The 72,089-nt window shown below is 38.0% G+C and overlaps 1 pseudogene; it reads right to left on the reverse strand.

Moving 5' to 3' along the window:
• Positions 1 to 6,229: 6,229 nt before the first annotated feature.
• LOC149192911 (polygalacturonate 4-alpha-galacturonosyltransferase-like) lies at positions 6,230 to 47,256 on the reverse strand (annotated as a pseudogene).
• Between the last annotated feature and the right edge of the window lie 24,833 nt (positions 47,257 to 72,089).

The following is a 72,089-nucleotide window of genomic DNA, read 5'->3' on the forward strand; positions in this document are numbered from 1 at the left end:
ATATAATAGAAATGGCGCAAATATGAAGGATTTATGCGTAAGTCCAACATTACATTAATACACCACTGGAAAGGGCCGATTGCAATTTGTGATGGGAAGTCAACGGAGCGCTAAACAGGCAGATCTGAAAGATTTATTAAATTGGATTAATTCCTTTCAGTTCCGCTTTGCGTGTTTTGCGTCGATTTTGCTGTGTAAACGTAAAAATCAGTGTTAAAGCCAAATTTGAAGAAAAAGGCAGTTGGTCAAATTTCTTGGCGTTTTGGCCAATCAAAACACCTAATACATACATAAGTCTATATTTAAGCATGGCTAACATAGTTTATCATGACTAAAATGAATTAATCATTATTTAAGCATATACAAAAGAACCCAGCAGCCGATTCACAGAGTAAGCCTGCAGTTAATGTCATCTTCTAAGTTCAGTTATTTTCCTGTTATTTTAGGTTCTTTGAGGTGTCTTTTAACCTCTATAAATTCTATAATAGTTTTTAATTCAGATAGTTAGGGAAACAATTTAGTGGTTTGATAGTTTTAGAGATCAACAACTATTTCACAAATGTATAAAAGGAGGAAAATTTACAGAGAAAGGGCTGATGGTTGGAATTTTGGCGAACCCGGAGACTAGGCCACTGTATTCCTGATATCATCGTTTATTAATGAAAGAATCAAAAGTTTCCATGAGTTGTTGGGTATAATTTTGTAACCTTCTCTGTTATGTGTCATGTTGTGTTTTCTTCTTTCAAGTATAGTAATGAAGTTGCAGGTCTTTATTTGCTTATGTAGATAAAGTTAACATCCCTTAAAAGAGAAATCCTATACTTGAAGTTCCCACCTTCTTTTCTAAGTTATAGATAATAGTTTCTGTGAAAGAACATCATATTATCTTTAACTTCTCCCAGAGTCATAGATAGTAGTTTCTGTGTTAAGAAGCATATTGTCTATGATTCAGTTCTCATTTCCATAATTATTCTAAGTGATGGATAGTAGTTTCTGTGAAAGATTAGCATACTATCTTTAACTTTTCCTTCAAGCTTTCTTCATTCATCATTTATATCTAGCAACAAATGGCATTCTGATATGTTCTGGTCATACATATATTAAGAGTAAAAAACCAAGTCTCCAGGTCCTTCATTTGAGAACACAACATATATTTAAGTGACAAACAAGCGACAGTAAATAATATTTATTAATGTCTTAAGCACAATTTCTCTACAGCCAAGAAATTGGTTTCTTAAGGAACAACAGTTTCTATATGAAATTTTCCATGGAGAACAGAAACAAAATAATAATTATTTTAGATGGCCAACAAGTGAAATGGAAAAAAAAAAAACTAACCTTAATTTTCCATTCATTGTCTCACATCTCTTGCAGAGCCAAGCTTTTCTCAGCCCATCCTACATGACAAATAAATGTCGAGGAATGAATGTTACAAAATATCATAATAGTGGCCTCACAACATTAGTCTCACATGCGCTACAAACAAAAGAACATAAATTCTTGTTTGAAGTAATATTAACACACAGAGTTAGGCATGGTCCTTTAAATGTTGTTATTGTCGAGGTTTTATATGAATACACTCATGAAGTGTACATGCAGAATGTAAATTCAATCATTTCAATATGAATGAAATTATAGGTCTCTCTATGGAAAAAAATAAAATAAAATAGCAGACATGGAGTAAAGATGGAATACATATTGATGCTGGTGCTGTAGCTTGAAATCTTTAACTAACTTAAGTAACACTCCAAGTATTTGCTCCAAAGACATCGGAGATGTAAACAGAAAATAGTGCACAAACCAACAAACATATGGATGTCAAACAGAAATACAAATAAGATTTCAAATTTTAAATCTGCAACAACAACAAAAAATTACATTGCACGGTAAGGCACGTAAATTACATTGCACGGTAAGGCACGTAAATTACATTGCACGGTAAGACATGTTTGAAATAACAACATAAAATCACAGAGATGTGAAATACAATTATCAAAATGTTTGAATGACTGAAAACTTGAAAAACAATAAGAAAAATTACATTGTGCACTGTGAGAAAAAATGTTTAAAACAAATTCTATAAAGTAATAAAGTCAGCTTTAGAAAATTCTACATACTGAATGCGAAAACTACATATTTGCATACAATTACATTGTAATATTCTGCAAACTTTTGATCTGCAGAATAAAGATCCTCAAGTAATGTTGCTTCCTCCCTTTCAATCTCTTCAACAGTTGACTTAACTCTGTCACAATGAGCATGCTATGAGTAAAGTTCAGTAAGTCTCCATTGATGAAATAAATTAACAAAAGGTAGTCTAACCAAAGGAAAACATATATAAGCATGGATTTCCAACCACCATTTTTCACTAAAATACTTCACTTTACAAAAACTATTCAATTTATACATTTAAGTATTATGTGTGTAACAGGTTTTGTAGTTACAAGGTGCACATCATAGAGAATATAGCCTAGCAAAGTAAGTTACCTTAACCATATCATTCTGAAAAAGAAAACATATATAATCATGGATTTCCAACCAACATTTTTCACTAAAACACTTCACTTTACAAAAACTATTCAATTTATACATTTAAGTATTATATGTGTGTAACAGGTTTTGTAGTTACAAGGTGCACATCATAGAGAATATAGCCTAGCAGAGTAAGTTACCTTAACCATATCATTCTGAAAAAGATAACCAAAAGTTCTTGCAGCATGATAGCAATATCAAATTCACACCAATAACTCAAAAAGAAATAATATTTAACTATTTGCATAACAACCCAAAAGAGTTAGATCCAATGGTGAAAATCGAGGAGTTTTTCAGCACTAGGCAATGTTAGATTCTCGTGATGGCCATTTACCCTGGAAGCCAGGGGGAAACCTTGAGGATGTGACCATACGTGTGGTTACACCCAAAGAGATTATATCAATGGTCTCGTGACCCATGCACACATAAGTGGATCAAAGCCCACCCCCATGTCCTCCTTTTATAAAAAGTCAAATCTTATTAGCATGATTAGATTTCAAGGGTTTCCTAGTAATAACCTAGATACCTTGAGACATAAGGAAACATATCAATAGGTATAAGGGTTTCAATTTCTTCACCAGAAATCTTCACATACAGGAAGACAAGGAAGTAGAAAAAGCAAAAGTCTCTAAAGTAGTCATCTACCATAGATTCTTGGCGTGTTGCAGTGGACCTACCTAGAAGAGACTTGTCTGCCTTCCATTCCTAAAAAAACAAAATAGTAAAAGACATTGATGCTTTCATATATCATACATTCATTCAAAATGTACAGACACTACACTGTAGTGGTGACCCCATTTTGTCTCAAAATTTTCAACCAATCCCATCCTTCTTATATTTAAAAAAAAAAAATTCCATATAATCCACATTTGGATTCATTGAGTTGGGGTTAACAATTTGATATAGGAGTTGATTTTAGTGTGATATTTTGGACTTTCTAGTGTCAGAATCCAATAGAAAAATTTGAGGTGAAATCTTGATTTGTGTTATTTAAACTGATTTTTTGACTGTATATGTAGATTTAGCGCCTTAAAAAACCTTTAGGACACTTCTATTGTGTAGGGGTTACCCATCAAGCTTGTGATTTCAATAAATTCCTACCAAATTTTAGAGAAATTAAACCTAAAAACCCCACTAAAACACTTCCAAAAAATCTCACTAAAAACAACTTGTTTGATATATAAGCATATTCATCAAATTGAAATTTTGCATATTGAATCACATCCATGTGTACCTAAAATTTTGGGACATGTGATACTCTCCATTTTCCCTTAAATTTATCCAAACTGATTCCAGCCACTAACTGGTTGCCGCCCCTGTTGTCCTCTGTTGTACAACAATGAATCAAACCCCAATATGGTTTCCATGATAACAAAATTTTAAAATATTTTCTTTTGTCTGTTGGCAGATTTTTCAAATTCCACATGAAGAGATTCAAGCAATCCCTGGACCCTGTTCCAACTGCAGTTCTAGATTTTTAAGTTTGCATTTTTATATTCATACCAATCACAGTGATTTGGGTCCCACTGACCATTGTTGTAACATCTAGGAAATTGATAAAATCAAATATCAATTTCAACTTGACTGGACATCAATTTTTCTGAACATATCCCACTCTTTTCTTTTTCAATAAATAAGCAGATTAATCCTATGAAGAAATTTTATAATGGGTATATACCCCAAATAAAATAATAATAATAAGATTGCAAACAGTTTAATGGCTAAACTACACCGGCTCCTTGTGCACCACCTTCTACCTACTTTTCCTTTTCATAGTTTTAAGGTCCACTTTATGATTATTATTAACAGTCTCTGCTGCTTCCGAGCTATTAGTTGGACAATTCCACACATTTTTTCTACTTGAGATTAGACCAGGAAACTCCCTCCCCTGTATGATACCGTGGAAATTTGCATAAACTTTTTCTATTTAAGCCTTCTTGGGTTCCTTGCCAAGACTTCCCCTTGGCCTTCCTAGATGCCTTCCTGGTGTTGTTGTTGTGATTTCTCTGCCATTCTGTGTTGGGTTTATGGTTTTAGTTTCACTACAAGCCTTTAGGTATATTTTGTCATTTGGGTCTATGCTTTTAGCTCTCCAATACTGGTCTTTAGGCATGCTTTCTGCATAAGTGTTTTCTGTTATCTGTATTGGGTTTATGTTATTAGCTCTAATACTGGTCTTTTTCATGTTGAGGCATGTTTTTGTTATACATTTCTCCATTCTCTGTATTGGGTTTATGATTTTTTCCTCCCATACTTGCTTCCAAATTATGGGCTTTAGCCAGAAGCGGACTCGCTTGCATCCCTGTATTGGGTGTATAGTTTTAACTCTTTAATTTTTATTTTCTTTTTCCAAAAACTAATATTGGATGCACTTGTGATCCTGCAGAGCCATTGCAAAATCAAGGAGCCTTCTCTGAATCAAATAGCCTTCTCTCTTGCAAAAAATACCAAATAAGCAAGTAGAGCAAGTGCATCAGATCTAGATCCTACATCTAGTTCCCCACAATCTTTTCTAAAGGAAAATGCAATTTTGATGCTGCAAATCTATTGCTAAATCGAAATAGCTATCTCCCTTCACATAAGCAGCTAGGGAAATTGCATCAGATCTAGATCCTACATCTAGCTTTGCACAATCCTTTCTCAGGGAAAATGCAATTGTGATGTTGCAGAGCTTTTGCTAAATCGAATTAGCCTCCTCCCCGCCACAAGCGCAAGTAAGACTGGTGCATGAGATCTAAATCCTACATCTATATTTGCACAATCTTTCGTTAAGACACTTAGATGCAATCAACTGAACTAGAAACTAAATTGTTATAAAGTCCATAATCAGGAATTTATATTACTGTTATCTAAGATTGCACTCTTCTTGACTTTGGATTTTATGTTTCCATCCTCGCCACTGGTTTCTGGGGTTCTACTTATAGTTTTTCACCTATTTTTGTATTGGATTTATAGATTCATATCCCATAACTGAAAATTCTCCTCTGCTGCATTAGTGTGTTGGATTTCTGGTTTTTACCTCTATTACTCATAGCAATCACTGCCTACCCTAGACCACATAGAATGGAAGACTCAAACTTGCACGGTGCGCCAAAGACAAGCAGGGGGGATAGGACAAAATGATAAAATTTTAAGAAAAAAGGGCTTTGAAAAGCACCAAAGACAAATAAAGGGAGTGCAAAAGAAATAGAGTTTGACAAAATTACCTCATCATCAGTTTTAGCAGAAGCATCTTGATTTTTGTTGGCAGAAGCATCTTGATCATCGTCTACATTGGACACATTCGCCAACTGATTGTCTTCATCATCTTCGTCATCGTCTGCCATCAGCCAAGTTACAAGTTCGAGCTCTTCCTGGTCATCCTTTTCTTCCTTTGGGCTCGATTCTTCATTCTGTGGCCATTCTTCCTCAGAGGAAGCCAGGCAAATGCAAGGAATACTTATATAGGGGTTTACTTCCAACTATGAAGGAATATAACGAGGACATATAATTTGTAAATATTAAACCTAGCTAGGCCACTGGACCTCCAAAAACCTGACTCATTAAGCCATAAACAAGAAACATGTTGTGGAACTCCAAAAACAAATGAGTTAGAATGAATTATCAAAATGAATAGAGGCAGACAAGACTTCTAGAATCAAGGGCCTTTACACTTTACATCTAACAATCTCTGGCAGTATGAATATTGAGGTCACAACTATTCATTTATATTGCATTGTTGTAAGAAAGGATGATCATATTTTATATATTTTGTCCGGTAAGGCTTGTACTTCATCATTGCCAGCTCTAACCAATGTTTCATGTTCCCATTGTAATGAACAACAGTTGCATTGTCAATCTCTGAATGGTCCAAACTAGGATTATATCCTAAACCCAATAGATGCCAAGACTTGGCCAAAGCATGGTTCAAGCCATAAACCATGATCAATCCAGGGGGTAGTGTTCCAAGATTCCACAACACTCTATCCTCATTATGACATGCAATAAAAGAAAAACTTATAAATCAAACAAGGAAAAACCCATTAAGTTTTCTAGCTAATTACTTCAGATTTACTTCAAATACTTTAAAGTAAGCATCACAAGAATTAACATAAATAAACCACACTACACACTTACCATGTTCTGACAATTGTGATATATTCCAGTTATATCTTCTTTCTTCCATTCTTTGAGATCAAATACATTCATCCCATATGCCCAACCACAACCATTAGGATCAAAGTGCCTAGTTATGTGCAAATTGGAAAAATTAAGGTATTTGTCAAACCGGTGAAAAATTTCTCCACAAGTTTCCACTATATGATTAAACTTTCCATGAAGATCTATTGACCACAAGGGCGTCAAATATTTTTTCACCACAATATCATCATCCAAGAAAATTAACTTGTCTAGTTTGGGATAAACTTGTGGAAGATATAAAAAAAGATGATTAGCATGGATAACTATTTTGGATTTCTATATTTCAAATTGGAGGAACCCACTGAGAGTGCAGTCAGGTGATTTGCCTTGAAATAATACTCTTTCATAGCTACGGATTCAAGTTGGCAAAGCACATGGAAATAGGAGGAATTGAGCCATTTAAAATCATCAACATTTTCTACATGTATCACAACTTTCCTTGGGGGATTAAGTAAAAACCACATTTTCATGGCCCCAAAATTTAACTTGTCTGTGACAAGATGAAATACATGTTTCTCAGATTCCTGCAAACACAAGTAAATCACCTACAATGAGATCTAAATATTAAATGTAAAATGCAACAAAATTGTTGGACTTCCAAAATTTAGAGTATTTTAAATTAATAACACTTCACCTTAGAATTCATTACAGTTGAATTCACAACCAGAGATGCAACCAATACATTGTCAAAAAATAATGCATAGTGATAAAGAGTCGAATCATCCAACTTGTCCTTTTTAGGAAATTCTCGCTTTTCAAGAGGAAGCAAGTAATAATCAATGTTCAATCGCATGGACAGATAGTGCAGGCCCTTGGGAACATTCTTTGCTTCTAGCTGATTTTAAAATGTACTTTTCTTTTTCAAGGTCCTTACTTGCTCATATGCACACTGAAGCATGGCTCGAAACTTCTTTGTTACTGTCGCACAACCATAAAATTGTTCTCTAGCCTTGGATAGGACATGAACCATAGCCTTGATCTTCTTAGGTGCACTAAAACATTCATATCAATTATCGGCCATGAAAAAGAGAATGAAAGGCAGAAAGATTGACACGCACATTGCAACTTTAAAAGAAACAAAGGATATGAACACCAAATGTAAATGGAAGCACTTACTAATCTTGATTTAGAAGCAGCCAATGTGAAAAACTATTACCTTTGAGGTAGATCAGAATCTGCATTAGCCTCACCCAATGTATGCTAACATTCTTTAATACGAAGCATCAATTCTTGGCATAAATCAAGATTAGTCCAAGCCTGGGAAATGCTTGAATACACCCTAGCCATGATCAGTTGGTCTCACATCAATCTAACAATGGAGTCAGAATTATCGTTCTCATTCTCCCACCTCCAAATGCTATATTTTCCCAAGACAGCAGAATCTACCTCCTTGGAACATTTAATTGTTGTGTTTTCAAGCTCAATGGGTTCTTCTTCATCTTGTTGGATCAGCTCTATTGACCTTTTCTCCCTCCTCTTTTGTCTCAATTGCTGTAAGCATTAAACTACTATAAATTAAAGCATACTATGCTAAAATCTAAGAAATATAAAATTTTTCTATTGGAGAAGTAACATTCAAAAAGGATTTTGGAAAATAATATAACAATTCCCTTTTCCATGAGAACAAAAAGTAGCGATCTAGTGCAGCAAAGAATTTTACCCTCTGCAAAACTTTTGTTGGACTTTCTTCAAGCTGCAAATGGTTTGCATTACAACAACCATTGTCCTGAGAGTTTGACTAGACATTACCTTATAGTAGGCTACCAACAACACAGATTAGTTAACCAGGGAAAATCAAAACTTACCATCAAGAGCATTCTCTTTGATGTCTCGATGTTCCCTTCATGTGTCATCCTCTTGAAAGCTCGTAAGTAGTTCTTCGTCATTGGATTTTTCTTTTCTACACCTCGCCATTCATTTTACCCCCCTCAGGATTTTCCTCACCTTATTCATTGAAGATCAAACCATCTTGTTGCGAATGAAACTTTTATGAGTTGTCTCTAGAAGTCGTTTGCCTCTGCTTGATGTACACCATTAGAAATAGAGAAGCACCCCTGCCAATGTCATTTTTCACTTCCTACTTAATACAACCCTACTCAACTACATAGATCATCATCACACAGGTTTCCTTACATGTTCAATAGAGAAAATAACCAAAATCTTCACCAATCGTACCTTAGAGTTAGTAATATCCATTTAGTTTACTTTAGAGGGATTTTATAATACCCATGAGGAAGATAAATCATTCCGTCTAACAATATTTAAGTTTAGAGTTCTCGAGTCCTCTGTGTTAGCTGTTATGACATCAATCACCTGCCTAGTAAATAAAATTTATTTTCAATTCTCTGCTCAATAGGGGAGAAATCAAATTTAAGATATCCAAATGCAGTAGGTTTCTTATACTTGCCTCCTTTGGGAAGAGAGAGTCAATGCTCTCTGTTAAACTCTGCTTTCTCCAGTCATCTGCCTATTCCTGTGAACCCCACAGATAAATAGATAAGAGTGATTTTAAACATATGACAAAGCTCCAATATCCTCAATAATTCCTCTCTATTTCAATCCACTCAGGTCGATTAAATTTTAGTTTAGGGACACTATTTATTTTCTAGGATTAGACTAACGTAAGTGCAAGTGCATTGCCCAGATCCTGAAAAAGAACAAAATGGCCATAGAAAAATAGAATTGGTTTTCAAGATGTGGAAAGAGAATACCATTCTAACAGATCCATCTCCTGAGAAGTTGTGCCCTACTGTTTTAAATGACAAAAAATGCATAAAAGGTCAGGTAGAAAGACTTGATGGAGAAGAATATCTATAAAAATACTGAAACACTAAAAAGGGGGTTGCTTTGCTATCATGCATATGCTAAGATCGATATTTCATTACACATCAATAATAAAATGGTGTGTATAATATCTATTGTTTGTTTTGGCCAATGTGCTCTGAACACTGTGGGAACAGTGTGAAAATGATATGTATAGCAAAAAGTAGCTGGTGAACAAGATTTTTGTTGTGAATTGGGTCTAGGTTGGGTGGATCAGAACTGGTTTTAGCTTGACTAATGAGAAGTGGATTTAGCTTTATGGATGGAAAGTGGGTCTGGCTTGGATAATGAGTGGATGGGAAGAATGATTGTTACCCTTCCCACCCAGATTCAATTCCCATGAGTAAGATGTTGAACTAAACTCTTAACAAATATATTTTTATAATACCCATCTAGCTTATGTAGAATCCAACGCACACTTAGTACCATCCTCCTTAGAATGAGGAGTGCCCAGCGAATTCACCGAGCAGTTTCCCAGCGAATTTACCAGTCATATGCATTTCCCTTTGTTAAAAAATGGAAAGAGCATTGTTATTTCTTGCTATCGGGATGAATGGTTTCATTATCTTTGGCAAGGGAAATTACCCTAGGGGCAGTTGGTAAAACCTTTTCTCTTGCATGAGAGAGGTACAAACTTTGAATCTTTCTCCTGGTAGGTATTGTACCGTGTTAATGCAGAGATGGAGTTCACAGCTTCACACAGATCAAATGAAAGGAAACCTATAAAGAAAACTCACAAAATGTCTGGAAAAATGCTAGAGGTGCTAAACTTTTGACAATAAGCGAGGAAAGTAAGTTTGATAACATCTGCGCCTTCAGATCCTGCAAAAAAGCTAAAAGGAAAATCAAATTCCAAAGTAGGTCCATGGGGTTTTGGTTCAATGGTTAACTAGGGGTGGTGAAGGCAAATCAAATTTCGAAGCAGGTCCATGGGGTCTTAGTTCAATGGTTAACCGAGGGTGATGATAATTCCCTGCCAAGGCTCAAATCACATAAATACATTGTTCAATGGGTTCTCAATGAAAGGGATCTTTCTAAAATAGTATAAGATAACTACACTTCATTGTAATGGAGATCTTACTTGAATGTTGTAAGAAGTCTACACTTCATTGTAATGGAGATCTTACTTGAATGTTGTAAGAAGTCTACACTTCATTGTAATACTACCAGATTAAGAAAGGGCATGCTTGCCAATAAAGATAAATTAAATGCTGACCCACCCCAAAAAAAGAGACAGAAGCAACCTGACGAGGGAGGAGGGCAGGAAGAAGCTTACCAGTGAGGGAGGAGGGAAGGAAGAAGCTTACCAGTTGTAGATGTAGATGTGGAGTGATGAAACCTAGCTTCCAGAAAAACCAATGGCATAACCACAAAGATAACAAGGAAGCCCACCACAGGTATTTGATGATGAAAACCCTGACCTCCCCATCCTCCATTTCTACCACATTGGTAGCCCTACCACCCTCCATTCCACACACCTCCTCTTTTCATAGGCATCTTTAGCTCTCAACCATAATACCACTTTTCTCCTTCTCCTCCTCCTAAACAGATATCGACCAATGCAACCCTTACTTAATCATAATCCTCTACATCAAACCCATATCATGGTTAGCAGAAATATATGAATTCAACAACAACCAAAAAAACCCTTAGATCTCATATATACTTCAGAGCATTTGATAGAAAAATTTACCAAAGGCATTACGAAATGGATAGTTGATTTCATGCAGTTTTGAGAAAGAAAGGGACACTGACATGGTAAAAACCTAGATGAAAATGGGCATAGGGGCTGGAAGTAGACAGATTTGAGGGTCTCTATCTCTGTTAGCCTTTTTGGTTAAAAAACCAAAACATATAATTAAGGGAAACATGTCATTCTGATTCAGATGCCAACATAGATGTTATTATTAATGGGGATCCTCACCAGTCTGGCTGACTGTTCATACACTACGACATAGGAAGAGGAAGAACAGGCAGGCAACGTTGGGTATATATGACACCCCTCAACTTACTAATTTAACTGAGCAGGTACCGACTTGGCATGCCTTGCATTGAGGCATGTAAAGGTAAAGGGAATGCTAGGGGGGTAATTTGATGCAAAGCAAGGGTGAATTATGCCTCCCTGAATGCACATCATGAGACTGTGTTTAAGATTCGTGATTCTGAAGCTGCGAGAATACTAGAGTGTAAGCACAAGAGAGAAGCTAAACATATTGTGGGTTGAGAAGAGGGCCAAGAACCTGCCCTTTCTAGTTCTTCCTCTTTCAGATTAGAGACACAAGATTTAAGAGTGTTTATAAGGTAGCAGTAAAGATGAGATGGATTTCCAAGCATATATTAGCAGGGGTGTTGTTGGATTATCACAGTGGAAAAAAATGATCTAACGGATAAAATGAATGCGTGCTTCCAAAGAAAATTTCAATGTTTAGGAGCAACTTGGGAGGGGTAGTTGATGGTTCCCTAAGCTAGGTCAAGTGATTGCAATGGATTAAATATCAACTTCTACTGCAAAGTCTCACGAGGAATATGATTATGCAATAAATGCACATGAAAAAATCGAAGTCAAAGTCTAGGACTCATTAGAAATAAGTGGTTCAAACAATCACCACTAAGTTTTGAATGGGATCTAAAATTTGACTTTCTCAAAATTGAATGAAGTTGGAACCACTCTGAAACAACCTGAAACATTTAATGTTAATATTAAAAATTTAAGTCAAATTTGAAATTATCCTTATCTTTTATTTTCAAAAAGGAAAAATAAAGAGAATATCAACTTTTACTCTAACTTTAAAAATTAAATATTACCATTAATTACTAGGGTTAGGTTTTTTAGGGCCCTAGGGTTAAGATATTTTTTTCCTTTTAAGTATTTTTTATTAAAAATTTAATATTTGGTGGTCATTAGCTATGTTGCACTACATTCTTCAGAATTGGTGTCTTGGGCTTGTAGTGTTGACTGCGGGCATTAAACTCTTTGTAGAATGTCATAAGGTTTGGGCGGTACTGACCTAGCGCAGGCCCAATAGGGGGCACCATTCTGGCTTGCCCTGCCAGAATGGTATCAGAGCTAAGGTGAGGGCAAGGTATCAGAGCTAAGGTGAGGTCAAGCCCAAGCAAGGAAGAAAGAAATCACAAGAAGTTTTTTGACAATTCTAACCTCCTTCCTCTTCAAAGATCAGTCATCGTGAAGCACTAAAACTCCTACTACAAAATTCTAGGTTGAAGATCCCAGAAAGGGAATGAGATCAAGGCCTCATCAATCAAGCATCTCTAGGACAGAGCTCTCTATCAAATTGTTGGTCAAATGATCTATATCTAAGGCCTTTTGTCATGACTACAACCAGGAAGCTTTGGTTGCTTTAGGGTCAAATCTTCTATTATGAAATCACCCTTGAATTGAATTTGGTTTGGAGATAGTGTCTCACTCGGAATTCCTTCTCTGTTGTAGGTTTATATAAAATCATATCTGAAGCTATAAAGTTCCTAGCATCTAAGCTCATATATATAATATTATTCTTGAGCTCATTGACATGCCTTCGGCCTTGTATTAGGGCTTTTTCTGTCTCACAGAGAAGTATAAAAGGCTACAAAAGGTGAAGTATCCTTAGCCCTTGGACATCAATCAAGAGGGTTTGAAAAATAGTGTTCGTGGTTTTCCATTGGGTAGATGCTTATTGAAGGTAAAGGATCAACCTTTGTGCATCTCTGAGATTCTGGTATCAAAGGAAAGGGGGTTCATGACAAATAAAGATCATTTCAAGGATCTTGAAATCTGAAACACAATGTTCTAAAATCTCATTTAAATAGGTATGACTGTTATTGGTGTCTAAGCCAAATGCATCTCAACATTTCTTCTCATATCAACTCATTGAGGCAATCAGGACACACACGTGGGTTTAGCCTAGAGCCATCACTTTTTATATGATTTTTACATCTTGGGTTTAAAAAACCTTTATATACTCTAATTAGTAATTTCTAGTACCCATGCTCAGTGCATGCTGCACATTATTTTTCATAGCTGCCAAATTTTCATTCCATCAGTTAAAGCTAGGATAGAATTAGTCTTAGTCAAAGAAGTCTATTTTATTTGATGGATTCAAACTGAATTTAATTTACTCTGGTTTTTCCTTTCCCTTAATAGAATGGCTTTGATTGGTAATGTGTTGAGTGAATAGCAAAAGGAAAGGCCTCTGAATCCTATCCATATTCTTCTTATCTGCCTCCAAACAACATTGCTTGAGTAGCAGCCCATGGTTGCATTCCTGCTGGTATAGAGGGATCCTCTGGCAGTTGTGACTCCTCACATTGAAATATATGCTTTTTATTTTCTCTACCAGTCTAGATCCATGTTATCCCTAGATCTATCAAGCACCAAGAAGGATCAAATCCATCAGATGCAAACTTTTCTTGAAGTTTTTTCACTACCAAAAAAATTTGATTTGATGATCTTTTTTAATAATAATACATCAACCTTATAATTATTATTATGTTAAGTAACATCTTTGGCTGACATATGCCACATCAATGTTACAAACACACATGGAAAACATGTTGCCAATATTCATTATGAAGCACATTAATGTTTGTCTTCCCTGAGAAATACCAAATTGACTACAGGTACAACCTCGACAATACATTTTATATAGAGAAGATCCACTCGAATCCATTATGGCTACACTGCATTCTGAATCAAATGGAAAGGCACAAGTGTAATCTGTAGAAGCTCTTTTGATTTTGGGACGACACCATATCTTGATATAAACCTATTAGAAGCTTGGTTACTTACAAAAGTTGGCTTTGAACATGATTTTATAGATTATTTAATGGAAAAATAGGAGTCTTTAGAAAATAATGTGAAGAGATAGATATGCTCATGACATATTAGTGTTATTTGATAACAAAACATTAATTCGTAAGTTATTTCTTCAGTAGTTAATTGGATCTAGCTCAGGTGGTTGGGAGGAATGTTGTTAACCTCCCCACCTCGATTCAATTCCCACAAGTGACATGATGACTTCTTAACAGACATATTGTTCTAATGGCTTCAAGCCTTGTGCCCCAAAGATTCTAGGGTTTACCTGGAGTAACACCCATAAAATGAGGAGGTACTCAAGTGTTTTCCCAAGCAATGTAACCTACCAGTACATTCACACAAAAATGTCCCTTAGTTCAACATCAATTTCATTTTGAATAAATTGATGGCTTTTGATATTGATAAAAATGTTTGTTTTTGCAATAACTTTGTGCTATCGATCAACATAGAGTTATAAATCATTCTAGGTTGCACAATTGGGACATAATAAATACAAATTTCAAGTTTCAACATGTTTCCTCAATAGCCCAATTTAAATTAATCATCGATCAACTGCACTTTTCTATTAAATAGCTTAACTTTGTTGACTAATTTTTCTTTCTAACATTTAAAATGGTGACTTGTTGATTGATTTCTCATTCAGAATGAAGAGAAAACATTTGAGGATGACTGGGGAGAGAAATGATGAGTTTTCTATTTAGTAAATAAAATACATCATTTTTAGGCCATGGATAGATCTTAATGGTCTGGGATGCCAATGTTAGTAAAACCTTACCTAAATGCCTTATGACTGCCACATGGATGAGTGTTACACTTACATTATTGATGCACTAACCATAGGGAGTTGGTATAATATTCATGGTTATGGGTGCTTACAAAACTGGGTTTTCATATACCTATGAAGTGAAAGGGAAGCAAGTACCCTTTCTTCAAGATAGGAGTAAGGTTGTAAGCTTTAAACCAGCTGATAGAGAAAAATTTTGTTAAAGAATACATTTTACACATCCTGTGTCCATTAGTATGAACCAGTTTATAAACATAGTGTTGGATTAATGTCATAGCACTTCTAGAAGTTGTTTTGATTCTCAGAAAACATGTTGTATGTTGTCGTCTACTTCGAATTTTGCACAAGAAACAGTTGGTCCTTTAACAAGACTCGAGTGTGCCAACATGGACTGAAGAAGAGGTTATTAGCATTGCAAACCCTCTTCTTAGATCAGTATGTCAATTTTAAATTTAGCAGAAATTGGCAATAAAACATATGATGTTCTAGAAGCTAAAAGACAGACAACACAGGAATCTACAACTTCTTACCTCTATTGTTGTCATGTTTAGCTTGCCCCGCCAGAATGGTATCAGAGCTAAGGTGAGGGCAAGCCCAAGCAAGGAAGAAAGAAATCACAAGAAGTTTTCTGACAACACTGACCTCCTTCCTCTTCAAAGATCAGTCATCGTGAAGCACTGAAACTCCTACTGCAAAATTCTAGGTTGCAGATCCTAGAAAGGAAATGAGATCAAGGCCTCATCAATCAAGCATCTCTAGGATAGAGCTCTCTGTCAAATTGTTGGTCAAATGATCTATATCTAAGGCCTTTTGTCATGACTACAACCAGGAAGCTTTGGTTGCTTTAGGGTCAAATCTTCTATTATGAAATCACCCTTGAATTGAATTTGGTTTGGAGATAGTGTCTCACTCGGAATTCCTTCTCTGTTGCAGGTTTATATAAAATCATATATGAAGCTATAAAGTTCCTAGCATCTAGTAATTTCTAGTACCCATGCTCGGTGCATGCTGCACATTATTTTTCATAGCTGCCAAATTTGCATTCCATCAGTTAAAGCTAGGATAGAATTAGTCTTAGTCAAAGAAGTCTATTTTATTTGATGGATTCAAACTGAATTTAATTTACTATGGTTTTTCCTTTCCTTTAATTTACTCTGGTTTCAATAACCATCAAATCTTCCAAAGACAGAAATTCGATAATAGAACTAGAGTCAGATAGAGACTTACCACTGCGAGAAATGGATACAGTCGAAAGTTCTTTCCCAAGGCTTGGCGGGTCGATGGGCTCCAGGAATTTTTTTCCCTCTTCCCCAGATTTATCAACGGCCTTTGCTGCAGCAGCCTCAGAGGGGTTTTTGTTGCCTGTGCTAGGGAAAATGTATGATTCCGAAGGGGATGTCCAACAACCGAAGCTTTTTCATCAGTTACTCGAGTCCAGAATTTCTGGAATAGGTCTATCAACCTCTTTCACTACCTTGGAGGAGAAGGCGACAACCTATAGAGAGAGAGGGGCATTTTTTGGGTGACGGTGGAAAGGAAAAGCCCTGTTTGAACCTTATGTGGGTCTGGGGTTCCATAGCGAAATCAAGGAGCCACACAAGTTCTAGTTAGGTGTCTCGTTCCCTGCACAAAACCCCAACAATCCCCTACCTCTATCAAACTGGAAGGGAAAAATAGGATACTCATAGAAAAACGTTGGTCTCCATTGCTGAAACCTCCTCCAGAATTCAAAAATTCATGGTTTGAACAAAATTGCTGAAACCTTCTCCAGAATTCAAAAATCTAGGGTATGAACAAAATTGCGTCGCCCATTGTTCTTCTTCCATTCTTGAAAGCTCCTCGAGGGTGCTCCTTGAGGGTTTGAACAAAAATGGCATCACCCACCTCGAAATTTTATTTGGTGACTGGTACGCGGGAGACAAAATGTCTTAAATAAAGTTATTAAATTGCCATGGTATGTTTTAACAAGCTCTTATGAAAAAAATATATATATATCTTCTAATGCCTCTCAATGTCTTCCATGGGGATGCATAGGTCTTAAATTGCCATTGTATGTATTAACAAGCTAATATGAAAAAATGAAAAAAGAATTTCTTCTAATTCCTCTCTATGTCTTCCATGGGGATGCATATGCCCTTGATTCATGTAGGTTTCATTGATATTAAGGTCAATATATTTGAATGAATGGTTTATAATAGATATGGCCAATAGCTTCATCAATGTTATTGGTCCCATCACATATATTTTTATACATTATGGATATTTTTTTAGATATTTTTCATCAAATTTGTATAATTTTTTTTATTCTTAAATAAATAATGTTTTTGGTGTAATACTGCAAATTAAATTTTATATGATTTGATTATGATAAATTTAATAAATAAAAATGGTTGAGACAAAATGAAATTAAATAAATGTCTTAAAAATCTATTCATGTAGTAGTGATTCAATGGAATGGAATCATTTTTAAATGCTTTGGAAACTTTTTTTCACGATGTTTTCAGATATTTTTTTTTTCTAGATAGTTTCACCTTTTTCAAAGGGGGAAGAGGCGATAGTCTCTTGTAGTAGTGATTCAATAAAATGGAATCATTCTTAAATTTTTGGAAACCTTTTTCCATGATGTTTTTAGACATTTACCCTTTTTCTAAAAAGTTTCACCACTTTCAAAGGGGCAAGAGGTGACAATCTCTTGTTGCTCTTTCACAAAAGGTGTCATGTCACTCCTTGTCAAAGGGACTAGAGTGACATGCTTCAAAATGTCACATTCTGCCATGGTTTGAGTCCAGATTTTAAGCCAGTGAGGTGGAAGGGTCTCTAAGCTTGTTTAGGTGTACAGTTAAAAATGAACATTTCACTGTCATTCTCATCTTCAAATAAAAGCTCATGGAAGAGCTCAGTCTTCTCTTTTTATCAATCTGATAAATAGTTTACATATGGAAGAGGGTATATCTTGGCTACAAACATGGGCTATAAAGTTTGGGGTGGCATGGGACAAAAATAAAAAGGTCTGTTGACAAATGTAGATCCTCCCAATCTCCCCCTAGGAATAGGCCTCGGTGCAAAATGGCTACATGAATCTTCAAAGGAAATTTAGGATGAATATTGTGCTCGCAAGCTGAAGTTTCATGAACAAGAGATGGGAAAGGATATTGTTGGGACTTTTAAGAAGAATTTAAAGCAAGATACATAAGCTCAAAAACCCCAAGGAGAAACCCAAGATAAACATATGAGCTCTAACCCTCGTCCTGAGTCATCCAATGCTACTTCTTAACAAAAAGTCTATTATTGGTGTTGGTGGATAAAGAAAAAAAGGAGAGGGATGCTAATGATAGGGAAGGGAGAGTGAAGATGAGATAGATGAGATCGACGTTTCCCCTAGACAACGCCATTTCCCCTATCCCCCAAAGTTTGTTTCCTCTTCTTAATGAAAGGCATATTACATTAAATATATAAATAATTATAAGCCATGCATTTTGACGCCCTTGTACATTCTTTTTGATTAATGAAAAATCTTCGACTTACAAAAAAAAATAACACACTATACTCACACACAATGCAATAAGCAAGCCCCCATCGATGTTATGCACTACTTTAAATGGGTTTAATAGCCTTGGATGGCTCTAACAATCATAGTTGAATGTATATGATGTTAACTAATTTAACCAACAAAACATGCCTTCGACAATGGTAACTAGACTTACACTCCATTTACTGCATTAAACAATCAAGTGAGGCTTTAATAATTGTAACCAAACATACAAGTCATTGAACAAGTTAACCAACCTAACACAACTTTAATAGTGATAACCAAAATGTACATGTTACTAATCAATTGACCATTGTGTCATGCCTGTCATGCGGAAAGAGTCGATAGTGCGGACACAACCAACCTCCCTAGAAGCTTAAGGCTTTCTAGTGACAAACAAGACAATTAAGAGCAATCCTTCTCTAAATATGCATTTATCATACAAGAAATCAAGTGTTTAGATCCTACCTGTAACCCAACGTTGTTGTAGTAGTCCAGCCTCGTCGATCCGGATGAGCTCCTCCTTCTCTTCGAAACCTGCATTCACTAACAATCAAACGATTAAATAGCACCTGAATATCTCATAAAACAAAACATATTTAACATACAGACCAAGGAGTATATGAAACAACTCATAAATAACAAATTGTTGAGAAGAATGGACTTATTTGTATTAATAGGAAACAAAAGAAACCATTACAACCTGAGCCTTGGTGTTGTGCAGGTCCCTCCCAGGGTCCAGTAAGAGTTTTCCTTTACTTTGATAAGCTCACCCACTTCCAAATGAAACAAGAAAGGATGGGAATCTCTCCTCACAAGCTTCTACAAGGAAGTCCTAATTCTAGCAGCATCTACCCTTAGGAATGTTCAGCTTTCAACCTCTCCTCCTTCTGGCCCAATGCCTGTATTTATAGTGCTCTAGAGGAAGTTATTCAGGTCCACCATCAATGGGATAAGCCCCTCTTTGGATGGGTTAGCTCCCCTCTTGATGGGATAAGTTCCTCTTTGGTAGGGATACATGAACCATCTGGAGGCGCTTCATACACGTCAAACAAGCTTCTAGAATGCTCTAGAAATGACCACAAGTAACTTTTTTAAGATGAAACTCGCGCCTTTTGACCTTTACAGGGGTACGCACCCATCCCTTTACATACAGAGCGTACAAGTACGCAGGTATTGTGAACTTGGGGTGCGTACACGCAGGTAAGGCTAAGAGAAACTGCGTACCCAGAGATATATAGATTTTTAATGACTTTCTCTCTTTTTTGGAGTTTGACATGGAGAGCAGAGGTATGAGGCTTGCCAAGGAGGATAGTATGACAGTTGATGGAGCCATACTAACTGCAAATAGCCATGGTGACATTTTTTAGTGTAACAGATTGCCCCTAAAGTGCGAAGCCTGTAGTAGATTAGGGTTTTATATCATCTAGGAAGGGTGAAGTACTTTATCATTTCAAGGATTATCTTGTGGAGAGCCCAGTCGGAACCTGCAAGTATTCAACACAAAATACATATATGAGATCATATCATCGCTGAGGTAGGCATTCCCATACTCAGATTGAAAACTTTAACTAACAAACTAACTACTGCTCTGATACAGGAATGATTTTGCAGTACATCACAATCATAGACTCATGTAGACACAGTATGGACGCAGCCATCTGTTTATGATTAGTCTACTATATAATGAATACAAAACTCCTCGCAGCCTGGATGGTGGAAACTAGATCCAGGGTCTTCATTTCTACTTCCCGAATTGGTACGATTCTATCCATGCGAATAAATGAGTTGATGTCGAACATGGTAGAAACCACTTGATTACCAGTCAATGATGTAAAATGTTAACAAGCGTGAGAGAGACCACCAGTGATGTCAATGGTTCTCAAAGTACCCAGTACAATCCATGAGATGCGAATGAATGGGTTGATGTCGAACATGTCACGGAATCCTTCGATCGAAAGTCAATGATGTAAACTGTCGTCAAAGGCGAGAAACCTGCCATTGATGCATGCAGACTTCAAGGTACTGACGATTTCTAAGTCATCTTTCTAGATAATGTGCTGATGTCGATAGAAAGCGACCCGTTGCAGGCAAGCCCACAACACGAAATCATAGTTCAAGTTGAAGAAATGTTGCTGTAAGAACTGACTCAGGGATGGTCAAAATGGATGACAAGTATTTTGCATATGAATGGTTTATTTGCAGAGACCTCTTGAACACATAACGACACGACAGATGGCTTGGCGACGATTGACCCAAAGTTAATACCCAGAAACGGTTGAATACTTTCAAAGTGGTTTAATCAACTTTAAGGCAAAGGATTTCCCAACCCAGGTGAATGAAAAGTGTCGTGTTCAAGAGTGGTAATAAGGTTTTTCTGTGACAAAGGATAACAAATAGGCTCATTCTTCTCTCTTTTCCCCCACCATTTCTGGCAAGTACCTCTTTATTTTTTACAAGCTTGAGGAGGATAACATATGCTTGATTATAAGCTCATCCTTCGGATGAGTCCAACTTAGTTTTGATTCGAACCCTAAGAAGGAGTGGTCCGTTCCTGTTTGTAATCGAACAGGTCCTTTACTGTGAAATTTTAACGAGTCCAGTATAGGAGAAACTCGGCGTTTTTCAATTTTAGAGAGTCTGAAAAATCTAAAGAAGACTCCAAGCTGAACTTTTTCGTAAATTTGTGTCTCCCAAGCCCGAAAAAGTATAAAATAATACCTGAGAGAACCGCTTGATCTTGCGACCAAGGAGTACTTTCATGATTAGTGCCTCTGACCTGAAAAGTAAAAAGCGATCAAGGACACGTCGTTTTATTTCCAGTATCGAGTTTGAAACGACAAAAACCCGGCAATCTTTTCCTGTTTTTACGGTCAGAAAAGGGCTATAAGGGGACTGTCTTTTAATTCCGTTTTAACGAGTGTAAAAGAAACGCTCGGCAATCTTTTCATGTTTTAGGAGTCACAAAAGGGCTTAAAAGATGACTCTGATGTTTTGGTTCGTGAAAAATGATAATTTTACCTAGAAGTCCTTTTGTCCTGCACAAAAACAACACATTACTCATACCTGTTTAAGATAGGCAAAAATACATTGAAAAATATCCTTCCATGGTGAAAAATAAACAAACTTAGCATTCATTTATCCAAAAAACCTATAAAAAGACCTTTTACCATGTCATTTTTACCATTTTACTGTTGAAGGAGAGAAAAGGGCTTTTGGCAAGAAACTTCCCGTGGACTTTGCGGAGAATCCGACCGTCGGAATCGAGCGCCGTCTCTTTAAGGTATTTCACAACATCCTCCTCTTTGTTTTCATCCGCTTAGAATTTCATTTTAAGCCCTCGTTTGATTTTTTGGGGGCTTTGGGGTTTCAAGATGCGCTTTTCAGGGTACGCAGGTGCCCCATAGGTGACCTGCGTACCCCCGACATTTTCTCCATTGGGAAAATGGTCGGGGTACGCAGCCCACCTTCAGAACAGCTGCGTACCCACGCTCTGTTTTTTGAACGCGGGGTGCGTACTCCGCGCAAAGAAATTTTCAAAACTCCAAACCCAAAACCTAACCATCAATTCTTGATTTAATGAATTCTAATGAATGTTTTCTGGTGTGTAGATTGCCCACCATGCTTGATTGGCACGAAAGAGAACACGAAGATGTCGATTTGGCCGCAATAGATCATCCACCTTCCATTGATGCTTTGAAGGCATGCGGTCTCTACAAATACTGGGCCATACCTGGCATGAGGGCCCAGGTGCGATTCTTAGAATGGCTGGTTGAAAGGTGGAACGTTCAGGATCAATGTTTTTACATCGGAGGGCACCAGCTCGAGATAGAGCCCTCAGACATATATTTTCTCACTGGTTTGCCTAATAGGGGCGAGCAACTGACTCTGTCCGGGACTAGGCTGGGTGGCCAATCCCTTGCTAGTCTCCGACTAGAGTGGTGCAATAATCAGCACCAGGAGAAAGGGATAGAAATCAAATACATATCCCTTCTTGAACTTATGGTAATTGCCTTTACAGTTACCAGACTCTGCGGCGCAGCCGCTTTGCATATTGCCACCGGGTCCCAAATGCGGATGGCGATTGATTGCTACCGAGGCACCATTTTCAACTGGTGCGACGCTGTGTTGGCCAATATGAAGGGCCAACTAACTAGGGCAAAGAATGGGCAATTAAAGACCTTTGGGTATGGGCCTCTAGTTGTAAGCTTTGCCCTAGAGAGGGTTCCGATGCTGATCCCACAGCATCTCACTGTTGCAGTTGGGCCTCCTCGGGAGCCAAAGTTGATGCGATGGGTTGCGGTGATGGCCCGGCATCCTGATGAGGGAGCGGGAGTTGTCCGATTTCCTGCGGGTTATTTTCACTGGTTGGAGGACCAGGTCTTTGCGATCCAGGATTTTCCTTATGCCGGAGTGGATTTTCGCGGTGATCCGGACATGGTTCTTCCACAGGGAGAACAATGGGACGACAGAGGTACTTCATTTTTCACAAGTTTTTTAAATTATCTATATATTTTTTGTTTTTTATATCGTCTCAAAACTGACAGTGACAATTTTCAAAATGCAGATGTAGGTCCACAGCGTCCGGCCAATCTCCGGCCATTCGAGAGAAGAGTACCAGTTGCACCAGCACCGGCCCCACAGGATGCGGCCGCAGAGACCTTAGCCGAGTTGGAACAGGATCTAGAGCGTCTTACGGCGGACATACCAGAGACGACTATAGACGATATTCCTATCCGACTTCAGCGCTATGTGGTCGCAGTCCCAGGACCTTTCAGGAGGTTCCTGTGTAGGGTAGCGCGGGCAGTGGTGTCGTATAGAGAGCACCACCAGTGATTGGCTAGTCACTTTTTGTAGACACATGTGACATTTTGGTTTTTTGTACTTATCATTTTTGCCGATCATAAGGTGTTTTTCAACCTATGATCGAAGACGATGTATATTTTGACACACTCCTATCTATATATATCATTATTACCGGCTTATCTTGTTAAACATGTATGATGAAATGTTTTTAAATTTACATTTATGATTATCGCAAATGTCTGTCTAACATTCGAGAAGCAATTGCATCTGCTAATGTATTTAATGACCTTGGAATATGTTGATATTCAATGTAATCAAATTCACGTTCCAAGAGGCGCACTCTCAAAAATAACCTTAATAACACTGGATTTCTAATGGCATATACTCTATTAAGCTGTAATACAACGAGTTCAGAATCTAACCTCACTATCAAACTCCGAATCCCAAACGAAATAGATTCAGATAATAACTCAATCACTGCACTGTATTCTGCAATGTTGTTTGTTGTTTGACCGAGGCTCACCCCATGCATAGAAACTAACTCGTCAGAGGGCGAATAGATAACCCAAGCTGCGGAAGAGATATTCCGTGTACTACGACAAGCACCATCAGCGAATCCAATGTACGTTTGGAGAGGCGTCGACATCTGCAATATCAAGAGTAAAACCAAGATAAGCCAGAATAACGACGAAAACACACTTTCTAAGCTAAGCACACTGTCTAAACTAACAAACACACCAGCTAGAAAGAAAAATTAACCTAACTAACCTAACTAAAATCTCCACACCCATCATTTAAGCATAATACCTCTTTAGGTAAAGTCCATTTTTGGGTTTACCCAAAGAGTCCCCATCAAAATCTACCAGCTCATAGGCCCCTTTTGCTAGCTTTCGCTTGACAATGTAGGGCCCATGCCACATAGGAACGAATTTTCCAGCACCTAATTTATCGTTAGCTTGATCATATAATAGCACTAGGTCTCCTTCCGAAAAAATTCGAGGGGTCACATTTCGATCATACTGAGTTTTCATTCTTTTTGCGTGAGTCTCGATTGCTAATGCAGCGTCACGTCGAGTCTCATCTAATTGAGCTAAGTATAATAGACGTTTCTCCTCTTCGGAAGTAGCTGGAAGTAATTCGACAGCCATTTGAAGTGATGGGATTTCGCATTCAATGGGCAGCACAGCTTCCAAACCATAAACTAGTTGGAAAGGAGTGAACCCTGTTGATGTTTTCACTGAGGTTCGGTACGCCCAAAGCGCTGAAAATAACATGTTGTGCCAATTCGACCGATGAATACCAATGATTCGTCGGATCATGATAACTAGAACTTTGTTGATAGCCTCAACCAGACCGTTTGCTTGGGGATAATAAGGAGTAGAACTATCATGACGTAAACCAAGCTGGCCTGTAAGTTCTGTCATCATAATGTTTCGAAAATGGCGCCCATGGTCAGTGATTATCGCTTGCAGGACACCAAACCTAGCAATAATGTGATTGAATACGAAAATTGCAGCTGTCTTGCCGTCAGCCTCGAATGTAGGCATCGCCTCGGCCCACTTAGTAAAATAATCAACCGCAAGGATGATATACGCATGCCCCCCGGCCGAGTGAGGGTTACATGTAATAAAGTCAATACCCCATTTGGCAAAAGGACCAACGGCAATTATAGGGTGGAGAGGAGCAGGTGGTGCGCGCATCTTGCGATCAAACACTTGGCAGTTGTGGCATTTTCGGACCGCAATGATACAATCTTTAAACATGGACGGCCAGAAATAGCCAGCACGCAACACCTTCTGAGCTGTGGCATACCCAGACATATGACCGCCACACGCCCTAGAGTGACAGTCATTCAAAACCCTTTCTGCCTCTTCATGAGTTAAGCAACGACGAAAAACCAAGTCCGCCCCACGACGATAAAGAGTATCTCCAATAATTTTGTACTGTTGGGACTGAAATCGAATTTTCTGACGTTCCGACTTTGAAGCTTCGGGCCGAAAGGATTGGGTTTGGAGATAGACGATTATATCCCCATACCACGGATCTAAAGTGCTGATGAGAAACAAAGATTCGTCCGCAATGGGTTCCTCTGCCACAGTTTCTGTGTCAGCACGCGGGAAGTCACACATCAACTCTGCAAAAACTAAAGATTTCTTAGACTTAGATTTTTCAAACTCTAAGTCGAACTCTTGCAGGATAACGATCCATTTAGAGTACTTGCCCCCTAGCAATTGTTTAGTCAAAATGTAGATCATAGGGTTGCAATCCGAAATGACTGTAGTTTTACGGAGAAGAATGTAATGACGAAAACTTTGGACAGCCTGAACGGCTGCCAGGGCCAATTTCTCTACATGCGAATATTTTAGCTCAGTGGGATTTAACGTCCTACTAAGATAATATATCACATGTTCCGTTCCGACTTCGTCTTCCTGAACTAACACCATTCCAATAGTGGAATGAGAGGCAGCGAGGTACAAAAAGTAATCTTGGTTGTAGTTGGGAGGATGCAACAACGGTGCATGGGTCAACGCGTGTTTAAGTGCATCGAAAGATTGCTGAGCTATCTCATCCCAAGAGAATTGAGAGTTCTGTTTCAACAACCGTGTAAAACCTTTTGTGACCTCGGCGTAGTTAGGAATGAATCGGCGTAAAAATTTTGCTTTCCCTTGCAAACTTTGGAGTTGGCGAAGACTCGAAGGAGGAGGCAATTTGATGATAGCTTCTACCTTCGAGGGATCAACGCGAATGCCGGCTTTTGAAACTACAAATCCCAGCAATCGTCCCACTTCTATACAGAAGACACATTTGTGTGGGTTCAAACGTATACGATAATGCCTACACCTCATGAAGATTGCTCGTAAATGGACAAGGTGATCAGCTCGATGTAAAGAATGAGCGGGCAAATCATCGAGATACGGTTGCACAATGTGTTTGATGTCATGAAACGCATAAGACATGGCCCTTTGAAAAGTGGCTCCGGCATTCTTAAGTCCAAAAGGTAGTTTGCAATAAGCAAATGTCCCCCATGGACAAATGAAAGCCGTTTTTGGTTGATCGGCAGGTAGAATATTGATTTGATTATAACCGGAAAAACCGTCCATAAAGGAAAATATTTCACTGCCGGCACAATCATCAATTATTTGATCGATATAGGGCGTGGGATAGTTGTCTTTTGGACAAGCACGATTAATATCCCTATAGTCGATGCATATTCTTATTGTTCCTTGTTTCTTGTTAACCGGAACAATATTCGATACCCAATCCGTTAACGGGATCGGATAAATGAAACCTGCTTTCAACAGCTTCTCAACTTCTGCTTTAATCGCAGCCGCTTTCTGAGGGTGTATCTGACGCAGACGTTGCCGAACGGGTTTAGCGTCCGGGTAAGTCTTGATCTCATGAACAACAATGGAGGGATCAATTCCTGGCATTTCCTCATAGGACCAGGCAAACACGTTGCGGAATTCTTGAAATAGGGCCTTGTATGTTTGAATTTCGTCATCTGTACACGAGGCGCCTATATGAATGTTCTCAACAATTCCAGTTTTGACTGAAATGTCAATGGCAATAGTTTGGGAAATGTTTCCCAAATTCAACTCTGAATCAGGATGTTTCATGGGATTCTGAGCGTCCTTGACATATTCAGCCGTAAAGATTGATGAAAAATCATTTTCAAAGCCATCAGCCTCAGGTAAAAACGAAGATCTATGATGGAGATCTTCCCATGGTAGATCGTCTACACTTAGGATTTCGCGAAGTTGTTCGTCAGATGACACGACTTTGGGAAACGTTATCCGTTCTAAGGTTGATGTGAAAAGTGATTCCTCATGGACCACATTCATTTGGTCGATTTTGGTTGAACGCGGGTCGGTAAAAGACTGCACGGCTTCATAAGCAATTTCATATGGACTCAAAGGCATAGCATCACCGAATGAGTCTATCTCAGATTCAGATGGGACAATCCAAGGATCATCGTAAATAATAGTATCTGACGTAATCATATGAATGAATGCGAATGAAGGGTCTGCGTTGATTGGAGGAAAAGGAAAAGTTCCCAGTAAACCGGAATCTTTAACTAATCCTACGCCAACATCCTTATAAGGGATAGTCGTTTTACCAACATGCTGGATACTCTCTGAAGAGGCTGGGTCGGATGAAAAGAAAGCCAGCTGGTCTATTGTCACGATCTTGCCATTATGTGGAAACTTTATAACTCTGAAGACCGATGAGACGACCGCTGTCATAGCGTAAGACCAACTTCGACCCAAGAGAAGGTTGTAGTCTAGAGGGGCATCAACCACCTCCACATCCAGACTAACGGTTTTTCCTTCAACCCCTATAGGCAAATCCTGTAGAATGCCAAACGGATGGAACCCACGGCCATCAAAGGCCTTAAGAATTGTCGGGGATTGATTTAGTGATGGAGAACCAAGCGATCTCCAACACTGTATCGACATAATACACGTGGAAGCTCCCTCATCAATTACAGTCCGATGAGGTAAACGCGGTGTACTATTTTCTAGATCAAAGATTATTAGGTTCGGGTCCTGAACGTCAACAGCTCCTATAGCCGACAAAAGTAATTTTCGTTGTGCTGGGCATGATTGCAGCACTTCTAAAGCCGACATTGCTGAGGGTGAAACAGCTAAATCCTCAACAATGTTGTAATTCTGGGCCGCTCTCGCATGTGGATTGAAAGCAGACCTTCGAAGTACACCCTTGGCGGGCGGTTTAATTACTAAGTCAGGGTTAGGTTTCTCGATCTGTAGTGGATCGGAACCGGGAGCTGAGGTTGATGGATTTGATTGAGAAGATTCTGCTTCTTTCGATCCATCAACATGACTTTTACTACCATAATCGTGTGATCGAGTCGCAATCCGTACATGAGACATCATCAATATGGGTTCTTCACTGGCACTCGAGGAAGAACCTATCATCTTACTCTCCTGCTTTGGAAATGGATCTTTCAAAACAGCAGGAGTTGGGGAACCCTTGACGATTTTCACAACCTCGGCCCGATGAGGGCAATCTCTTGTAAAATGATCCTCTTCACAAATAAGACAAGGATATCGAGGTTTGCGCTTTTCGTCATTGGTTTCTGACTTTTCTTTTTTCTCCTTTGGAGCCTTGTCTGCTTTATCCTTCTTCTTGCCTTTCTTTTTCCCACCGTTTTTTGATTTAGCTGTAGATGATTCTACAGCGTGAATATCAGCGGAAATTTCAGGAGAAGATTCTCCTGTCGGGGAGTTTGGTAAGGTTATAATAGGCGAAGAATTCTTTGAAGACTTCTTCTTGCTTTTAGTATTTACCGTACCAATCATGCCATCAGCAGCATGAGACCCCGAAGGAGCAGCAGCAATTTGATTTGACTTTGGAAGATCTGGGATCTTTTCGTGTAACGTACCCGACTGAGTATAAACTAAGTCAAGGTACTGCGCTTGAGCAATTACTTGCTCTTCAGTAACTACTTCGGCCTTAGCTACGTCTTCAGTAATCTTCGGTAATAATGATTTAACAAACCATTCAGCTAAAATTTGGTCCGAGATAAAAACTTTCACTAATCGCCTTCGACGTCTCCATTCATGAATATGATCGGAAATACAAGTGGACGTCGATTGTTTTAATGAAGTTAATAACTCGGTGCCATTATCATACCTGACCGGCAACTGAAAATGTGTTAAGAACGAGGTAGCTAACTGACTAAAATTATAACAAGAGGCCCGTGGTAACTCAATGTACCACTTGGCCGCGAGACCAATGAGTGTACGCTGAAAAAGACGTAAACGGATCGAATCATCCGAGATAGAATTTGAAGCACACCAGAGGTGGTAAGTCATCACGTGATTTGATGGATCCTCTCCAGACTTACCTTCGAACTTGGGTATGTCACTGGGAAACTTATTTGGCATTGGCGGCTAGAACGGAAGATAATTTATTGGATCGTTCGTTAGGCGCGTCAAGTCTGGTAAATCCAAAGTTGCGATAAACGGCAATTGCCGATTAGGATCCCTAAAACTCTGGGTCACAAGACCAGTCCCAGGAGGAGGATATCCAAGATAACTTGGAACAGGAATCGCATTCGAGATATTGTATCCTCTCGGAAAACCAGGATTAATCGGACCGTACTGGGGTTGCTGTGGTTGTTGATAAGTGTATCCAGGATACGGTTGATACTGGTAAACCGGTTGTTGGACAGCAGGCCCGTATTGGTACTGTCCCTGGTACGGTTGGTAAACAAATTGTGGTTGACTAGTGACAACCGTACTTAACCCAGGCTGCCCCACAGGCATCTGAACCGTAGTTTGAATCGTGGATCCAGACAATGGTAAAGATGTCTGCGGAGTAGTGGCAAAGACAGTAGAAACCGGAGCTGTCGATACTCCAGAAGTAAGTGCGGTGGAAGAAACAGATGTTGCGGTAGTTGCAACAGTCGTTTGAGATGGAGTACTAGGTGCAATTGGCGACTGAGTAACTACCGAAGGTACAGAAGTTTGAACATTAGACTGGACTGGTTGCTGGGGTGGACCAGAAACCACAGGTTGTCCAGTTTGAGATGACAACTGTATGCTTGGCTGCAACACCTGTTGAACTTGCGATGGATCCCACACTATGTTCATTCCGGGGTATTGACCCATGACAGGTTGAGGATATTGAGATCTATAACCGGATTGAGGGTAGGATTGATAACTGAAAGGCACAGTTCCCGTACCTTGAACATATGATTGACCTTGAGGTGGTTGATAACCTTGACTCAAGTATTGACCTTGAGGTTGATACCCTTGAGGTAAATACTGATACTGGGGTTGACCTTAACCTTGAGGTTGATACCCTTGAGGTAAATATTGATACTGAGGTTGACCCTGGGGTACATATTGAGGCTGGGGTTGACCTTGAGGAATGTATTGTACTATGGGTACATACTGTCCTTGAGGTTGCCCCCCAGACGCAAGTTGTGTACCTTGAGGTTGCCCCCCAGGCGGTAATTGGCCACCTTGAGGTTGAGAACTGGGAACTGAACCTGACATCATATAAATGTCTCCTACACCCAATGGTCTATTACCATTGTTTCCAGCTAATAACCCATGTTCAATGGGTTGAGGAGATGCTCCCGCAAAAGTACTAGAAAGTGACTGATACCCAGAGGGAACAGAAGGACCGCCATACAAGAAAGATTCAGGAGATTGAGTGAACACGGACGACTGACCAGACATATTTACAGGAGTATAAATACCTCCGGATGGATAAGGAGTACGAGGTGGAGAAAAACTTATCCCTGAGTTGTCTAAATAATTGGTTAACGAAAGGTACCAAGTAGTACTTCTAGGAGGACTGTAAAAGATGGATTCACGCTCCCTTAGATCAATAGTAGGTTGATCTTCAAGGGTAGAAACGCCAAATTCTTCCTCTGGAGCAAGTTCTTCAATAGTTATCAAACCAGCAGGAAGATTTTCGGTGATAACTGTTTCTACCCTAGGTGAATCAGGTGCACTAGAAGTTGGAGTAACAGGTTTAGATACTTCAGGTTCTTCGCCTATATCACTAGTAGATGAAAAACTACCAGCAAGCTCGGAAACTGCAACTGCTTCGGGATTATAACCTGTTTCTAGACCTTGGTAATCTGGATGGACTACCAACGACGATTCTCCTTCTTCAGGTGAACCTACTTTACTGCCATTAGGAGGAGTTACAAGGACTTTCAAACCTTCGTAATGACTAGGGACGTCTTCAGGAGGTTCGCCCCGCAATCTACGGGACTTCCTCAACAAATCGGCCATGGTAACAATCTCAGGAGACTTGCCCCGAAGTCTACGGGACTGTCTCGGTAATTCCGCCACAGTTAAAACTTTTAACTACTGCACACGCAAACAAAGTAAAATCTCAAAGAAAACCACCTAAAGTCTCTAAAGAACCAAACAAATTTGAATCATACGCCTAAAGAATCTAGGGCGTCAAACCATACACAAACAGTAGCCTTCCGGACCGAAAACACTAGTTGGTGATGAAGCCCAACATCGCCGAATTCAGTACAGAAGTGGAGGGTGGAACAGTTACCCCGGCAACCTGCTTAATGAATAGACCGGCACAAGTTCCTCCACTTTAACCGTCTCGAGTGAAGTGAACCCCCCGGAAAATCCAAGTGAGTCTAGCCGATGTCTGCTCCAGGTACAGTGGGATCTTCCCTCCACCGTCACCTCGGGTAGAATCCTAAAGATAATGGTCACTAAGGTTACCAATAGCAACAAATACACCTGGGGGAACAGTCTACACTCCGACAGCACGCAAGGGCAGAGTATCAAGCTCAATCCCCTTGCCGGCTCCTTGACAATAATCCAAGGTTTACCGACAAGTGACCCCTGGCTCCTCGACAATGGTTAATCCGAGGTTTACCGTTTGTAATACGTGCGTGTCTGGCGTCGTTCCCAACGAGGGAGGATTGATCCCCTCACTGGTTTGGACACGAGCTCGTGCTTCTCCTTTAAGAGGAGCTTTCCCAGAGTATAAATGCAACAGTTGGATTTATTCTACCACAAGATAAGCTACTTGTTTGGTTTTGCTGTCTTGGAGAGTTAATTACTCTCCTACTCCAAGACACTAGCCTGATCTATATTGGTGTTTCAGAGCCCTAGTAAATAAAAAGTTACTACGTTGATTTTACTTTAAGCGTTAATTTTTATGGCTTTTCTTTTAGACAAAAGGTAGCGGAGATGAAACTGATGGTGTGTAGACTCGACCGAAATCCACTAAAAAGATGCACTTAGGATGATTTATACTAATTTTTCTTTTTCAATGAATTCCCTAGCTAAGAGAGTTGGAGAATGCAAAATTTATAAAAGACAACTTTCTCGGCAAAGACAATCAAAGAAACAATCTCTTTATCTTTTCCAAAACGTACAACACATGACCACTAATTATTCTACGAAAATTCCTTTTCCTTTCAAAGACTCAAATGCTACCAAAGCAAACTTTCCTTCAAAAGATATTTTTGAATTTTTCCCTAATTAATAAAGCATGTAAAACTTACTGTAACAAAAATCAAAGTTAAAAAAGCTATGGCAATCAAATCAACTCAATTTCACTCAAAAGCAAATCTAGAGAAATGCACCTAAAAACTAAATCAAACGAGGCAAAAGCCTACTAAAGATGATTCCTGGATGTTTTACTCAGTCGAAATGCAACTAAGGACTAGTTAATGTAGAACCAAAAACTAGTCAAAAACAAAAATCAAAATCTTTTGTTCTTTTTCTCAAGAATAAAATTCAAAGTTCAATCAACAAACTTTTTCGAGATTCGCAAAGAGAAGACACAAAGGTAGGTCTCTCACAAGGATGAATTCTATAACAGGCCCGACTCCTAAGAGGGTTGAACAAAACCAGGGAGATCCAAAGTTTGACAACCTCTAACGCCAAAGTCACTACAGGACCAGTTTAAAAATCAAACCCTAAGGCAAAACCTCTATGAATTTTACTAAAACTCTCGACACTGACGAAACAAGCTTAGGTGAAGATTTATGGTAGAAAACCAGTGGATCTGGGTAGGGAAAACAAATTAAAACCAAAAACTAAAAGGCAAAAAGAAGAAAATTGAAATTTTCTTAATTTTGACAGGGTACGCAAGCGACTTGTTTGCACAAGTGCGGGTACGCTCTGTGCACAAAGCGACAGTGCGTACAAGTACGCACTGTGCTCAACTCAGAGGCTGCGTACTTCTAGTAAAACAAAGAAAAACTAAAATCTAATTTAACCCTAAGCTAGCCCACCCAAAAACACAGTCAGACAGCCAAAAACCAGAAAACAAACGACTTTTCTCAGATCAAAGTTTCATACAAAGGAAAAATCATTCACATCAATGGAGTTCCCCAGCGGAGTCGCCATTTTGTCATGCGGAAAGAGTCGATAGTGCGGACACAACCAACCTCCCTAGAAGCTTAAGGCTTTCTAGTGACAAACAAGACAATTAAGAGCAATCCTTCTCTAAATATGCATTTATCATACAAGAAATCAAGTGTTTAGATCCTACCTGTAACCCAACGCTGTTGTAGTAGTCCAGCCTCGTCGATCCGGATGAGCTCCTCCTTCTCTTCGAAACCTGCATTCACTAACAATCAAACAATTAAATAGCACCTGAATATCTCATAAAACAAAACATATTTAACATACAGACCAAGGAGTATATGAAACAACTCATAAATAACAAATTGTTGAGAAGAATGGACTTATTTGCATTAATAGGAAACAAAAGAAACCATTACAACCTGAGCCTTGGTGTTGTGCAGGTCCCTCCCAGGGTCCAGCAAGAGTTTTCCTTTACTTTGATAAGCTCACCCACTTCCAAATGAAACAAGAAAGGATGGGAATCTCTCCTCACAAGCTTCTACAAGGAAGTCCTAATTCCAGCAGCATCTACCCTTAGGAATGTTTAGCTTTCAACCTCTCCTCCTTCTGGCCCAATGCCTATATTTATAGTGCTCTAGAGGAAGTTATTCAGGTCCACCATCAATGGGATAAGCCCCTCTTTGGATGGGTTAGCTCCCCTCTTGATGGGATAAGTTCCTCTTTGGTAGGGATACATGAACCATCTGGAGGCGCTTCATACACGTCAAACAAGCTTCTAGAATGCTCTAGAAATGACCACAAGTAACGTTTTTAAGATGAAACTCGCGCCTTTTGACCTTTACAGGGGTACGCACCCATCCCTTTACATACAGAGCGTACAAGTACACAGGTATTGTGAACTTGGGGTGCGTACACGCAGGTAAGGCTAAGAGAAACTGCGTACCCAGAGATATATAGATTTTTAATGACTTTCTCTCTTTTTTGGAGTTTGACATGGAGAGCAGAGGTATGAGGCTTGCCAAGGAGGATAGTATGACAGTTGATGGAGCCATACTAACTGCAAATAGCCATGGTGACATTTTTTAGTGTAACAATGCCTCTAACATGTTCAATTGAACATAAATGTTGTTGATGGGGTTGAACTATCTAACATATCTCCCATAATTGTAGTCAAACGTGCATGTTGATTCAGTTAATCTCCTAGATAATGTTAATAAAAAATACATGTTAATATCCAACCTAACATGTCACTAATAGTGACAATGGAATGTGCATGTCAATGGCTAAGCTAATTGACCTTATATGTTGTTCATTGAGATGATTAACACATAGCTCACTAAGTTGACCAATTTGACAAACCATTTGTTTTGTCATTGAAATGACATGCCTTTAATAGACACAACTAAATGTACATGATGTTACACCAGTAAACCATCATGACATGCCTTTAACAGTAGTAACAAAGTGTGCAAGTTTTGGATTGGGAAAACCAAACTAATATACCTATGATAATCATAATTGACCATACATGTTTGTTGTGATCAACCCTTCAAGTTTTCCCTTGCTTCTATACAAAATTAAGCATTCCATGCAACTCTCAAAGTAACTTTGATACATATACAAATTAAGTTTGTATTTACATGTTCGATTTGTGTTAAAGTGTTTCCTCTTTAAAGGTCATAGGATTCGATCCAATGGAAATTAAGGTATGTACACATCCATAGATTAAATAGTTAAAGCATTGAATGGAGGGCATCCCTTGTCTCACAAACAAGGGGGTCTCATATGTCAACTTGGCAGCTACCTGCATTATAACTTAATATTAAATAATATTCTTATTTTTTCAATTAATATGAATGCTTCTAATATTTAATATATTGTTAAGGAGATTACCCCTTGACTAATTAGTGAAGTATTTAATATTGGATGAGAGAGTTGTAAGGCTGAAATTTTGGCTACCATGGGTTAAGTTTGGTGTTTGTATTATGTCAATGCAAAATTAGATTTCACACCTCTCCAGGAATCAATCAAAATCATTTACACATACCAATCAAAGGCATTCAATAGATGGTTAAAGAAGTGGTTGGGAGGAGTTCACTGTCATATCCATCCAAGGGTTTCCAAACTAGAGAAACAAGGGCATGTGTTTGATTTATGGGCTAACGTTTGAAAGATTGCTATGAGGAGAGGAGTTGGTGGGAGTCCTTCTTATGGCAAGGCCCTGCACCTCTTCCTTTATTTCTTAAAGTAGGCTTGAAATAAGTGATTATAGATATATGATACATATAATATGCAAACCACTCACAACACAACAATATTGAACATTTTCATGAGACATAACTTAATTTATTTTCAATATATTTTTGCTTTAAAAAAGGCAAGATATGCTACCATGATGCAATACAATGATTCACCAACATTGGGCACCAAAAAAATGACTTGGACCACAGATGTTATGTACAATGACAATCATCCACTATAAGCTATGATTATTAGCCACTCTGACACCCCTCATTTATGGTCACTCATTGAACATGCTCATGAAATTTGAGATCATTGGACATGGTTAACATGCTTTGGTTAACACAATCTAGTATGGTGTGAGGGCCTTGCCTACAATGCAAGCTTTCTAACACCCTTTACAACAACATTGCTTCACAAAAGGCATTTGACATTGATTCATAATTTTTCCTTTGTATATGAGAAAGAAACTAAATGTTACTTCTCCCTTATCCAAGATAATGCTCTTGATTACAAATTGAACAATGTATCATGACATTGCCTTTCTCTCTTTGTGTGAACTTGCTCAATTAGCATCTAGATACCTTGTGAGACAAAACTCAATGTATGTATTGTATTTGGTATTGTGTCAATTATTCAATTTTTATGTCCTAATATTGTGTTAATGGCCTTCCAATGCATGGTCAGTCTTGAATTAAAATTTTGACATGGAAAATCCCAATTTTGAAATTTTGGCAATCAGAGGCACAGTGCAGGGACAACGTGTATCCATATTGGTGGATAGTGGGGCAGCCAAAAATTTTATTGATGCACAGTTGGTGGAGTGTAGAGGCATTCATAGATTGATATATATCTTGAACAATGTGGGCGAGAGAGGATTCCCATGCTTCACCTCAGTTGTCTTCTTGATTGTTGGTTTGATATGTTGAGGATATGGTTGATGGGACAAATGTTGAGGATATGGTTGATGGTTTGATATTGAAGTCAAAATCCTTCCTTGACCCTTTAGCCAAAGAGGTGTCTCCTAAAGTATCTCCAATAATATCCTATGAAGAGTCATAACATTTAACCTGGAATTATGGCCCACCATGATCATCTAATAATTAATTGAAATAGCACTAAACCCCAATTTAGGGATTGGGTGAATCATATGGTGGGACTATGCTAGTGGGAACCCTAAATAAATGACTTGAAAACCCCTTGATTTTCTACCTTGATGTCATTCATCTCCCAAATTTCTTGTTGGATACACAAGTCCTAGAAAACATGACAAGGAAGATGAGAGGGAGTTGAAAAGGACATTAGGTTGTCCTAGAACATCATAAAGTGCATCCACATGGATGAACATGGAATGGGAATTAAGGTCATAAAGTATACTAGAGTGTTAGACAAATAGGGTGCATCAAAATATTTTTGGAGTGTCCCAAAGGGCAATATACAATTCTTATCTCCTCTAAAATACAATATACATTTATTGTGGTGATAGTAACCACAAGATTCTTAGAACTAGTGGTATAGTGTTTGGTCATGAATGAATATGTGGAAAAGAAATCTAAAGCTTTTGACTCACTGGCATAAAATAGTTCATGGGGCCGAATCAAAATTTCAAGGGACATGTCAAGGATCTCTGGTAAAATGGGGTTAGTAGCCAAAGGATACCTTTCAAATAATTTAAGGAGAGTAGGGAATATTTAGAGGAGGCCAACTCAAGAAACCATAAGCAAGAAAAGGGGGAAAGTATCTAACAAATATGGTTAGAGTAGGCATCAAAATCCCCATCCTTGAATGAAATGGTGGTTTACATAGGGCTCATGAGAGAATATGGGATGGAGGGTAGATTGGCATGGTCAAAAAATGAGAGAAGGGTTTTATCTACTAAAGGAATATGGGATGGAGGTTATGTCTAAGTTTAGGGAGGCTTTTAGCTTTTTTGACAAGGATGGAGGTGGATGTATCACAACAAAGGAGCTTGGGACAGTAATGCATTCTTTGGGTCGAAACCCCAATGTATATTGGAAGTGGTCCAAATGTTTTATATTCAATAATCTAGTGCCAAATACAATAAACCACAAAAGAGTAGTTCTAATTTGCTTGTAAATGCAACATATTAAATACACCATTCCAAATTGATTTTACTAAGGAGAATCAAAGAAATAGATGAGTCCGGTCATCCATCGCCTCCATACAGAGTAAACAACAACCAGGCCCACTCTGTCCTTTATGACACAAATTGTCCCATGCCAAGATGAAGTCAGAAAGATACATTTATTGATATTCTTAGGCAGAGCAAAAATATGAAGCCAATATATAGAGATGATCTGAAGGACTCCTCAAACTAGAGTCAACTTGCCTCCTAGGGAGAGCCACTTGTGTGCCCATGATAAAAGTATACATTGGATTTTCTCTATAATTCAACTCCAATCCTTAATTCCATAACAATTAGGTTGGAGCATAAATCTAAGATATTTAAAATTTGCATCCAATGCAGTGGAGATAACACCAAAAATATGATAAATCTCTAGTACCAATGCATCATCTGGGTAAGAATAAATCATATGAGATTTAATATTATTCATAAGGAGTCCAAAGACCGATCAAAAGAGATCAATCTACCAAATAGTAACACATCATCAACAAAAATCAAAGGAGTAATTGTGACTTGTCTACCTACACACCTGCAACCAAAATTACATTTAATCCATCTACCTCCACACCTGCAACCAAAATTACCACCCTTGTGAATTTTGTGACTAATTCTTCCAAAATCCAATCTTTTATCCTCAACGTCTTCTTCTCGCAAAAGTTGTCATAGATATTTTGAAGTAGGCATATTGTCTACTAAGGAATATTTTGTAATTTGCCTCCACCATCCTTGTAGAAATTATGGTGTAGAGTTGCAACTACTCATGAAGTTTTAATCAAAATCATAAGACACAAACCTACTCTACTACTCTCCAGAAGTTAATTCAGAATTTAGAATAAAATTTTCATACATGGAATAAGAAATAACACACATGCACACAAAATTTTTCCTAGGGAAAACAATATGCTAAAAACCCCAATGTTTTCTTGCATTAATATGATCAATAGAAATGTATTGCAATTTATTTGCTCAACTAAGCACAACCTACAAGTGAATAACCAGTCTCTCTGCTCACTGAGAAGCTCTAACCCAGACTTAGTAAATTTCTACCTTGAGCCCATATTTCCTTGCACAATTCCTTGAGAAATTAGGCCCCTATTATTTAGGAATTTTTACAAAATGGATTGCGAAATTCGCAAGGTTGATTATCTGACTACATGAAACACCTGTACACTCGAGGATAGTATACAGTTAACTATCTTAGGTTGATTTATCAGTTAATTGGATGATCACTAAGTTTGACTGAAGTCCCACTACACAATTGGCCTTCCACTAGTTCCTCAAGCAGTTGGAACTAGTTTAACTAAAAACAACTTGAGATATCTGACTTTGATTGCTACAAATTAGCAATAATACATTCTTAACTAAGCTCTAACTACTACAACTTGAATTTACTGAGTAAACCAGGTGACACAAGCCATGTCACACAATTTAACTGCATCCAAGCTGTCTGTTGATGTGGAAATTCAAATTTTCTCAATTTAATCAAGGAAAAATCAAATTGAGAATTTCTTGCTACATTTTTCAAGACTCCCTCTCTGCAAGAAAGGGATTATCAACCACCCCTATCCTGCACCTATGGAATTCGAACTTCCCTCTTGACAAATCTTTTGTCAAAATGTCAACATCTTACTCCTCTATTAGAATGGAGTGTAGCAACATCATCTGCCTCTAGACACAGTCTCGTAAATGGTGATATTGGATATCTATATGCTTGGATTGATCATGAAATATAGGATTCTTAGAGAGATTGATGCAACTTTGATTATCACAATTGGATCCATCATCTGACCAAATAGTCCAACAAGTATCTTTCTCATCCATATCGCCTCACATGTTTCTTGACTTGCAGCCATGTATTATGCTTTTGTCTAGTTGAGCACCACAGATCTTTGCTTCCTATCATACCAAGAAACAACTACAAACCCAACACTAAAAATTACACTTGATGTACTCTTTTGTTCTAATGGACTTCGTGCCCAACCTGCATCTGTGAAGCCGCACAACTTCACTCCCTCTGCTCATCTATACCATAGCCCAAACTGGGTAGTGCCTATGAGGTACTGTAGAACATGCTTAGTTCGCTTCCAAAATAGTTTGGTTGACCTAACAATAGATTGGCTTAGCTCGTTGACTGCACATAACATATTTGGTCATGTGTTCACAAGATACATGAGTGGACCCACTAGCTGTCGATAAATGGTAGCATCCACTTCACCTGAGGTGGCATCCTCCTTCCTCTAGTTGTTTGTTAGAGATGTTTCCATGGGTTTACAACTCTCCATGTAGAATCTCTGTAGTATCTCATTTTCATACTTGCCTTGAGAGACAACTAATTCCCCATCACCATGTCATGCTTCGAACTCGAGAAAGTAGTGCATGAGACCCATGTTCTTCATTTCAAATTCCCTTGCAAGGTCCTCCTTGCAAGATATGGTCAACAACTCATCACTAGTTAAAACAAAATTATCAACATATAAGACAATAATAAGCAATTTACCTTCTATCCATATGTGATGAGGTTTACATCTGCTTCACTTATGGTGAAGCCCAAACAGGTGAGATAACTATCGATCTTGGTGTAACAAGCACGAGTTGCTTGTTTGAGATCGTACAATGCTCACTTGAGTCTGCACACGAGAGACTCTTGATGAAATTTCTCAAATTTTTTTTATTACTCTATGTACACCTCCTCCTTAATAAACCCATTCAGAAATGTTTTTTTTACACCCATCTACATAGCCAGGCCAAGAATTGATCTAATGGATGAGTACCTTACTACAAGAGAAAATGTCTCCTCATAGTCAATTCCCTCAACTTGAGAGTACCCCTTGGCCACAAATCTAGCCTTATACTTCCCTATTCTTCTGTTTGTTGCCTGCTTCACCTTGAAGATCCATCTCAAACCCACTATTGATTTATATGTTGTTCTTGGGATCTTTTCCCAAACACGGTTCTTTGCAATGGATTCATATTCCTCCACCATTGCATCAACCCATACAAGTTTCTCTATTTCTTCCTCAAAATAGGATGGCTCAATCTCTATAAGCTCAGTCATAAGAGCCATGTAGCCAGTGTACCTCTTAGGTGACCTCCTTTGCTTACGCAAATTTGAAGGATATCCCACATTCTCCCTCGCATCCTGCACAAGTCTATCAACTTCCTTAGTTCTTTTTCTACCTTCTCTAGAGGTTTTTCTTTAGTGAATGTCTCCACTCTCTGCTCCACAATTTGTGGTTTCTCTACAACTTCTTGAGGTTCCTCTTTTTGAGCTAAAATCTCATCTTTTGGTGGCATCTAAAGCTCCCTCTCAAGAGAGCACCACATAGATTTCTCCTCATCAAAATTTACATCCCTTCACATAACTATCATTATGAGTGATGGCAAGTACACATGTTAGTTGTGGGGAGTTTTTGTGTAACCCACAAATACCCTGAATTTTGTTGTTGACTAAAGCTTCTTCCTTGATTCTTTGGAGACATGGCAGTAAACAGAGGCTCCAAAAATCTTGAAGTGCGACACATCCAGCTTTCTTCCCAAGAAAGCCTCCTCCGGTGTAATATCATGCCAAGAATCCGATGAGAACTTTAGTTCTGCAAACAAATTGTTGTATTGCATGCCTCAACCCACAAATGCAGAGGTAGGCCTTGGTCATGCAACATCACCCTTGTTGCTCCCAAAATGCTATGGATATTTCTCTCAACCACCCCAGTCTGATGTGGGTTGTGGGGTGTTGTCAACTCTCATTGAATGCCTTCTTTCGCACATAAATTTTTAAATTCATTCAACACATACTCACCTCTATTATTGCTCTTGAGAGCATTCACCTTCTTGCTAGTTTCTTTCTCAACCAGTGCCTTGAATTCTACGAACTTAGAGAATGTCTCATCTTTCTTTCGCATGAAGAGATCCAGCACTTATGTGAGAAGTCATCAATAAAAAGGACAAAATATTTGCGTTGGGCAGTGGAGGCTATCAAGAAAGGTCCACAAACATCAAAGTGGATCCTTTCTTGGACTGCACATGCTTTGTTGTCCCGATCATGAAATGTGGATTTTATGTACTTCCCCAAGGTACATCCTTTGCATACATCCTATGGCTCAAGTGCTCCTTTAGGGAGGCTAGTGGATATTTGTTGTATAATATTTGAGGTGACATGATGCAAATGGCCAAAGCTTATGTGCTAAAGTTCACCTACATCATGGCCCTACACTTTCTCTTCCTTAGTTTTTAATGCAACACAATCTTCCACATCTAACTTATATAGCTTCTTCACACAAACCTTGATCTTCTTCACTTGTCTTGTGGCTATGTGTCTTAGGAATGTTTTTCCTTTGTTGAAGATCATGTCATAACCACGTCTTCCAAAACTGCAACAGAGATGAGATTTCTCTTTAGGCCTAGAAAACTGTAGGTTTTAACCCTGTACAGAAATTACCTGCATATGAATTCTAAACCACAAAAAATAAAAAAAGTGAGAGCATAACACATAAAACACATATACACAAAGATTTTCCCCTGGATCCCAAAATCGGGACTACCAACTTGATTTTTCATTATGTTCCTTTAAATTTTACAATACATATTTATACATGCCGAAGCATCTAATACCATGGACTGAAAACCATCGCGTCCAAAACCATGGGCCGAAAACCATCGCTTCCAAAACCATGTGCGAAAAACATGCACAAAACCATAGGTAGGTCCACCCAACCTAATATAGGGTCCAAAACCAAAATTTTCTAGGGCGCTGCACCAGACCCAATCTAGTGGGGTTACCTGCACCCCTCAAACCCCCTGTGACTCCCCCCACTATGTAATCGGCGCAATGAAGGGGAGGCTCCTCCCCCCTTCTAACCCCGCGGTTAACTACATGGGCTAGTCGTGGAAAGAATATAACACAACCCAACACAAACATGACATCCTTGAGCCTGAGAGGGGAGCCTGACTCCCTCTGAAAGTTGACTGTACCAATACTGGTCATGTTGTACCTTTTGTCGTCCCCTAGCTTGATGTACATATGGAGATCTTTCTCCTCCAAGTCACTGAAAAGTCTCTACACCCTGTCATGTGGAACAATGCACCTGAGTCCTAGTACCACACACTCCCCATCACTATGTTGGACATGCATGTGATAAGGGTAAAGTCAAGGTCGAACTATGAATCCAAGGCTTCACCCACTACTCCTCCTAAGGTCTTCTCACTTGCCTCTTTCTGTGGGCACTTCGTGGCATAGTGCTCGTATTCGTGACAATGGAAGGATTTAATTTTTGACAAATCTTTCTTCTTTCTCCCTTGGTTGGATTCTGGTTTGGTTTGAGATTTCTTCCCCTTTTCCCTTCTTTCCCTTTCCAACCAATGCAAATTTTTCTTCATCCTTGCCCTTGGATGAGGTCCCATCTCTAGTATTCTACCTTATTTCCTCTTGTACCAAATCGTACCATAAGTGTTCCCAATTTGGTAGTTTCTCCCTCCCGTTCACTTAATCTTGATAGGTATGCCAACTCTTGGGAAGGTCCAGAAGGGATATTCTTACCAAGTCATCCCTTGAAAGAGTAACACCAAATCCTGTAATCTCATCATGAACTTGTGTGAACTTCCTCAGATATTGCAGGATATATTCATTCTTCTACATCTTGATATTTCAAAGTTTATCCTTGAGCACCAACGTTTTGTGGTCACTACCATTCTAGAACAAATTTGTGAGTGCCTACCACATTGCATAATGATTTTCTTTCCCATGGAGATTGCTGACAATGTGGTCTTGTACTCCCTCCAATATTATTATCCACACCTTGGCTACAACTTTCTTCCACTGAGCAAGGTTTTGGGCATCAAATTCTCCTGGTTTTGTAACATCTCTCCTGATGTATTCTAGCAATCCATTTTCATCGAATACCTCTTCCATGCGATCCTTCTAGTCAAGGAAATTAGAGTTTCCATCCAAGGCATACTCTAGCCTCAGCCCATTGAAGGTCATATTTTCAGTTCTTATGAGATCTTGCTACATTGAACTGCAAATTTGAACCTCCTAAGAAACAAATTAGAAATTACTGCTCTAATGTGAATCATGCTATGATACGATGTAGAAATTATGGTGTAGATTTGCAACTCATCATGAAGTTTTTTCAAAATCATAAGACACAAACCTACTCTACTACTCTACAAAAGTTAATTCACAATTTAGAACAAAAAATTCAGACATGCAATAAGAAATAAAATACATGCACACAATATTTTTCATGGGGAAAGAAATCTTCTAATAACTCCAATGCCTTCTTGCATCAATCTTATGAATATAGATGTATTACAATTGATTTACTCAATTGTGCACAACCTGTAAGTGAATAACCTATCCCTCTGCTCACTAAGAAGCTCAAACCCAAACTTTGTCAATTTCTACCTCTGCTTGAGCCCCTATTTCCTTGTGCAATTCCTTGAGAAATTAGGCCCCTATTATTTAGGTTTTTTCCAAAATGGATTGCACAATTCCTAAGGTTGATCATGTGACTGCATGCAACACCTGTATGCTCAAGACTAGTCTACAACTAATATTACACTGCCTTGGAATCTCCACCATAGCTGGGGAACTCGAATTGTTTGCATGCACTAGAAATTTTGGGATGATTGATCACTTAACTAGATGATCACTGCATTTGACTGAAGTCTCACTACACAACTAGCCTTCCACTAGTTCCTCCAACAGTTAGACCTAGTTTAACTGAAAACAACTTGAGATAACTGACTTTGACTGCTACAAATTAGAAATCACACATGCTTAACTGAACTCTAACTCCTCCAACTCAAATTTATTGAGTAAAATGGGTGACACAAACCATGTCATACAAGCTAATTGCATCCAAGTTGTCTGCTGATGTGGAAATTCAAATTTTCTCAATTTAATCAAGGCAAAATCAAATTGAGAATTTCTTGCCACATTTTTCAACAATCCTTCAAGTGAATCTAATCCATGTTGCCAATCTAGCACAACAATTTGCTAATAACAACAACCAACGTATATAAGTAGCGTTCAAAATAAATAAAACAGTAAAAAAACACATATTAAAACACAATCGATGGAGACCCTGAAAAGTACTCCAACTATGTTACCACCCATTAACGTTCTTTGAAAGTGCCTCCATCGCTCCTCTCACGACGCACACCTCTGTTTTCAGCCTCCATCACCCTAAATCCCATTAGTTGTTGTCAACCTCCATCACTCTACTTCCCAAAGAAACCATCAATAGCGTAAAGACGAACCCCTAATCCTTTACCTTTTTTACTAGCATGTCATATTGAAAATTTTAAGACAAAAGATTTATTTTGTCTTAAAAAAATCATCTTAAAATTCCCCTCCATGTAGTAGTGTCAAATGCAATGACATACAAGTTGTCTCTAATCGTATCAATAAAGATCGAAGGGACAAAAGAGTAATTAATGTTTGGGAAATCTTGCTAGGGAAAGTTTTCACGTTCTTCAGAGTCAGCGACCCCCACAAAACGAAGAACCCAACAAGTCGTTGTCTTTATATAAGATAACATGAACGGAAAGTGAAATAGCAACATTGGTATAAGTGCGATACAGTAGTAGCCCGTAATGTGGCGGACTTAAGGTGCATTGTGAGAGTCAATTTTGTAGTTGTTAGATAATATTTTCTTAAATTGATATGTTTTTGTCTTAATTTCTAATTGTCTTAAATGGGTTTTGTCTTAAGTGGCCATTGCCTTAAAATTTTTTTGTCTCAATCTGTTTTGGTCTTAAATATCAAGTTTTGTCTTAAAATAATTTTGTCTTAAACTATTTTTTTCCTAAAATAAAGTTTTGTCTTAAAATATTTTTGTCTCAAACTTTTTTTGTTTTAAAATAAGTCTTAAACTGTTTGTCTTAAATATAAAGTGTCGTCTTAAAATACTTTGTGTCTTAAACTATTTTTTCTTAAATTTAAATTTTTGTCTTAAAATGTATTTGTCTTAAGTTGTTTTTGTTTTAAATATAAATTTGTCTTAAAATATTTTTGTCTCAATTTTTTTTTGTCTTAAATTTTATACTTAAGACAATTCAATTGATATTAAATTTTAATGTAAAATAATTAAAATAAAAAGTGACTTTTTAAGACAAAAGATTATTTTGTCTTAAAAAAATGTCTTAAAAGTGCCCTTGGTGTTGTAGTGCGTGAGAGTGAATAAAATATTTGAATGTTTTATTCACCACTTATTCCCTCAACCGTGCCTTGCATGGGTTGTTGGTAGAGCTTTTATGGTGCAGTTTTATTTTTTTTTCTCGGTAAAAGACTAAACTATTATATTATGTACAGGAGTCAAAAAAATACATCATGGTGAAACAAGAGAGAATCAGGCTCTGGGTATGTCACCCGAGAGCAATTGAGGCAGCCAAAAAACTAGCCCACGCAGGGGCGCCAGACACAAGAGCGAGACTTTCCATAAGAGCACGCCCACGCAGGGGCACCAACCATTTCATCCCACGCAGGGGCACCAACCATTTCATCCCACGCAGGGGAGACCAAAATTCAAAAACAGAGACATTAAACCAGAAAACGAAAGAGACCAGAAGCATTGTTGCTATAACTGAGTCAGAGAACAAACAGTAAAAGAGACCAGAAGACCAAACAAAAAGCCATAAGAACCTTGTGCGCGGGCATCATCAATCGTCCATTTGCACTTCCTCTACCCGGCACCAACCATAGGCTTCTCTTTCAGCAACGGTGGGAAAGGTGTCTTCCTCCACGCCGGTTCCCGTCCTCTGATCGTGCTTGCTTTGCTTTGCGTTTTCCGGATCTGAGGCCGAACCTTTAACCTCCTGCTCCTTATCAGCTTCAGGAGCCTGTGCTTCGTGCTTCTGATTATCAGTCGTCCTCTGCCCCTATTCATCCAGGGAATCCTCATCTTCCTGGGCATTTTCTATGAACAAGACTGACACATGCGCACTGATCCGCGGATTGTTCATGGCACTGCTAAAATTGAAGATAGACGAGCCAAAGGCAGGCAAGGTAGTCGAGCTCGAAGCCCCTGCATCCATGAATTGACTGGAATGGAGGGGGTTAGCGCCAGTGGAGCGAGCAATGTTACAGTGGCAGCAATGGACAACATTGTCCGCTTCATGACTGCAAGAGATTCCCCCTCTGGAAGTGCCTCTGCGGCTAAGAAGACGCTGTCGAGGTCTCACCATTCTCACAGGAGGCAAGGGAAAGAAATTCCAATAGACCACGGGATAATCCAGACCCCCTGCACCCAGACCCCCTGCAACCAGAGCCGACTGAGGGATGAGCCAGACAGACGGAGAAGATATCCCGACAGAGATGGAGAGGCCAGGCAACTGCATTACCACCAACATTCTCTGATCATATACTGTGATATCCCTTATGACTTCACCTGCTCTGCGTTGGAGCTCACCCGCCATAACTGCTGCCGTCGCCTGAGCCGAATTACCTCGCGGAGCATTAACTAACTCCTGCAACTTCACCTTATACCATCTGCGTCCGATAGCTGTATTGTCTACGGCTGCCACGTGATGGCCATTGGCCGGAAAGTGGCCATCCCCCTTCGCCTGTCCCATCTCAGTTAACACCCGCATTCGGGGTATGGTGTAGTTTTATTAAGCTGTAGTGTGTTATTATATTGTGCAAGAATCAAATGATGCAGAACCACAAATAACTTATCATCTATTGCATAGACTAATGTGACTTGTTGTGGTTTGAGAGCATTAGTCAAAGGTAGTTCTAAATAAGGTCAAGCTGGTGTGGCTCGTCGTGCTTCAGGAGCATCAGTACATGTTATTTTATATAAGGTCAAGTCATAGAATTATCTGCTAAAGACATTTTGTACCCAAAATGTTGTCCTAGATAACTAGTGAATATAGCGGAAGGCGATATATTCAATAGATGGTGGCAGTTCCATAGGATGGTTCAGTATCAATACTGACCCGTTGCGCTCCAGGAGGTTAAGAAGCGTCAATTCTGTAAAGCATGTCAATGATGGTTTGAAGCGGTTATGTTTTAAATGGATCAAGTGGGAAGCTCGAAAGTGTGTTGAAGAAAATAGTGGAAATTGTGAGATTTCAGAGTGGATATGAGTGCTAGTGATGACCATATCAGACAAATTTGACAGAGATTCATTCATTGTTGTAATGTCTACTTTCTGGTTTTTTTCGTTGAGCTGAAAGGCTCATTCTACAGCCCAGTATGATGTGTAACTCTCTGTGTCCATCATCAAAGTTGAAATTTTGCTCATGTCAGCCCAAAAAAAAATATAAAAAAATAAGTAAATAAAATTAATAACTATAAAAAATATTTAAATAATGTCGGTTCATAAAAAAAATTACACTTAGACATATTGGATCCCCCTCGGCTCATGTTAGATCCATATTTAAGATGGATCTATGTTCGTGTAGAAATTAATTGTGCTAAGAGGCACATTCTACAACCTAGTATGACCCCGAAGTGTAAGTATGTCCATGCTCAAAGTTAAATTTTAGTTAATGTCGACCAACATAAAAATAAAAAATTAGAAATCTAAATCATTTTTATGTTCGTCTCTCCAATAAATAATAATGAAAAAATAAATTAATGTTGGCTCCAAACAAAAATGAAAATAAATATATAGATACAAAAATTACAATAGAATTATCTCATACGTTTAGATAAAAAAAATTACAAGACAAGTATCTCATGCGTTTAATAGTTATTTTATCATATAAGTCGAATTTGAATGGATCATAAATTTACCTTCGACACAAATTTTACCATATTAAAACTCCAAATTAGCTAAAATTTTAAACATCTTTACTCTTTACTAAAGCCACTACCATTTCTTAAACCAAAATAAAACGGTTAATTCAACACAAAGAATCCAAAATCTTGCTCTAAAATCTTTTAATTTTTTCTTTAATTAATTATTTGTAAAATGTATTTTTAAAATGAAAACCATATCATGAATATATTAAAATCTCTATACACAAGTATTTCTAGGTCAAAGCTGTAATATTTGAAAATATTCATTTGATGTAGTTTTACTATAAATTTTGTTATAGTGCCATGTTAAAATCATCATAAAATTTTAAACATATTTACTCTTTACTAAAGCCACTACCATTTCTTAAACCAAAATAAAACGGTTAATTCAACACAAAGAATCCAAAATCTTATTCTAAAATCTTTTAATTTTTTCTTTAATTAATTATTTGTAAAATGAATTTTCAAAATGAAACCATATCATGTATATATTAAAATCTCTATACACAAGTATTTCTAGGTCAAAGTTGTAATATTTGAAAAAATTCATTTGATGTACTTTTATTATAAATTTTGTTATCGTTCCATGTTAAAATCATCATTAAATCTAATATTAATATTGAAAGACTAATATTATTATTAAATCTAATATTAATATTAATATATTATAATATTAATATTATTCAACTTTATAACATTTAATTAATACAATATTAATTTTAATATAATATTAAGTGTTTTATATTATAATCATATATATTAACTCTAGATATATATGGGAGGGAAGAAAAAAGACATAGAGTGATAGATTTGGAGAGATAGAGGGAGTGAGAGAAAGGAGGGGAGAGAGATGTATAGAGATATGGATTTGGAAAGAGAGAAAGAGAGGGAAGAAGACAGACATAGAGAGATAAAAGTGGAGAGAGAGGGGGAATTACAAGGAAGAGATGGAGAGAGAATCTTTATGCTTGGGGGTGAGATAGAGAGAGAAAGAAGGAGAGATGGGGAGAAGGAGAGAGGGAGAGAGATAGTGACAAATTTGGAGGGAAAATAGAGAGAGAGAGTTGATGGAGAGAGAGGGGAAGGTGGGAGAGAAAGGGAGAGAAAGGAAGGAAGAGAGCGAGGATGTGAGAGAGAAAAGGAGAGAGGAAGGGAGGGAGGAGAGCAGGGGGGAAGAGGGATAGAAGGGGGGAGAGGGAGAGAAGGGGAAGAGAGAGAGAGGGAGAGGAAGATTGAGGGAGAGATAGATATGTAGAAAGAGTTTGTATATTTTGGGGTTGATATAGAAATACAAAAGAGAGACATACAGAGATAGAGATATAGCTGGAAGTTGAAGAGAGGGAAGAAGAGAGAGATAAATAGATAAATCTAGAGAGAGATCATATGTGTTTGGGGGGGGGTGAGATAGAGAGACAAAGAAGGAGAGATAGAGGGAGATATAGATATAGTTGGAAGGGGGGAGAGGGAAGAAGATTTCTTACACTAGATGCACTAATTTCAGTGTGGATGGTGATTTCGAATCATATTTGATTGCTTGCACTCAAGGAGATAAAATAAATTAGAGGGGAAAGGAAGAATGAAGAGAAAGAGAAGGAGAGAAGGATGAGGGAGAGAGAGAGAAGGAGAGAGCGAGGGAGAAAGTCACAGGGTTGGAGGGAAGAGAGAGAGAGAGAGATGGGCGGGTGGAGGGGAGGCTTGGAGGGAAGAGAGAGAGAGAGAGAGAGAGAGAGAGAGAGAGAGATGGGCAGGGTGGGTGGTATAGAGAGGAGGAGAGAGGGAGGGAAGAAGAAAAACATAGAGAGAGAGAAAGGGAGTGACAAGGGATAGATGGAGAGAATGTGTGTATGTTTGGGGGTGCGATAGAGATACAAAGAAGGAGAGATGGAGGGAGATATAGATATAGATGGAGGGGGAAGATAGGGAAGACGATTTCTTATTTATAATTGACTACATTCTTATTATACAAATTTTGTATTTCATCATTTTCACATAATTAACGTTATTAACAATATCTATCATTTCAACAGATTGAGGTAACTCAAAAAATTTAAAATTAAAAATACTCTTCAAGATATATTTAGTAATACCTAGAGGGACACTATTAAGAATTAATTAGTTGCAAAAAATTGTGATATCTAAAATTAAATGAAATAAATGTACAATATCAATCCTCCTACAAGCTATTGACAAGATTGTCTTCCTTCTTCATCACCAACTAAATACTAATAGACAATTACATATACATATAGAAATATAACACAAAAACTCTAACATTCACAAACATTACCATCCAAATCCAAAGAAATAAATGCACAAACCAGTTAAAGCATCCAAACAAATACAAAGAAAGACAAAGAACATAATTATATGGTCATCTCAAGAAAAGAAAACATAAGGTAAATTTCAAAGTATGAAATTTATCTCAAACATATACGTAATAATGATAATATAAAAATATGACATTGTTGCCCTCAGTTGAAACCAACCTAGATCCATCTAAATCTGGATCAATAACGGGCCAAGAGAGATCAAATCCCTCAAGGTGCAAAACCTTTCCTCAATTTCTACACTCCAAAAAGAAGGTTTGCACCTCGAGGGATTTGATCCATCTCCGCGCATGATAGATCCGGATTTTGTTAAATCTGTATTTAAGATAGATCTATGATGGTGTGAGCATTAACTTGGGAGGCAAGTATTGGAAGTAATGATTCCATGACTTCTAAGTTGTCCTGAGTTGTAATTGTGTGAGCTCCTAGGTTAAAGGTATTGGAAGTAATGATTCCATGACTTCCAAGTTGACGTGAGTTGTAATTGTGTGAGTTCCTAGGTTAATAGTTGTACTAGCAATTTATAGTAATCTAGATCCACCATTCTCTGGTCTAAAAATATAAGTAGTCTTTGAAATCAACAAAATTATTGTGTAATTTGTGTTGTTTACGCTCTCAATTTTTCTAACAAATACTATACTATTAAAATAAAATTACCTATTATTATAAAAAAAAAATGTTAATTGTCAATTTTGGAGATAATGATTATAAATGACATTCTGCACTACTTTTATGTCATGCGTAGGTGGTGGAGAGGCTCAAAAATGCTGTTACATGCATTTTCGAGCCCGAGTTTTCTCATAACATACTTACCTGTGCAAAACTTTGTGTTGTGGCAACTGTTCTAGATGGCCTCTATGACACTCACGGAATGTTAGACGAACTCAAAACCATCACCCAGGCAGTGAGATGGTGAATTCAAATTATAGAGACTTTGCGCAAATTATTCCGATCTTCTCAACATATTTCAATCATATCTATCATGCGCGTATTATAGACGATTTTAATTTTTATTGTCATTTGTGTCATTTTTAGACGGAATGCCTCATTAACAGATGAACTTCCAGACTACATAAAAATTGCATTCCAGTTTTTCTTTAACACAACAAATGAATTGGTTGTTGAGGTAGCAAAAGAGAAAGGGAGGGATATGACAACCATATTTAAGGATAATGTATGTGTTTTGGAATATCTGTGATTTTATAGATGGATTATTTTAATTGGATATTATTATTATCAGCTTACTTCCATGGTTATCCTTAAGAATCCAATTTACTGTGAAAAGGCCTTGAAATTTGTCATTTGAAATTATATATTTTGTTTTATTATGAAATTTGTCATTTGAAATAATATATTTTTAATTTTATTATTCTTCATTTAGAGAGAAAAGGGGACACATCAATCATTAATATACTTTTACTATTTCAATTGTTGGAAGGGTAGAGGAAATAAAACAGAAATTCACACAAAACAGGAGTTGGTTCTCTTCTATTGATCACACAAAACATGATGATTACAATGAACCCGGTGAAGGGTATTTAAACCTTTTCCAACTAGCTAATTGCCTAAAATATCTTGAGATGAAACCACATGCAATCACACACTTAAAGTCGTCTATCACTTAAGTCGGCTTGACTCAACGCTCAACTATTCAATCACTCAATTAACTGACTCTCTATGTTTAGCCAACTCCTCACGCAGGAGTAATTATCTAATGTTAACACTCCCCCTTAATTACGATTGCTAAACTAAAACATGACTCATGACAACTCAAACATGCCTACTAGTCTATGTCTCACCTAGGCTTACAACACCCAAGTTTATTCTATGAAACTCAAGCACATCTTGTGCTAATGACTTAGTAGATATATCAGTCAAATGATCACTAGATTTACAAGGCTTCAAGTGAACTTCTCCATTGCTCACAAGTTCTCTAACAAAGTGATATCTAGTATCAATATGCTTGCTCTTCTGATGAAACACACTATTCTTGGATAGTGCAATCGCTGAGCTGTTGTCACAATATATTGTTGTTGATCCTTGTTGTTTCTACTTGAATCCATTAAGTTCTCTTCTTAACCACACTTTCTGACATGTTGTTGATGTTGCTGCTCCATATTTTGCTTATGCTGATGAAAGTGTCACAATGAGCTGCTTCTTAGATGCCCATAAAATCACACCCGAACCAAGATGGAACACAAAACTTGAAGTTCTCTTCCTATCATCCACCTACAAAATCGCTATCTGTGTATCCAATCAAATCCTTCTTTTTTGTCCTTTCATACATAATGCCACAATCTCTAGTTCCTGCTATGTATCCTTGAATTATTTTCCCCACACTCCAATGTGTGTCTTTTGGAGTCTCCATAAATCTGGAAATCAAACTTACTCCTTGCATGATATCTTCTCTTGTAGTTGTGAGATACATGAGGCTACCAACCAATATTTTGAATAAAGTTGGATTGACATCTAATCCTTCATCATCCTTGCTTAACTTTGTACCTGTTGCAACTGGTGTAGGGACATGTTTGCAATTTTCCATCCTGAATCTTTTCAATAAATCTTTGGAATATTTATTTTGACAAATAAAAGTTCCTTTTTCAGATTGCTCAACTTCTATGCCAAGAAAATATTTCATGAGACCAAGATCTGCCATCTCAAATTCTTTCATCATGGCTACTTTAAATTCATCTATGTCAAAATCACCTGTAAAAATCATGTCATCAACATATAAGAAAACAATCAAAATTTGTCCATGCTCTTTTACCTTTGTGTATAAGGTAGGATCAATCTTGCTTCTGTAAAATCAATTCTTAATCATGTAGCTGTCGATTATGCTATACCAAGCTCTAGGCGCTTGCTTGAGTCCATAGAGCGCTTTCTTCAACCTGTGAACTTTCTCTTCATTTCTCTCAACTTCATATCTTGGAGGTTGTTGCACATAAATTTCTTCTTCTAGAATTCCATTCAAGAAGGCTCATTTCACAACCATCTGATATACTTTCCACTTGTTCTAAGCTGTTATGGCTAGAACTGCTCTTACAGTATCCAATCTGGCTACTGGAGCAAACATTTTTCCAAATTCTATTCTTGATTGTTGCGAGAATCCTTTTGCTACAAGTCTTGATTTAAATCTGTCAATTTCACCTTTTTCATTCAACTTTGTCTTGTACACCCACTTCACACCAATGATATTTTTGTCCTTTGGAAAATAAACCAAATCCCATGTATCATTCTTTTCAATAGCTTCAATTTCTTCATCCATGGCTTGCACCCAATTTTCATCTTTGATTGCTTCTTCAAACGAGGAAGGTTGGAATGACAACAATGCAAAATTTGAGCCAACATTCAAATCATCATAAATATATTTCAAACTTCTCATCTTTCACTTACCATTGCTCGATTCATCACCTGATTGATTACTGGGAGAATCTCGATCTGTTGATCTGCTTGAAGATCCATGTTGCTCTGAAAATCTTGGACTCCTTGTTGGTGTGTCTCTGTTTGGTGTCTTCACCTGTGATTCTTGCTGCACCTTTTCTGCTACATCATCTTCTTCCATCAGTGGCACTTGTGCATCAACACTTTTGTCTACAGTTCCATTCCATGACTCTTGTTCCTTGAACGCAGCATCTCTGCTAATTATGGTCTTCTTTGTGATAGGGTTATACAATTTGTAAGCTTTTTATTGCTCACTGTTACAAGTGAATATGAATTTTTCACTTTTATCATCCAATTTGCCTCTTCGCTCCTTAGGCACATGTGCATAAGCTACACATCCAAATACTCTGAGATGAGATATGCTGCAATACATACCTGACCATGCTTGTTCCTATAGTCTGTTTATTACACTCTTCGTAGGAGATCTATTGATCTCATAAATAACACATGCAACTGTTTCTGCCCAATACTCATTAGACAAGTTTCTGCCTTTCAACGTGCTTCTTACCATGTTCATAATTGTCTTGTTCTTTCTCTTCGCTACACCATTCTGCTACGGTGTGTACCTAGTTATAAACAGTCTTTTGATACCATGTTGTTTGCAGTAATCATGGAATATCTTCGAGTTATATTCTCCACCACGATCTGACCTCAATACCTTGATCTGTCGATCACTTTGGTTCTCTATTAAGGCTTTGAATTCTTTGAACTTTGCAAAAGTTTCAGACTTCTGCTTCAGGAAGTAAACCCAAGTCTTTCTGCTGTAGTCATCAATGAAAGTGAGGAAGTAACAACTTCCACCAATCGACTGTATCCTCATAGGTCCACACAAGTATGTATGCACTAGCTCAAGAGGTTGCTTTGCTCTGTATGCAACTCCCTTTGGAAAAATTTCACAATGTTTCTTTCCCAAGATGCAACACTCACAAGTACTAGTAGGTTCCTTGATGGGAGGTAATCCTTCGACCATCTGTTTCTGCTGCAACACTCTTAAACCAAAAAAGTGCAAGTGTCCAAATCGAAAGATCCATAACCAATAATCATCAGAACATGCAACTGTAAAAGAACTCACCTGACCACTATAATTCAAAATTAGAGGAAAGAGTTTGTTCCTCATCATCTGCACCTTTTCTATCAATTGTTTGCTTGGGGGCTTGTCATATATAACACATTCTTGACCTTGAAAGATAACTTTGTATCCTTTCTGTTTCAATTGACCAACACTTAAAAATTATGTTTGAGACTAGGAACATAATATACCTCTAAGATTGTCTTTGGCTCCCCTTGCTTGCTCAGAATGTTGACCACTCCTTTTCCATCTACTTCCACAGTCTTGTCAGTCTCCAACTTTACCTCTGTTTTCACAGATTGATCGCAATTTGCAACCAAGTCCTTGTTTCCTGTCATGTGGTTACTGCAACCACTGTCTAACATCCACACACTAGCAGAAGGTTCATGCATGGTATGGCAAGCTAAGAACATGAAGTTAGAACTCTTTGTAGTGACATTGGCTATATGGTTCCCTTGATCAGCTATCTTCTTCCTGTAATCACGAGCATAGTGACCAAATTTATTGCAATAATAACATCTCACCTTTGATTTGTCAACTCTCTGATTATTGTTGAAGCTTCTGTAGTTGCTTCCACTTGCATGTTCATGCTCTTCTCGTCCATCTTCCTGACCACCATATCTTCCACTTCATCCTCTGCCTCTCGATCTACTTCTATCTCGTCCTCTGTCTCTTGAAATAGAAACCCGAATTTTGAAAGTGGTCTCTAAAGTGGAATCCTTATTTCTGTCTATCCTTGTGTCATGCGATAGAAGTGATCCCATTAGCTCATCAACTGTTAATGATGTTAAACCCTTGGCTTCTTCTATGGCTACTACCACAGCATCAAATTTGGTAGGAAAAGATCGGAGGACCTTCTCAACCACTCTTTGATCTTTTATATATTCACCATAAATCTTTAACTGATTTACGACAATTATGATTTGATTCATGAAAGAATCAATGTCCTCTATCTCCTTCATCTGCATCCTTTCAAAATCTCTCCTAGTATTCTGCAACTTAACAATATTGACTTTGGCCATCCCTGTATTGTTTGTCGCCAAAGTATCCCATGCTACTTTTGTTGAAGACGTGATCATAATCTTCTGGAACAATGCCCAGTCCACTCCATGCTGAATAAGCTGCAACACATTTGCATTATTCTTCTTCTCTTTCTTCCATTGTTCCCTCTATGTATTACTGAGAGCTTGTTCTTCTTCTTCGTTCTTAAGCTCTGAAAACCCAAACTTGACATAATCCAAAACATCATGTGCCTGAACGTGGTTGCCATCTTAATGGTCCACACATCATAATCTTTCCCTATAAACGGTGGGAACCGGCGCTGAAAATTTGAGAATGCCATCTTTCTCTAAAAAAGAATCTTCCTTTGAGATTTTACAGTGCTCTTTTGAAGTGTTAACACATTGTTCACACTAACATGTTCTTTTGATTAATTCGAATGCGTGCTAACGTCCCTCATGAAAGTGAATTGTCGCGTTAGTCTCGTAACATTGTGTAGTTATATCAATCCGCATACATGCAAAAGCGCGTAAGCTTTTTTATTGTTAACATGACTCGCCTGAATGCTATATGACGCCTTGTAGATAACGTGCAGGATGCGTTAATGCTCAAACACCACGAGAAAAAATATATTTCTCCTTTCACACGAATTGCTGCTAATCCATTCTCCATCTCTCTGATACCAATTTGTTGGAAGGTCAGAGGAAACAAAACAGAAATTCACAGAAAACACGAGTTGGTGCTCTTCTATTGATCACACAAAACATGATGTTTACAATGAACCCGGTGAAGGGTATTTAAACCTTTACGAACTAGCTAATTGCCTAAAATATCTTGACATGCAACCACATACAATCACACGCTTAAAGTCTTCTATCACTTGACTTGAATCAACACTCAAACATTCAACCACTTAGTGTTAACTGACTCTTTATGTTTAGCCAACTCCTCATACAGGGGTAATTATCTTATTTTAACATCAGTGATCAATGGAAGTGATATCTCTAATCTTATTTGCAAGAAGCAGAATGGATAACGTGTGCCCACGTTTAATGAGTACATAAAGAATGCTCCCACTAGCTCAGAGATGTGTATTGTAAATTTGTTTCCCATTCTCTTATGGGCCTGCTTCTCCCAAACAACATTCTGGAGAAAATATATTCTCCATCCAAGATGAAGGAGCTCTCAGAATTGACGATCAGACTCATCGACGACTTAACAGATTTCGAGCTATTTGTCATCTAAATTTACATTTATTTTAAGATCGTTTAAACGAGATCGGATGCACGAAATGCTATGAAAAATACAGAATTTTCTTCCCAGAATGCAATGAAAGATGAGAAGGAACGCGGGGGAAATAGCTTCAATCATAGAGTATTACATGAAAGACAATCCTGATTCTACCGTGGAAAATGTTCTAAGGAAGACAGAGTACCATTATGTTGCAAGACGTTCACTTTCAATATAGCACGAGGCCTTCAATTCTCTTCAGATACCAAACAAGGTATTAAAGGACCAGATATTCAAAATTCTCGTCGACCAAGCGCCAATTGAGGAATAATGACAACCAGGTTGCTGTTGCTACCTGTGTGTATTAAGTATGTTTTTGAATGTTTTATGCTTATTAATTGCGTATGGCCATAGCGACATGGATTAAATAAGTTGTCCGATAGAGAACAAACAAATTTGTGGACGTGTTTATGGCCGTAGTTCCGCTAAGTTCTGCCCAATTGCCTGTGGAAATTGTTTGCCGACGAATTCCAAAATATCACGTTAGACAATTACAATTATCATTATCACCACTGCTCTAATTTCCTATACTATATCTTCGTATTTTTATGATATTGAATTTTATTTTATATTTGTTTAATTAATGAGTTTGGCTTTGCATAATTCTAATAGTATTTTATGGGTATAATTTTTTGTAAATTTAATTATTAATAATTACTAAGTGTATCTGATTTTTATTTAATATTTTAAAATATTTATAATAATTTTGTTGTTTTAATTAAAATAATTAATTGAAAAAAATGTCATATGAAAATGGTTTTTCAGAATGTGGTATTGATAAACCATGGTATTGGTTTATAGTTTTTAATAAACCCTGTTTACATATTAAGAATTTCTATTTTAGAGTGGGATAAATTTCAATGGCTAAAAGTATCCTTCCATGTATTTATGCCAATAAGCATGTTATCAATAATAATTATTAGGTAGATGGTACGGATTTAAACTTTATAGAATATTTTTAATAGTAAATAATTATTAGCTTGATGGTATGAATTTAACCTTTATAGAATATTTTTAATAGTATAAAATAATTATTAGGTGGATGGGATGAATTTAACCTTTATAGAATATTCTTAATAGTATACAATAATTATTAGGTGGATGGTATGGATTAAACTTTTGTAGAATATTCTTAATTCTTAATAGTATAAACAAATCAAAGGGCAAGAGTTTTTTTTTGACCCAGAGGAACTAGTTGGGGTAGCAATAGGGAGATTTGAACCAGAGTCTCTTGAACTAGGGTCTCTCAAGTTTCGACGATTCCACATGTCTTATGCCACTAGGACAATCAAAGTCTAAGAGTTATTTCAAATAAAATTCATTAATTAAAAAAAATGTCATATGAAATTAGTTATGGTATTTTGGGAAATATGGTATTGGTAAGTCATGATATTGGTTCATGGTAGTGTAAAAGATTATATTAATAATCTCCATGATAAAATAGAGGTAAATCTCCATAGTTAAGAATTTTGTTACATGCTTTATCAAAATGTACATATGTTGAATTTATATACTAATATTTTTATCTTTAATAATAATTCAAATTTTATAATTTAATTTTTTTTTTTAATTATAACATCTTGTGATTTAAGAAAAGTCTTCCTATAGAAATCACATAACATAAATTGTTCATCGATAGTTTCCCAACAAGTGTGGTTCATCATCAGACCAAAGACAAACCATGGAAAAGGCTTAAATAAAGAGGGATGTAGAGACCATAATTTCAGGTGTGGTTCATCATCAAGACCACATGAAGAGGCAAACAATGGCAAAGGCTTAGATAGAGAGCAATGTAGAGACCATAATTTCAAGTGATGTCTATATTTGAACAATAATATTTAAATTATGATATTAATTTATTAATATATTAAAAACAAATATTATTAAGTAACCGACTATATTAAACATCTAGTTTTTGAAAAATAATATTTAAATTATCATAATAATTTATTAATTTATTAAAAACAAATATTGATAAGTAACGACTAGTTGTTGAAAAATAATATTTAAATTAATTTATTAAAATAAAATATTATTAAAAAATTCTATTACTCGAAAATAGTAAAATTTACATGTTGATTTCATAAATTTTGGTGGACAAGTATATTTATATACATTTTGTTCAAATCTATTTTTTATACAAGCACTTGTATAAATTATGGTGACCAGTAGCCAATGGTAAATATGTTATTCACGTGAGTGTTCAAACTGGATTTTAATTTTGAATAGTTTTTCTATGAAGATTAACAAAGAAAATCCAATAAAATATTGTTGTACAAATACCTAAAAATAATGACATAAATATTGCAACTATATCCAAAAATTATGACAAAAATATGAGGCAATTATCCACATGGAATTGTTTTGTACGAAGACTACAATACCACCTTCAAATTATGGTCCAATCAAGTGTCTGATAAATAATTTTTTAATAATAATGATTTTATTTTATTTTTTAAATTAAGCATTATAAGTTACATTGGTCAATGTTAAACTAATAGTAGTCAACACTGAAATTGATTCTTAGAGTCCTTGAACTAATAATGATCAATAGGCAAATAGAATCCTAACAAGGATTTCCATCCTGCACATTTATAGTTTTACTATATTTAAGTGCTCAGGAAAACATTTTCTATATGTAAGTGCTAACGAAAACATAAGGGTGTACTCTAACTTATAGACGAAATATCTTTTTTCATTGGAATCCGACCATACAATTTCAAGATTGTGGTTTTTTCTTGTTTAAAAAATATTTTTGAATGCGTTAATGGATACAACACCCTAAAAACCCCTGGGAGACTAAAATTTCATATATTAAACAATTTAAACTTAAGTTTTTAAGACCATTTCATCTACGAGTTAAACATAAATAATGGTGGAAGTAACTCCTGGTAAGTATATTTTTTTACATCTTATTCCTATCCATTTATTATGCAAATATTTGCTTAAATTATGGTCAGGAATGACTGATCATAAATATGTTATCAAATTGAGAAGTGTTTTAAAGGATGTTATTTTTGGATATTATAGCATGAAATATGTGAGGAATTATCCACATGTCATTATATTGTGCAAAAGTTGCAATAAGGCCTTCAAGTTATCGTCCAATCAAATATTTGAAAAATAGTTTTTTAATAATATTAAAAAATAAACATTTATTTTCCAAAGTTAAACATTATAAGTTGCATTGGTATAAACTAATAAGTAAATAAGACCTTCAAACTTATGGTCCAATCAAATATTTGAAAAATAGTTTTTTAATAATATTGAAAAATAAACATTTATTTTCCAAAATTAAACATTGTAAGCATTGGTCAATGATAAACTAATATATGGTTGCATTAGTTTAATTTTACAAAATATTTTGATACTTATCATAAATTGATATATCTTGGTGTTTACCAGCCATTTAATTTATATGGTTTTACTAAGATTGAAAAGTCTTATTCGCTGGGTCCTGCTCACTCCAACTCACAGTAAGTAGCGAAGACAATTTAGTAGAAGTACAAAGAGCTGAACAAAATTATTAAATAAATATTTAGATTTAATTATTTTAATTTTTATGAATTTAATAGGTTCCTCTGCGCATTATTAAACAAATTTTTAGATTTATTTAATTTAATTTTTATAAATTTAATTGGTTCTTCTTCTTTAATAGTTCAGCTTTTTTTCACCATTTTTTTTTTAATAATCCTCACACAATTAGTAAAATAAATTATATAAAATGTAACCATTTCTTTTTTATTTAAATAAACTTTTACCTTAATTCAAAATTTAAAACTGATACACACATATATATATATATATATATATATATATATATATATATAAACGAATTAAATAATATATATAGATATATATAACACTCTTAATTTATAACGACTTATATCACATAACACTTTTAATTTATTACCCTAACATCTTATCCTCTCCCGCATCGCATGGGAGAGCTTTTCATTCCGATGTGTAGCTGTCACAACCCCAAAGTAAATATTAAAAAAAAATTATTTAAACTATACGGTTCTTACCACCCAACTACACTTTACCATGATAATTACTGTACAGTTCATTCTTTACGCATTAATGGAGTAATGCTATGGTTTAAACCTTGTTTACGATGTCTAACGTTTAGATTTTATTGACCGCCATGTGTGTTTGGTCGATGATTGGAAAGTTTATGTCGTATCCCTTTTCCGGCGCCAGGTGGTTGGCAGTATTAACTTTTCTTACCAGCACCTTGCCAGGTGGCATGGCTCACCCGCTTGGCCATGTGACTCCTTGGGTACTGCGTTATCAGTCTTCCCGCCTTGGACTCCCGCTCAATTTCGACGGTGGAGATCTGCTGTTCAAATCGGAGGGCTCGTATGCGTTCAAGGGTTTGGGGTTATTCATAACCCTTTGGATCGCACCTATGGTTCATTTGGAATGCGAGGAGGTCTCTCGGCACTCCTCTGGTTATTCAACCCCGCGTTCGATTCCTCCCACCACCATTCCGGAATTCATCTTCCGCACCGAGGTGTCAAGGTCTTTCTCTCACAGCTTGCACAGGTAACTGCTCTGCTCACTGCTTGGCTACGGATTTCTGTTTCTGCACAGCTGTTTATCATATGCTATGCACTTTGATTCGATTCTGGTTTTGCTTGTGTTTAGTTTGAATGTGTTCCTACTGTTGGAAGCTCATACTGATTTATGGCTTTATTACCGTGGTGTGCAGGCGAAACAACGCTACAGCCCTTCCTACCGCTTATGGATTGACAGAGCCACCGCCCTTCAAACCTTCCAGGTAAGCCGACGACCCTTAACTGGGTGCGAGACTTGGGGTTTACTCTGTTTCAGTGAACCACATGCTCTGTTCATGCCATTCTTCTTACTGTGAAATGTTGGATGGGAATTTTCCAGAGGAGTTCCTCATGGCGCTCGCATTTGTTTGTTCTCAGGGTTATGCCTTCGACCCACCCTGCTGAGCTATGAATTGCAGGCCGACTACTCTCATACTTGGATTTGTGCAGCAGTTTAATCAATTTAAGGACAAACTTGTTTTAGTGTTTCCGGCATTTATGCCTCGGTTGTATTTATATATATATATGTGAACAATGGTAGTTCTCGGCCGCTGAGTCGACCTTACTGGACAGAGTTTAACTTTGGATAATTGAACGCTTATTCCTTTTGTTTTCCACTGTTTATATATATATATATGGTCACACCTCAGACCTTGATTTTGTTTATTATGGAACTGTATTATTATATCTTTACCGACCCTACCATAATGTTACAGTTTTACTATTTGGTAATGTCCTTACAGTTCTGATATGGATATGTTCTTCTCTTGAATGGTATGAAGATATCGTTTCATTTTTCCGATATTCGGTAGAGTCAGTCCCATAATAATTGTCGGTTCCCATCTTTCTATGTATCGTTAATCCTGTTTATGCAGTGGTATTGGGTGTTGCTTCCATTCGCTACAGAGTTAGATTAAAACATGTTTAGAGTTTTCGTCACAGTGAATGCATATGTTATTACCTGTTGATGTATGAATACACCTACAGTTATTTATGCGGCCGTGTGCTGACGGCTGGACGCGCCCGTTCTTGGTATGGTTTACTGTTTAGCATCATTCGGTTAGTTTGTTGATTTATAACAGTTTACATCGTGTACCCTTGCCAGTATTAATCTTGCTCTGTGGTACACGGCTCCTCTTGCAAATTCTGTTTGCCTTAACCCTCGACTCAGAGGTTCGTTATATGTATGTTTGCTTATTGTATCCATTTAATACGCCCCTGCTCGTGCTTTAATGGAAATAGTTTTAAGGTTTTGATTTATTCATGGCACAGAAATCATTAGCGTATTTCTCTAGTCGTTTTCTTTTCTTTCTGGGTGTGCTTGGCCGTTTGGTTAACCACTATGATGTTCTGTTCCGGGTGAAATCTTATAGTTCTTTTATTGGACTACCTGAAACGCACTGGTAATCTCTGTGCTTTTATATAATTTCTAAGTATTCTGTCAGGTAGTCTCTATGCATTTATATAACCTATAAATATTCTGTCACTTCAATATAAATATTCCTCTGTTATAAATATGCTAAGCATTATAACATCTAAGAGAGATTTAAATTGTGACTACTGTACATTTAATCTGTAGTACAGTCAATATTCTAACTACCTTTTCTCATAGTTAACTCGTACCTGGTTCGCCAGAAGTATGAATAAGTACTCCAGAAGTTCACCTGCATTCCATACTTGCTCTTAACCACCCAACCTTGAGATCCATCGTTCACACTGGATTCTCCCCCCGAGCTATCTTGCAGGCCTACAGCCCTCAACAAGATTCATGCACTTCGTGCCTGGTTATCTGGTCCTTACCAGACTTAACCAGTTTCTTGTTATGTTTTCTTTCTTGGAATCCTCCTGTCTGTCACTACAGCACAGGGGTCCCCCTTCCCAGGACTTTTCCCGTGTGAAAGGGTAGTTTCCATCAGTTTCATAACTGATTTTCTTTTTTTAAAATCCTCCTTCCAGAGGCTGCCAGCATTTCAAGAAATATATATATTTTCCAATATATTTAAATTTGCCAATAGGATAATGTCATTATAAAAATAAAAGAACAGCAACTTTCAATTCTGTTTCTTACCACAGTAAAATTCCCACATTTACATTTTTTTCCGGGGTCATCACATCTCCCCCTCCTATGATTGGACATCGTCCCGATGTCTATTTCCCCTAAACAAGTCCGGATAGGCTTTTTTAATGAGTTCTTCGTCCTCCCAAGTAGCCTCATCAGGCCCATAGTGCTGCCACAACACTTTAACTTGGGTAATAACTCGCTTCCGCAGCCGCACTTCTCTCCGGTCGAGGATGCTCTGTGGTTCGACCAGAACCTCGCCTTCCGGCTCGACCTGCAATCAACAACACTTTCAGTCACTTTCTGTCTAGCAAAAACGCTTAACTTAAACAACCAGATTAATTCTTACCCGAACATCCTGCCACTTGATCACATGTTTAGGGTCGTACACATATTTTTTTAGTACAGAAATGTGGAAAACATTGTGGATCCTAATATGACTTGGCAGGGCGAGTTGGTAAGCCACCGGCCCCACTCTTGCCAAGATTTGAAAAGGCCCAAAATACCGAGGAGCAAGTTTGGCACACCCACTCCATTGCAGTGTGCTCCTTCGGGCTTGGATCCTTACAAACACATGGTCACCAACCTGATACTCTTTGAATCTTCTCCTTTGGTTTGCAAAACTTTTTTGTCTGTCCTGTGCAGCCTTTAAATTGGTACGCACTCTTTTCACCATGTCTTCCATCTCTTTAAGCATTTCTGGACCCAAACTTAATTTATCCTCAGGTCCACCCCAACTTGAGGGTGTGCGGCATTTCCGCCCATACAAGACCTCAAAGGGGCTTAGCTGTGTAGACGTATGATATCCATTATTATATGCGAATTCAACCAGGTGTAGATATTCCTCCCATTGGTTTGGTTTCAGCATTACACATGCTCTCAACATATCCTCCACTACCTGGTTCACTCGTTCGGTTTGACCATCGGTCTGGGGATGATAGGCCGTGCTGAAGTTCAGCTGTGTTCCTAACTCAGCAAACAACGTTCTCCAAAAAGTGGACATGAATTTTGCATCACGATCAGATATTATTATTTTCGGCAGTCCATGCAGTTTAAACACATTCTGCATAAAAAGGTGAGCAATTTGCACAGCCTTATAAGTGGACTGCACAGGTATGAAGTGTGCTGCCTTACTCAACTTATCAACCACCACCATAATGGAATCATTGTTTTTCCTTGTCTGTGGCAACCCGGTTATAAAATCCATGGAAATAGTTTCCCATTTCCACTCTGGAATAGGTAAAGGTTGTAGCAGCCCTGCTGGATGCAAATGCTCTGCTTTAATCTGCTGACACTCCAAGCACCGCGCCAAATACTCAGCTACATTCTTCTTCATTCCTGGCCAATAATATTCTTTTCTAAGTGCGGTGACCATTTTTTGATATCCTGGGTGTCTGGTATAGTGGCTGATGTGAAATTCGTCCAAAATCAGATTCCTAAGGCCATTCTGGTTAGGTACATACAACCTTTTATTAAAATACAGCACTCCGGCACCATCTAATGTATATCCTTGTTGTGTTTTTCCATTAAAAGGTTGTTGTACCTGCTGTTTTATTTGCTGGTATTCAGCATCTTGATCTGCTGCTGTTTTTATTTGCTCAAACAAGGAATTCCGCCATTTGCTGATCGAAAGTTCACACAAGCACTGCACCTTTCGACTCAACGCGTCAGCCACCCGGTTCTCCTTACCTTTTAAGTGTTTAATTTCGAAATCGAATCCACTTAGAAAATCTGCCCAACGGGCTTGCCTTGTATTCAAGGTAGGTTGGCTGAAATAATTTGTCAAGCTGTGGTGATCCGTTAATAACAGAAATTTTCTCCCCAAGAGATAGTGTCGCCACATTTTCAGTGCATGTATAACGGCTGTCAACTCTAAGTCATAAGCAGAGTATTTCTGCTCATGATCTTTTAGTTTTCTTGATTCATACGCAATTACTTTCCCTTCCTGCATCAATACTCCTCCCACACCCTCCTTACTTGCGTCAGTACATACCACGTAATCCTTATTAGGATCAGCTATACTCAAAATGGGTGCGGTGGTAAGTAAATGTTTCAATTGTTCAAAGCTCCGCTGACACTCTGATGTCCATCTGAATACCCTCCCTTTTTTTTGTAAGGAGGTGATAGGGTATGCTATCCTCGAGAAACCTTCCACGAATCTTCTATAATAGCCAGCTAGCCCCATAAAGGACCTGATATCTGCCACATCCTTGGGTACGGGCCATTCCATTATAGTCTTTATCTTCTCAGGGTCCACTGCAATCCCTTCTTTGGTGATTACATGGCCTAAGTATTGGATTTCTTCCTTGAAGAAGTCACACTTACTAAACTTAGCGTATAGCTGATGTTCCCGGAGAGTTTGCAACACTACTCTAAGGTGTTCCTCGTGCTCCTCCCTGGAACGAGAATATACCAAAATATCATCGATAAATATCAGCACAAATTTATCCAAGAACCTGTGAAACACACTGTTCATCAAACACATAAAGGTGGCAGGTGCATTGGTCAAGCCAAAAGGTAGCACCACAAACTCGTAGTGCCCATACCGTGTTTTGAAAGCTGTTTTAGCAATGTCTTCCTCTTTAATCCTAATCTGATGATAACCAGATCGCAAATCGATCTTAGAGAACACTTTCGCCCCCTTCACTTGATCAAAAAGTTCGTCTATCCGAGGCAAAGGATATTTATTTTTGATCGTGAGCTTATTCAGCTGACGATAGTCTATGCACATCCGAAGAGTTCCATCTTTCTTCTTGACAAATAACACTGGAGCTCCCCAAGGTGATACGCTGGGGCGAATGTAATTCTTATCTAGCAGCTCTTGCAGTTGCATTTTTAATTCGGTTAATTCTGGTACGCTCATTCGGTAAGGTGCCCGTGACACTGGTGCTGCCCCTGGTGTCAGTTCTATGGTAAAATCTATATCTCTTTTAGGGGGCAGCCCCGGTATCTCTTCTAGAAAAACATCCGCGAATTCCTGTATCACTGGAATATTGTCCAGCGCAGATGTTTTGTCCTTCTGGTTTGCATAGCCGACCTGAATAGCGTAAATTTGACATTTCTTTTTGAGGCATTTAGCTAGCTGGGATGCTGTGATGGGTCGGATCTGCACGGGGTGCTTGATCCCTTGCAATTCCTGCTGCTTCCCAAGGTCATCTTTATAGTAGATGGTTTTCGTCTTACAGTTTACTAATGACCAGTGTTTTTCCAGCCAATCCATCCCAATCAGGATGTCGTATGAACCCAACGGAAGTACATTCAGATCCACTACTATTGGCTGTCCTGCTACGGTTAAAGAGCAGTTATTAATTTTTGCCAAGACCCGTCTCTTGGCTCTCGTAGCTAACTGTACCAGCCATGGATTTCTGAATTTTTTAGATTGTAGCTTACACTGTTCTACTATCTTTGGGCTAATATAACTTAAAGTAGCTCCTGGATCAATAAGAACAGCTATAGAAAGATTTGAAATTTTACCTTCAAATTCCACCATAGTCGGCTGGTATTCCGCTTGACGATCATCCAGGGCTGTGTTAATCCTTGGTACGCTACGTGCCACCTCCCCAACGGTCGATGCTTCGTGAATCTGAGATATCTGGTCCATACCCTTCCGCTGCGGGCAGTTCTTGACATAGTGCGGTCCTCCACAGCCCCAACATTGGACTGGAGGTCTGGCCATACCTTCAGTGTCCGGCCTGGCAGGCTGTTCGCTTACTCTGGTCTCACTGGTTGGCTTAGCCCGGAATGAACTTCTTGCTATAGTTCTGCTATTCTGTCCTTTGCCAGCACCCTTACTACCGTTACCGCGACTTCCTTTGCTATTCCCAGCAGTTCTGTTACCCCTTCTTTCACTCCATCTTTTATTTGAAATATCTCCCTTCTGTTTATTCTGCTGATAACAGATTCTCGCTTTACGGATAGCTTCATCCATTGTTCTAGGATTGTCAAACTCAATTCGTTCTCTTATATATAAAGGTAAGCTGCTCACAAATCTCTGCACCTTGGCTTTCTCCTCCTTAATATACGGCACATAGCGAAGCAGGGAAGTGAAGCGGTTAATAAACTCGTCCATAGACTGCTGTCCCAACCGTAAATCATGGAATTCTCGTGCTTTTTCATCATAAAAACGCTCGGTCAGATATCTCTCCTTGAAGTATTTCTGAAACTTTTCCCATGTTATGATCTGCTCGCTTACTCCTTTAACAATCTTAATTTCTTCCCACCACAGGGTTGCTTTGCCCTGTAGCTGAAAGATGGCCAGCCGTGCCTTCAAATTATGATCATACTCATACAGCTGGAAATATTTGTTCATGTTAATTAACCATGCTTCAGCCGCTTCTTCCTGTTCCCCATCAAAATGTGGGGGCTTAATTTTTCGAAATTCTCCCTGCAGCTCCATCTTCTGTCGTTTTGAAGTCTGTTGTTCAAGTACATTGTCAGAATGATCCTCCTTTTCCTCTGAATTTTCAGGTGCAGTTTGATAATTTCGTTCTTCTGTCACCCTCTGCTGTTCTGCACTGGGATTAGCTAACGGTGGGTTCTGTCTGTCCGACAAACTCTTCAGAATTCTTTCTTGCTCCACCGTCAGTCGCGCATTATCTTCCCGTAAACGTGCCATCTCATTTTTCAGCTCCTGAACAGTTTCCAATATCGCAAGGTTTGTACTACGTGTCTCTTCACCAAGCTGTACCCACAGCTCTGGGTTTTCCCGAGGAGCGCTGCCGGCTCCCTGCATTTCCACTGCTTTCTGTTGTTGACTACTAGCTGGTTACTGTTCCTGTGTTTCACCCCTAATAAATGGGACAAGGAAAGTAGTTAGTTTGATTAATTCTCTCCCTTATATATATGGGATAGTTACCGTACAACTGAATCATACTGCTCCAGAGGCCACAGTATTGAAACGTAGCTCTGATACCATATTGTCACAACCCCAAAATAAATATTAAAAAAAAATTATTTAAACTATACGGTTCTTACCACCTAACTACACTTTACCATGATAATTACTGTACAGTTCATTCTTTACGCATCAATGGAGTAATACTATGGTTTAAACCTTGATTATGATGTCTAACGTTTAGATTTTATTGACCGCCATGTGTGTTTGGTCGATGATCGGAAAGTTTATGTCCGTATCCCTTTTCCGGCGCCAGGTGGTTGGCAGTATTAAATTTTCTTACCAGCACCTTGCCAGGTGGCATGGCTCACCCGCTTGGCCATGTGACTCCTTGGGTACTGCGTTTTCGGTCTTCCCGCCCTGGACTCCCGCTCAATTTCGACGGTGGAGATCTGCTGTTCAAATCGGAGGGCTCGAATGCGTTCAAGGGTTTGGGGTTATTCATAACCCTTTGGATCGCCCTTATGGTTCATTTGGAATGCGAGGAGGTCTCTCGGCACTCCTCTGGTTATTCAGTCCTGCGTTCGATTCCTCCCACCACCATTCCGGAATTCGTCTTCCGCACCGAGGGTCAAGGTCTTCCTCTCACAGCTTGCACAGGTATTGCTCGGCTCACTGCTTGGTTACGAATTTCTGTTTCTGCACAGCTGTTTATCATATGCTATGCACTTGATTCGATTCCGGTTTGGTTTGTGTTTAGTTTGTATGTGTTTCTACTGTTGGAAGCTCTTATTGATTTACGGCTTTATTACCGTGGTGTGCAGACGAAACAACGCTTCAGCCTTTCCTATCGCTTATGGATTGACAGAACCACCGCCTTTCAAACCCTCCAGGTAAGCCGACGACCCTTAACTGGGTGCGAGACTTGGGGTTTACTCTGTTTCAGTGAACCACATGCTCTGTTCATGCCATTCTTCTTACTGTTGAATGTTAGATGGGAATTTGCCAGAGGAGTTCCTCATGGCGCTCGCATTTGTTTGTTCTCAGGGTTATGCCTTCGACCCACCCTGCTGAGCTATGAATCGCAGGCCGACTACTCTCATACTTGGATTTGTGCAGCAGTTTAATCAATTTAAGGACAACTTGTTTTAGTGTTTCCGGCATTTATGCCTCGGTTGTATTTATATATATATGTGAACAATGGTAGTTTCTCGGCCGCTGAGTCGACCTTACTGGACAGAGTTTAACTCTGGATAATTGAACGCTTATTTCCCTTTGTTTTCCAATGTTTATATATATATATATGGTTGCACTTCAGACCTTCATTTTGTTTATTATGGAACTGTATTATTATATCTTTACCGGCCCTACCAGAATGTTGCAGTTTACTATTTGGTAATGTCCTTACAGTTCTGATATTGATATGCTCTTCTCTTGAATGGTATGAAGATATCGTTTCATTTTTCCGATATTCGGTAGAGTCAGTCCCATAATAATTGTCGGTTCCCATCTTTCTATGTATTGTTAATCCTGTGTATGCAGTGGTATTGGGTGTTGCTTCTATTCGCTACAGAGTTAGATTAAAACATGTTCAGAGTTTTCGTTACAGTGAACGCCGATGTTATTACCTGTTGATGTATGAATACACCTACAGTTACTTATGCAGCCGTGTGCTGACGGCTGGACGCACCCGTTCTTGGTATGGTTTACTGTTTAGCATCTTTCGGTTAGTTTGTTGATTTATAACAGTTTACATCGTGTACCCTTGCCGGTATTAATCTTGCTCTGTGGTACACGGCTCCTCTTGCAAATTCTGGTTGCCTTAACCCTCGACTCAAAGGTTCGTTATATGTATGTTTGCTTACTGTAACCATTTAATACGCCCTTGCTCAAGTTTTAATGAAATAGCCTTAAGGTTTTGATTTATTCATGGCACAGAAATCATTAGCGTATTTCTCTAGTCGTATTCTTTTCTTTCTGGGTGTGCGTGGCCGTTTGGTGAACCACTATGATGTTCTGTCCGGGTGAAATCTTATAGTTCGTTTGCTGGACTACCTGGAACGCACGGGTACTCTCTGTGCTTTTATATATTTTCTAAATATTCTGTCAGGTAGTCTCTATGCACTTTATAACCTGTAAATATTCTATCACTTCAATATAAATATTACTCTGTTATAAATATGCTAAGCATTATAACATCTAAGAGAGATTTAAATTGTGACTATTGTACATTTAATCTGAGGTACAGTTAATGCTCTAACTATCTTTTCTCATAGCTAACTCGTACCTGGTTCGCCAGAAGTATGAATAAGTACTCTAGAAGTTCACCTGCATTCCATACTTGCTCTTAACCACCCAACCTTGAGATCCATCATTCACACTGGATTCTCCCCCCGAGCTATCTTGCAGGCCTACAGCCCTCAACAAGATTCATGCACTTCATGCCTGGTTATCTGGTCCTTACCAGACTTAACCAGTTTCTTGTTATGTTTTCTTTCTTGGAATCCTCCTGTCTGTCACTACAGCCCAGAGGTTCCCCCTCCCCAGGACTTTTCCCGTGTGAAAGGGTAGTTCCATCAGTTTCATAACTGATTTTCTTTTTTTAAAAATCCTCCTTCCAGAGGCTGCCAGCATTTCAAGAAATATATATATTTTCCAATATATTTTAATTTACCAATAGGATAATGTCATTATAAAAATAAAAGAACATCAACTTTCAATTCTGTTTCTTACCACAGTAAAATTCCCACATTTACATTTTTTTCCGGGGTCATCACATCTCCCCCTCCTATGATTGGACATCGTCCCGATGTCTATTTCCCCTAAACAAGTCTGGATAGGCTTTTTTAATGAGTTTTTCGTCCTCCCAAGTAGCCTTATCAGGCCCATAGTGCTGCCACAACACTTTAACTTGGGTAATAACTCGCTTCCGCAGCCGCACTTCTCTCCGGTCGAGGATGCTCTGTGGTTCGACCAGAACCTCGCCTTCCGGCTCGACCTGCAATCAATCAACACTTTCAGTCACTTTCTGTCTAGCAAAAACGCTTAACTTAAACAACCAGATTAATTCTTACCCGAACA

The sequence above is a fragment of the Pinus tabuliformis genome, chromosome 2_2, assembly GCF_031772625.1.
Source record: "Pinus tabuliformis cultivar Carrire ecotype Pingquan chromosome 2_2, CPIR1, whole genome shotgun sequence".
NCBI lineage: Eukaryota > Viridiplantae > Streptophyta > Pinopsida > Pinales > Pinaceae > Pinus > Pinus tabuliformis.